We start from the raw sequence: 71,105 nt of genomic DNA, 5'->3' as shown, positions 1-71,105 counted from the left end.
ACGTTAATAGCGATAAAGTACTTTTACTAGATATGAAGTGAAAGGGAAAGCAAGATCTGAGCCAGAAAGGTGGGAACAAACACATATCAAAAGTTTACCCAGCACCTCCCCCCAATTCCCCAGCCCAGTGTCCAATCTGCAGCTCCCTAAGGTGTCATGTGGGATGCATCTTCAAACAGCCTCATCAAGTTGGTATGTGAGACGGTTGGCCTTGACCAACTCCAAACATCAGCAGTGGTGGGTTTCAAAAATTATTTGAACCTACTCTGTGGGTGTGGCCTCCTTTGTGGGAGTGGCTTGCCACCCATGTGACCGGATGGGAGTGGCTTGCCGCCCATGTGACCGGATATGAAGATGCCGACGACACTTGTCAGAACCACCTTAAATGACCCCCACACAGCACTGGCATGCATAAGAATGATGTAACTTGTTTTTTAAAAGGCATCTTTGGTTTGCGTTAAAACAACTTCAACACACGCAATCTTCTGATTGCACCACAAACGCAGTAGTCATCCTTCCCTTTCACAGAGGCCCTGAGTTTTATAAATATGAGCATGATAGTGTAGAATAATCATATCCAAGGACCAGGGGTGGGTTTCAAAAATTTGGAGCCTCTTCTGTAGGTGTGGCCTGCTTTCCGGGTCCACTGGTGGAACCTCTTCTAACCGGTTCGGTAGATTTGACAAACCGGTTCTACCGAATAGGTGCGAACTGGTAGGAACCCACCTCTGAACATCAGCCACCAGCATGCGCAGAAGATGTTGAGAACAAAACTCCTCCAATACAATATTATTCCCTTCCCCAATATCATGCCACCCCCACCCCACCCCGCTTTCCTACGGTAGCAAAGCAGCCGTAAGTAAGTAACCAAAACAGAGGCTGCCATAGCCTCTAAATAAAGGGCCAATTGTCTCTCTATATTTGCAGTTGGTGGAGAGGCAGCTTGAGATCTTGCTATCGTCTAGTTGTTTATATTTATGTACAGTACTTGGAAATTAGTAATTACATTCAAAGTATGAGCATAAGTAAACATATCCGAACCATAAATCTATTCCAGGTTTCTTTGAATAGCTGTATATTGTTAGCAATGATTTTCAGAACAGTTAATCTGGAGCTGTCATCTCTCTGGCCCTACTGCACGGCTCCTGTATCTTGACAGCCGTGTCCTCCTGGTTTGAGGCTGGCAATGAAGCAGGTTACTATCAAAAGTCCCTACTTTCCCATCCCAGCATTCGTGTCTTGATTAGTGGACAGCTTTTCTCTGTTCAGAAGATTACAAATCCAGAGAGTTCAACATAATTCAATTGCACATCAAAATATGGGCAATAGGTATGAGGACAAGGAGTTTTATGTAACAGTTCACACACATACAATATTGTTGTTAGTTGTGAAGTCATGTCCAACCCATCGCAACCCCATGGACAACGTTCCTCCAGGCCTTCCTGTCCTCTCCCATCCCTGGAGTCCATTTAAGCTCACACCGACTGCTTCAGTGATTCCATCCAGCCACCTCATTCCTTTCTTCTTTAGCCCTCAATCGTTCCCAGCATGAGGCTCTTCTCCAGTGAGTCCTTCCTTCTCATTAGGTGGCCAAAGTCTTTGAGTTTCATCTTCAGGATCTGGCCTTCTAAAGAGCAGTCAGGGTTGATCTCTTCTAGGACTGACTGGTTTGAATGCTTTGCAGTCCAAGGGACTCAATGCAGGAGTCTTATCCAGCACCAGAGTTCAAAGGCCTCCATTCTTTGGTGCTCAGCCTTCCTTATAGTCCAACTTCCACAGCAGTGGTGGGTTTCAAAAATTGTTCGAACCTACTCTGTGGGTGTGGCCTCCTTTGTGGGAGTGGCTTGCCGCCCATGTGACCGGATATGAAGATGCCGACAACACTTGTCAGAACCACCTTAAATTCCCTCACACACAGCACTGGCTGCATAAGAATAGGATGTCAACTTGTTTTTGAAAAGGCATCTTTGGTTTGCGTTGAAACAACTTCAACACACGCAATGTTCTGATTGCACCACAAACGCAATAGCCATCCTTACCTTTCACAGAGGCACTGAGTTTTATAAATATCAGCATGATAGTGTAGAATAGGTGGCGCAGTGGTTAAATGCAGCACTGCAGGCTACTGCTAGATCAGCAGTTCAGCGGTTCAGGGTTGACTCAGCCTTCCATCCTTCCGAGGTGGGTAAAATGAGGACCCAGATTGTTGGGGGCAATATGCTGACTCTCTGTAAACCGCTTAGAGAGGGCTGAAAGCCCTATGAAGCGGTATATAAGTCTACTGCTATTGCTATTGCTATTGCTATAATCACATCCAAGGACCAGTGGTGGGTTTCAAAAAATTTTGGAGCTCTTCTGTAGGTGTGTCCTGCTTTCCGGGTCCACTGGTGGAACCTCTTCTAACCGGTTCGGTAGATTTGACGAAACGGTTCTACCGAATAGGTGTGAACTGGTAGGAACCCACCTCTGTTCCACAGCCATGCATTGCAGCTGGGAAAACCACAGCCTTGACTAGACATACTTTTTTCTGGCAGGCTGATGTCTCTGCTTTTTAGTATTCTGTCTAGATTTGCAATAGGTTTCCTCCCCAGGAGCAAGCATCTTTTAATTTCTTGGCTGCAGTCCCCATCTGTGGTGATCTTGGAGCCCAGGAAAATAAAATTGAATTGAATTGAATTGAATAAGTTATTTATAGGCCGCCCTTTTCCCTGAGGGGACTCAGGGCGGCTAACAACTTATAGGGGGGGGGGATACAGACAGTAACATATAACATAACACATAATTAAAAAGTAAACAACATTCATTCAACATTCGGGTGGGGGCGGATCAAATCTTTACCCCAGGCCTGGCGGGATAGCCAGTTCTTGAGGGCTGCGCGGAAGGTCTGAAGGGTGGTGAGGGTACGAATCTCCATGGGGAGATCGTTCCAGAGGGTCGGAGCTGCCACTGAAAAGGCTCTCCTCCGCGTAGTAGCCAGCCGGCACTGGCTGGCAGATGGCACTCGGAGGAGGCCTAATCTATGAGATCTAATCGGTCTTGAGGAGGTAATCGGCAGGAGGCGGTCTCCCAAGTACCCAGATCCACTACCATGAAGGGCTTTATAGGTGGTAAGAAGCACCTTGAAGCGCACACGGAGATCAACAGGTAGCCAGTGCAGCTCGCGGAGGATAGGTGTTATGTGGGTGAACCGAGGTGCACCCACAATCACTCGCGGGCCGCATTCTGGACTAGCTGAAGTCGCCGGGTGCTCTTCAAGGGCAGCCCCATGTAGAGCACATTGCAGTATTCCAGCCTAGAGGTCACAAGGGCGCGAGTGACTGTTGTGAGTGCCTCCCGATTCAGGTAGGGTCGCAACTGGCGCACCAGGCGAACCTGGGCGAATGCCCCCCTGGTCACAGCCGACAGGTGGTGATCAAAGGTCAGCTGTGGGTCCAGGAGGACTCCCAAGTTGCGAACCCTGTCTGAGGGGTGTAAAATTTGGCCGATAAATCTGTCACTACCTCCATTTCCCCCCCCCCCCATCTATTTGCCATGAATTGAGAGGGCTCTCCAGTTGGGCTATTCAGAATCTTTTAAAAATGATGCAGTAAAAGTGCTACATTCATAGCAAATTTGAAAAACTCAACAGTGGCCATATGATTGGAATAGGTCAGTTTTCATTCCGATTCCAAAGAAGGGCAATGCCAAAGAATGTTCAAACTACCACACCATTGCACTCATTTCACACATACAATACATGCTCGCAAATTCTTAGTTAGAGAAGAATGCAGTGAGAAGCGTCTTTTGAACAACCCCCCGTGATACTATCTGAAATAAAAACTAGTATTGAATTGAATTGAATTGAATGAATTTATAGGCCACCCAATCCCGGAGGACTCCGGGCGGCTTACAGCAAATAAATTTTAAAAAGTAGAAAGTTAAAAAAATGAGGAAACACAGATTAAAAAACCACATCATGCACCCAGTCTAATCGGGGCTGGACCTCAGTTATGAGGTCAACAGCCCCAGGCCTGCCGGAATAGCCAGGTTTTGATAGCTTTTCGGAAGGCCATGAGAGTGGGTAGGGTCCGGATCTCTGGAGGTAGTTCATTCCATAGGGTCGGAGCGGCTACAGAGAAGGCCCTCCCCTTGGGTAGTTGCCAGCCAACATTGTCTGGCTGACGGCACTCGGAGAAGGCCCACCCTGTGCGATCTTATCGGCCGTTGGGAGGTATGTGGCAGAAGACGGTCTTGCAGATATCCGGGTCCTAGGCCATGTAGGGCTTTAGAGGTAATGACCAGCACCTTGAATCGCGCTCGGAGACCAATTGGCAGCCAGTGCAGCTCGCGGAGGATAGGTGTAATGCGGGTGTACCTCGGTACACCCAATATTGCTTGCGTGGCTGCATTCTGGACTAGTTGTAGTCCGAACACATTTCAGGGGCAGCCCCATGCTTCTGTATATACCATGCTTCTGCAGAAAAATCTCTACCACCTGTCAGAACTATTTTCCTGCCCCTTACTCTGATGCCTTTCAACGACACCGTTTCCTTTGCTTTATGGAAACAGGGACTAATATACACACACTCTTGCTACCCAACATCTGTCAAAAGATTGCCCTGCTGAGCAAACTCTCCACTCTCCACTCTGGGTTTTATGAGTTCAGCAGATACAGTGCTGAGACGCTAATTTCATTGTCACAGATTCGGTGTTTAAATTATTGATGTCAAAGCAAAAGGTCTCTGAAGTGTCCAGCTCTCACCCTTGATTAAGCAGGGACAAAGGTCATGAGGTTCTGCTCCCAATATCACTGCCCTCTGCACTGACACATGGCTTATTTCACATATTGGAAAGTCTGGTGAAATCTGGAAAGAAGAACTGAAGGGAAGAGGAGGAGCTGTTATACAAGAATAACTGCAGGCTACATGATTTCTCTTGTCATAGATTCCAGAATACAATACGCACCTATGGGCAGACAGACGGATACATCCCATGATGAAACTTTGGGGGCTTTCATCATAACTCTGTGGAAGGGACATCTCCCAGGAACCCCCAGAGCTTTGACATCAATAATTTAAACACTGAATCTGTGACAATGAAATTAGTGTTGCAGCACCATGTCTACTGAATTCATGAAAGCAGGAGTGGAGACGCCCTCTGTAAAAACTCACATCAAGGCCACTGATAGGCATATTTGGCAGGTAAAGCCCATTACACTGGTTTTTAGTGAAGGTTTAGTGCTCTTCCAGAAGACACTGTCAAAATAAGTCTCCTATTTAACAGATTTAACAGATGGAAGGCACCTTAGAGGTCATCTAGTCCAACCCACCCACTGCCGCTCAATCAGGATAGCCTACACCGTTTCTGACAAATGGCAGTCCAGTCTCTTCTTGAAAGCTTCCAGTGATGAAGCTCCCACAACTTCCAAAGGCAACTTCTGTTCCATTGGTTGATTGCTCTCACTGTCAGAAAAATTCTCCTTATTTCTAGGTTGAATCTTTCCTTGTTCAGTTTCCATCCATTATTCCTTATCTGGCCTTCAAATGCTTTGGAAAATAGCTTGACCCCCTCCTCTCTGTGACAGTCCCTCAAATATTGGAACACTGCTATCATGTCTCTCTATCATGTCTCTCTTCACTAGGCTAGCCATGCCCAGTTCCTGCAACCATTCATCCTATGTTATAGCCTTTAGTCCCCTAAATACTTGATTGCTCTTCTCTGCATTCTTTCTAGAGTCTCGACATCTTTTTTATAGTGTGGTGATCAAAATAGCATGCAGTATGCTAGGTGTGGTCTTACTAAGGCTTTATGGAGGGGTATTAGTACCTCTCTTGATCTTGATTGTATTCAGTGGAATTTAGGATTGCATTTTCTTTTTTGGTGGCCACCACACACTATTGGTTCCTTCGAAAGGTTCCATCCATTCTTCCTTTTCTGGCCTTCAGGAACTTTGGGAAATAGCTGGACTCCTTCCTTTCTATGGCAGCCCCTCAAATATTGGAAGACTGCTATCATCATGTCTCCCCTGGTCCAGATTCACACTCCCCTTCACTAGACTAGCCATGCCCAGTTCCTGAAATGGTTCTTCATATGTTTTAGTCTCCAGTCCCCTCATCATCCTGGTTGCTCTTCTCTGCACTTTTATAGAATCTCAGCATCTTTTTTATAGTGTGGTGACCAAAATTGGATGCAGGATTCTAGGTGTGGCCTTACTAGGACTTTATAGAGTGGTATTAGTACCTCACTTGATCTTGATTGTATCCCTCTGTTAATGCAATTTAGGATTGGATTGGCTTTTTTGGCTGCTGCCACACACTGTTGACTCATATTTAAATGGTTGCCCACTAAGACTCCAAGATCCCTTTCACAGTCACTGTTTTTTTTAATTTATTTATTTTATTATTTTAAACACATAAGCACATCAACAGAAAAAACACATAACTTAAAAACAACATAGGAACAATAAGTTCCATCGTATATCATACCGTAGTTCCGAATCGGTTTCTTTGACGTTAGTGTTTTTCCTACTATACATTTCTATCTTTTCATTCATAATCTCCTTATTCGTTATCCATTTTTATGTACATTTCTTTATTTATTTAAACTTAGCTACTTATGACCAAATATTATTTACCTATATTAGCTTTATATTTTTACTGTCATTTATTCTCTTACATACAGATTATAGATATACATTCACATAATTATTCTTTTTCTTTGCCATTCTTAATATTATTATTCCATTTGGAAGGTTATAAGGCAGTGTTTCTCAACCTTGGCAACTTGAAGATGCCTGGACTTCAACTTGAAGTCCGGACATCTTCAAGTTGCCAAGGTTGAGAAACACAGTTATAAGGTATAGTTTAAAATGCTTTGTTTACCATCCTTTGCACCTGCTAAGACACCACCTCGTTTCTCTTTCTTTTCTTTTCTCCCTCCCTTCCTTCTCTACTTCCTTCCTTCCTCGTCCGTCCCCTTCTTCCTTCCCTTACCATTGCCTTCCACATGGCAAAACATGCTTTTCTTATCTGTTAATGAGATCTGCAGGTTTTCTTATGATGGCTCCTTAAGCTAAATGCTATATGTTGAGTCATGTTTAAGCGTAATAAATGTGAAGGCACAGATATTCTGAGCCAGGAAGAAGACTGCTCAAAGAAGGATGCATTCATTTGCACAGATTCTTCTACCAGCAATTCTGGGTCTTCAAAATCCAGACATAATCATACATAATGGTATTTCCATGCCCGCCACATTGAACTTAGATCATTTGAGCACAATCTCTAAAGGGCCATCATCCAGCTGTGTTCCATGCTCTGAGCATCTTCTTCCCTCCATCCCTTTGACCAAGCCTGTGTAAACACCAGCCTCTTCTGTCTGCCCTCATGTTTACCTTCCCGAGAAGGCAGCGCAGTCACACTCATAGAAGGAGGACCCCCCCCCGGGAAGGCAGGGATTAAATTATGGTTCCCAAGCAATCCATCTCATGTACCTGAACTCCGTTAGTGGGAGGCTAATGGTGGCAATGCCTGCCTGGAGGGGGCTGTGAAATATTTATCAACAGATTGCATTGAGAAACTGAAGCACCTGCTCCTTATCAGAAGAATGAGACAACAAGCAAGATTCAAGATTCAAGATTTAATTTATTTGTATGCCGCCCTTCTCCGGGAGGGACTCAGGGCGGCCAACAACTTCAAAAGGGAAAGGGGATACAAACACAATACACGTAATTAAAATACACAAGAGTCATACAGCCATCATCTCTCTATGAAAATTTCGCATGGGGTGCAAAATTCAGATGAAAGACCACGCAAGGAAAAGACGGAAAAAAAGAGGAAATCTGGGAAGCCAGCATGCCTAGACGGGCAGCTGTTTTCCCATGTGCTGACGAAGCCACGTGGGGGGAAATAAAGCTGGGCCCCAGGGGAGCCTCCCTCTCAGCACAAATAGCAGACGCAGCTTTCCACTGTCCCCATCTGGAGAAGGGGCCTGGCAATTGGTTCAAACCTCATTAATTCTCTCCCAACTCTAATTGTATGCTGGATCCAATGCCCTGCCCATATGCGCCCCCACACGGACGTAATAATACCTGATACAACAACATCACTCACTGACAGAGGAAGACAACGAGAAGATCGGAGATGGGAATGTCATAAAATGTTTTATAAAATCTGCCCAGTTTCAATTCTTTGGGTCAAAAAGGTTTTGTCCTGGGAGCCACCATTCATCCCAATTAAGGGTAACAGACACGAGGGTTTTATTAATATGTATATACATATTATCTACATATAGGGAACCGAGGTGGCGCAGTGGTTAGAGTGCAGCATTGCAGGCTATTTCAGCTGACTGCTAGCTGAAATTTGGCAGTTCGAGTCTCACCGGCTCAAGGTTGACTCAGCCTTCCATCCTTCTGAGGTGGGTAAAATGAGGACTAGAGATTGTTGGGGGTAATAGGCTGACTCTGTAGACTGCTTAGAGAGGTTAGAGATTAATTCACACTAATCCATTATTTGTGCCCCAAGAAAATACATTTGCCAGGTTTAGCAACGCAAAATTTGAACGTACATCATAGGAACTTGCACAGGGAGACAATTTCCGTGTTTTTAAGTTGCTCTCGAACTTCAGCTTCCCTGTGGCAGCTTTGTGGGCTGGGCACCTTGATAATCTGATCTAGGAAGGCCAGTCCGGAGTGGGGACATTCATGTTTTCCCACTTATATGGATTGTTTGCAGCCTTTTCTCTCGGAATTCAGGGCAGGGTATGGAACAGAAGCAGCACGTAATGACCTCTGGTGTGGGCGGGTGGACATGTTCATTCTTGCCTTTCTTGATCTCTTGGCAACTTTCATACCATCGACCGTCTATCCTTTTGGATCAATTCAGAGGACCAGAGATGGGTGTTGTGGTGTTGTGACCCTCTTTGGTAACCGTCTTTGTCCGAGACCGATTCCAGCCAGTGGTAGTTGGATAGGAGAGATACTCTACTCCACAGCCCCTACTACTATGTGGGGTGCTGCAGGAGGTTGGTGTTTTTCTCCTATTAGCATCTACACGAGGTATACTCAGTGGGGTCTATAAAGATCTGTTGTATAGATGTGGACAAATGTAGACATTTTGTTTGTTTGCAGGGAGGAACTACAGAGGTGGTGATGGCTATGCTGCTTTCGCTGGCTTCAAAATAGGATTAGATCAATTAGATCGGTGGCTATTGGCCTGATGGCAGTGATTCCTCTGAAAGCCATCTGCTGGGAGATTAGTAGGCTTCCTGTGCAGTGGTTACCACTGTGAGAACAAGCTATGGACGAGATGAGCCAGCAGTTCCAACTGCTGATGTTCTTACGGACACTTCAATTAGCTATCTCTCAAATACTATGCCAGCCCCTGAAACATAGCAATGGTGTTTTCAGGTCACCACGGAGAACAGAGCCATTGAGAAAGAAACTTGCCTGGACCATCTAGAACTCATACTTATACAAAAGATACGGAACTACTGTAATTCCACAGTTGTGCATAAAAAAAAATAACATTGTCAGCCTCTGCTTTGCTGCTGCTTCGGCTGCCATTGAAACGGGGAGGGGGGGCATGGTATTTGGGAGGGAATCATGATGTGCTGGAGGAAGATTCTAGACGCTGACCTGACCATCTTACTGCGCATGCGGAGGAAGGGAGTTTCCCGCCAAGGTTAAACTGTCCGGCATTCCATCCTGGTGATGTTTTTTGAAGATATCTCCCACCTGACAGTTGGGTGAATTATAATTGGACTATGGACTGGGGTGCCAAGGGGAGGGGATTGAATTATACATGATTTCTTTGCTTTCGCGCCTAATTAACCAGACTCAGCTTTGCTTTGCTACTGTTTTGTTTATAATTAGTAAAAGTACACTTGATTTCAAACAAATGGGTTGAGTTGAGTTTCTTTCCTGGTTATTAAATGAAGCAGCACCTGACAAACATGCTTAGTAGATCTTATTTATTATATCACTTAGCCTGAAAATAACATGGCCTAGTTGGGATTGGATGCTTTTATCTGACTTCACATGAACATTTCTTCATTTTGTTGGTGCCCTTTACTAGAACTCTCCTCAAATGAATGACGCTGTGAAGCAAGACAGATTGTTTAAAACAGAACTTTAATTAAAATAGATTGTGGAAGAGTTGGGAAACTCTTCACTGAGCACAGTGGGGGCAGGGCACTCTGCCAATTTTTTCCCCCAAGCTACTGCCACCCATCCCTGTGCTACACCCAGAAGTGCCAGGCAGCTGACCAGCAACTGTGCAGCAGAGACAATAACAATTATCAGCACCAGGAAGAGTAGCAGGGGAAGTGAGAAAAGACAGCCTTTCCTAATCTGGAACCTTTCAGCTGTGTTGGACTACAATTTCCATATTTAAAATGTAACAATGCTCAATAAAGTTGGATTTCAGTGATGGAGTATGGAAACCTAAGGATCTCCAATTGTTCTTTGGGAGGACATGGGAGGTATTATCCATCCCCTTGGGCAGAAGAGTGTGGAACAATGATCATCTGCCAAGTAGCTGCAACAACTGTTTTGAGCATGGTGGGTGAGTCCAGAAAGTGAAGCTGCAATTGTGAGGAATCCACATTGTGAATTTAAACTAGAAGGAGGTTAGCAATAAGTCATGGCTTCTACATGGCATTGTTTGGAAATGTATGATAGCTTTTGAAAATCTCTACTCATGGAAGTAACTACAGTGGAATAAGATTGACATCTATTTCTCTTGCAATGAAAACATATCCCTAAGACAACAATGGAATAGGAAACTCAGCTCTGCTGAACGCTTACCCCCCTCCCCAGCATGCAAATGGTACCAGATTCAACTAGGGTGTGTCTACGTGGAACAAATGATGAAGGCTCAGAGCTGATGAAACTGTATGTTTAAAATGTATTCACATTGAGCTCCAGAAACACTCTAGATTCACAGTATTTCTCATCCTTGGCCACTTGAAGATGTCTGGACTTCAACTCCCAGAATTCCCCAGCCAGCAAATGCTGGGGAATGCTTCAACTTCTGGGAGTTGAAGTCCGGACATCTTCAAGTAGCCAAGGTTGAGAACACTGCTCTAGAATAACACCCTGGAAAGCAGCAATAATTGACTCTAGGGAGAATCTATTGGATCTGGAGCGTTATTGCTTGTTCTTGATGACTAAGCTCAGAAGGAAAATGCTGTGGATCACGTTGTAGTTTACTTTTCTTCAGCCCAACAGTTGCTATGAAGTCATCGTATGAAGCTGAGCATGGATCTGGACTATAATCTAGTCTTTCTAACAACATGTATCTTCTTAAAGCCTTGACCAAGATCAGTCCAGTCATGTTAGCTGAAAGTTCTTCTTCATCAAAGACCATATCTTGAAACAGATTCTTACTGACTTTTATAACAAGGTTTATTGATTATAGCTCAATCAAGAAAGTGTCAAACTGCCTGTAGAGCAGTGGTTCCCAAACTTGGCAACTTAAGACTTGTGGACTTCAACTCTGCTGGCTGGAGAATTCTGGGAGTTGAAGTCCACAAGTCTTAAAGTTGCCAAGTTTGGGAACCACTGCTGTAGAGGATAATCTTAAGATTTTGGGTAATGTCTTGTTTGCTTGATTTCTGGTCTTCAAATATAGCTACCATAATGATTAATGAATATTGTTGTTCTTATTCAAGTCCTTAATTTGCAAATTTAATTTTAAACTTCTCTTATTAAAACTCCCATCAAAACAACCTCTCTTGGTCAAATGTGCCTTTTTCATGCTCACAGGGTTATTTCCCAAGATGGAGCTATTTTATTTTTTACTTTTTTGGAAATGGCACCTAACTTTTTCTTAAAGAATCAGCAGTAAAAAATGCCTTATCAGATTCCAAAGATTCCAAATTCCCAAAGACCTTAACAAAGCAAGCTGTGCTCAAAATCCCAAGAGCTCATCATTCTTAGAGATGATGTTCAGTTAGTAACAGAATTGGTGAATGGCATCAGATCAACTGAAAAAGCGATGTGGTTTCATTTTTACCCTTATTCCCCCCCACCCTTCAATCTATGCTGCACACTCACATCATAGAACCAGAACTATGTTATGACAACTAACAAACCTGATTCTGGGAAAATCCAAGGAATAGGATGGGAAATTGAGAGTATGAGGTTAGAGCTCGCTCCCCCCCCCCCCCCAAGATCTAGCTCCAGTATCAGGAATGCTCTCTTAGGTCAGACTTCACTTGTGACCGACCGGGAGGGAATGAGGACATCTGGGGTGGAGGGGAAGAGACCAAAGTTGAGAATCAGGTGGCCTCTGTGAACACAGCTCCCGTGATTCTGGAATAGAGGAAGGGAGGGGAGAAGGGAGTGAGTAAGTCAGAATGGACTTGAAATACAGGAACAAGCTCTGCAGATCAAAATTAAATTCACAGAGTATCGGAACCCAGGCTTTAGAATTCTTCAGCAAAGCCTTCAACTGAGTCCCAGCACACAGGGGGAAGCGTCAACTTTTCCCATTTTAACTTCTTAGGCAAAATCAAAATATCAACCGACTTTAAAATAGCCTCTTTTTATGTTTATGGTTCCATGTGTGTGTTTTAAAAGAGCAGATCTCTAGTAAGCCATCTCTAGTAAGTCAAAGGTATTTAACTTTTCATTACACAGCAAGGCTTTTTGCTGATGAGTCTGAATTATCGGATTCAGGAGAGGATTTCCTTGTCTCTTTTTATACCATTTAACCATACATCTCACTTAAAAAGACTTCAACAATGGAAAAGTCCATCCTGGTGTACACAAACCAGTGAGCAGAACAGCACAGCAACACAGAAAGCAAAAACTTACATCGCAATCCTATGCGTGTTTATTCAGAAGCAAGTTCCATTTTGTTCAGTGGGACTTATGCCCCTGAAAATGTGCACAGGACTGCAACCTAAATGTGGAAATTAAGCGGTCAGTGCAAATTTTCCCAGCAGGCGCAAGTCATTATCATCTCAGAATCTCCATACCTAGTAGCAATAGCTAGGACATTTTGCACAGACCTACTCACACAAATACATTAAAACCAGTGGATTCCTCCAAAATGTGTGCCTCTTTATAAGGGTCCAACCTGTCATTGGTGATCCATAAAATGTTTCAGGTTGGTGGTGAGCACAGAGAGGGACCTTCTGGTAGTGGAGTGGGTGGGCAGGTGGGTGGGTGGAGAGGAAGGGATGCTGATCTCCCACTCTGCTTTTTCTTCCGTGTAGGTTTCCAGCGCTTAAACCAATGCCGAAGAATGGCAGGCACTCCTGCTTATATGGTGTCCTCTCTGCCTTAAAGGGTTAAGGGGAGAGGATAATGTGGCCAGAGCAAGAGGGCATCTTTAATCTGGGGAATGAGAGGAAAGTGGTGCCAAATGGATTGCATAGAATCACCGAATGTGTGAAATGTTGCCAGAGTTCTTGTTGTATGTGGTTTATCACACCCAGTGTTTTTCCAAGGAAGAGGGCCTCCGTCATCAACATTTTAACATTTTATTTATAGCTACAAACTGCACAATTGGGAAAGCTCTCTGACAGTTCATACCAGAGGTAAACAGTAAAACAAAACGATAAACTTTCAATGAATTAAATAACCATAGAAGAGAGCAGAGGGCAATGCATTGCTATTCAAACAAGCAGGTCTCTGATGGGTTTGCATTTCTGGAACCAATCCTCTTAATGCTGTAAGATGCATTAAATGAAATACTGTAAGTAGTAGGCATAAACTGGAAACTATCTAAAAACTTTTGGGATATGTGAAGTCGCAATCTGGCTCAACTACAGTATCAGGAAGACCAGGAATCATTGCTTCTAACAAGGCACAATGTTTTTTTTTTAATTGTATCAAAGAGGCTGGGACAATTTAAAAATGGGAAATAGAATTGCACAGAAAACTTTTATATTATGCTACTTCGGAGGAAGAATTTTAATTAATCCCATTTTCATTTTGCATTGTAATTAGCTGTTTCTATGCATAAACTCAGGTCAAAAGTATTTAAAATGCACCTCAAGAAAAGGAAAGTATTGCAAAAAAATATTTGATGGTCTGTGATCATGCCCCGAATATTTAGCAATTTCAAGAGTGCTGCATACCTCTGAGAGACCTTTTACAATTTTTGACTTTTCAGTGTCAGTTAAATCTCTCTTTTTTTTGGTTCCTTTTTGCCTGTCTAATAATTATAATAATTATTATAGGGTGTTGATCTCTTTAGGCTACCCCTCCCTCAATTCACAAAAATGCATCACCTGATATGCTATATCCAATAAGCATTCAAGTTTCTACAGCTTGGAGTGGAAAATATGCATTAAAATGATGATATGGTCAAATAATTCACTAGCCTAATAATTGTGCACACAGTGTAGGCATGTCCCATCAGTAGCTCTCTGATATTTCACTAAAAAGGTTGTTTGGTCTACGTAATATGGACCTTCCATATGTAAGCAAAAACCTTCCAAAGAATTTCCTCTTTTTCTCAAAGGCTCTAAGCACACAGCAGTAATAGTTGCCCTAAATATCTGAAGGACACCAACAATATATAACATCATCCAGTTGCACTGTGGTAAAAAAATGTCTCAGAGCACATCGCTACATTAATACTGGGTAATGCTATTTATATGTAGTGCAACTAGTATAAATTAAAAAAGGTCACGCTTTTCCCAGGTGAAACATTTCTGTTTGATTTTGAATATTCTATACCAGTAGTCTCCAACCTTGGCAACTTTAAGACTTGTGGACTTCAACTCCCAGAGTTCCTCAGCCAGGAACTCTGGGAGTGAAGTCCACAAGTCTTAAAGTTGCCAAGGTTGGAGACCACTCTTCTATACCACCCTCCATTTCCCTTCTATGTCTAAATGTAGTTGTTATCTGCAACTATCAACGTGTCTGCTTGAACATCGGGATATCTGATCAATTCTTCTGTACCATGACTTTTTACTTGCTTCTGATGTCCAACCATATGCCACTCTGAAGTATCCGTTTCTTCTCCTGCCCCTCCCTGATAGTTATTGCCTATGCCAACTCTCTGTGCCAACTTAAGTCTCCCGGAAAGTAACTAAGGATACCTTGCAAGGGGTATCAAGGGCACAAGATAGATAGTTCTGGGAAGAGGCACTTACTCATAGGGACGGGTCATTGTTGCACTACCAGGTGCTGCCAAGTGTAGAGATCGTGCTAGCTGCCTTTCCAGACCTCTCGAGAGTAGTGTAGAAAACTCTTCTGGGGTGTCCCTCACTTGCTGCAGCCCCATTCCATCCAAGGGGGCAGGATCAGGGCGGGGCAGTGGAGGAGGAAGACATGGTTAAATGGGAGAGAATGAGACAGAAGTTAACATCATCGAATACTTGCTATTCACATCTAAGGAGAAAGGGGAAAAGAAAGTAAGCTGAAAACTTGTTTTATTTAGGCAGAAATGTTGGAGCATTGGAATATTTGGAGTGTGGGGAGAACAAGCCTTTCAGAGATAGAAGAGCAAGAACTTCTCTGTTAAAAAGCTTTATAAAGCCTTCATGTATATCAGTTGAGAGAGTTAGATAGATAGAGTTAGATAGAGATAGATAGAGATAGATAGAGATAGATAGATAGAGATAGAGAGATAGATAGATAGATAGAGAGAGAGATAGAGATAGAGATAGATAGATAGATAGAGAGAGAGAGGGGGGGGGGGAGAGAGAGAGAGTTAGATAGAGATAGATAGAGATAGATAGATAGATAGATAGAGAGAGAGAGAGAGAGAGAGAGAGAGAGAGAGAGAGAGAGAGAGAGAGAGAATGAATTCATTATAGGAAAAGGCTCTATCAGTCTACACTGAATCTAAAAGTTGCAGATGATTTTCAAAAAGTTACCACTGATTGAACCCAAAAGTGCTAATGGAAATTTGTTGCCTGATCAGAGGCTTAAACATCTATGACAGGGAAAAGCAACCTGTAGTGGAAATGGTTTTGGAGATTATTAAAAAAACAAGCTAGTGTGAAGGGTTAGTGTGAACATCACTCCACAGTATTTTGTGCTAATAAGTTCTTGGTCATCCCAGCCTTCTCTTTCTCTTTCTGTTGTCAGAAATTGACTCTCCTGCTGCTGGGAGAAGCTCTTTTGACCTCCATGTTCCTTCATTCTGCTGTTTTCAGTAGAATAAATACAAAATACCTGGGCCCAAAGGCTCTTTTCTTCCTGCACTTATTCCCTTAATTGTCTGATAACAATTCTCTCTGTGCACCAATTTCAGCACTATAAGAAATTCTGTTGCCTTGAGATTGGGAGCAGGATGACCACAAAGGTCTTCTAACAGAGGTCATGGTCAGAGATGCCCTATTGAATCTTATACTGAGCAGAGTATTTCTAAAGCCTATTAGATCTATGATTTTATCATTTATACAAGAAAGGGGTATTTTTTTTAAAAGAAAAGAAAAACTAACAGGCTAGAATGTTTTCGAAAGAGGAAAGTAAGGGGACTTGCTAGTCACCAGGAGAAAGAACATTTTAAAAACAGAGCTCAAGAGAGGCAGTCTGGTGTAGTGGTTAAGGCATCAGGCTACAAACCTGACAGTTCTAGTCCCACCTGAGGCAGGAAGCCATCTGGGTGATCTTGAGCTAGTCACTCTTTCTCGGTTCAAGGAAGAACCACTTCTGAAAAACCTTTTCATCAAGACTGCAATTATGCGCCAAGGCAATCCTTAGGAATCAAAAGTCTCTCTCTCCCTCCCTCCCTCCCTCCCTCCCTCCCTCCCTCCCTCTCTCTCTCTCTCTCTCTCACACACACACACACAAAGGGGAGGGGGCAGAACTTAGGAACAGCTGAATGGAGAAAAAGCAAAAAGCTTTTAAGATGTCCCGTAAGGGCAGATGATCAGAATTCACTAAAGAAGAGATTGCAAGAGCTCTTCTGGATAGTATGGTAGAAATAAAAAAGTTTCTCTGAAAGATTAAGGGGGAGCCTTGTACAAGAAAATACCAAAACATATGCCATCATATTTTTGTTACCTAAAAGCTTACAATCCTTACTGTGATTGTCCACTTTAAAACTCAAAACGGAGGAGTAGCCTACTGTGTTGGCATTTATCTGTGAATAGTGACATTCATCAAGTTTTAGATATGTCCCTGTGACAACCAGTGATCCCATTGCAAAGGAACAATGGCTGCTCAGCCTTTCCCCAGAGATCCGTGCAACGTTGTGATAGCAGCACCTGGTTTTCATTAGCAACTTATGATGGGCATCCAAGCATGATCCGCCTGACTTCTAGCCTTTCCCCCTTCGAGTTTCCCTAATCCTCCCTCATTTTCCCTTCTAATCTGGAAGAGTTTCACATGTGTTTGTTTGTTTAACTCAATCCGTATGGCTGCTCAACTCAAACAAGGGATTCTAGATGGCAACGCTCCCTTAAAACCTAGGTCAGTGTTTCTCAACCCTTGGTGACTTTAAGTCCTGTGGACTTCAACTCCCAGAATTCCCCCAGCCAGCAGAGCTGGCTGGGGGAATTCTGGGAGTTGAAGTCCACAGGACTTAAAGTCGCCAAGGTTGAGAAACACTGACCTAGTGCTTTCCAGCAACACTTTCCTTGAACAGGTTTTGCTTCACTGATTTCTTCTTACTATTGTATCTTCACCTAAGATTAAGTTCTCTATAAGAGATGGCAGAAGCTACTAAAAGTCCCCTTCATTCTGGTTCCTCATTTAATTATTTAGTATAATAACTCTATGGTACTAAATACTCCTGAGCCACAGTATGTGGTGTTTACTAGAAATCTGCTACCTAGGGAAGCTCCTGAAGAGCTGGGTTTTAAATAATCCTCTCTCTGGTGACTGGAAGAACAGCGTTAAGGCAGCTTTGCCCTTCATCCCATCCAGTGGAGTGATAATTTAGTGTGTCTCCTATTCATATATGAGCATTAACTAGGATCTCCCTATTCACTCTCCAGATCCTGTTTGCTTCCCACACCCATCCAACTTGACACCTTTACTTTGTTACCCAGGAGAGCTTGTGAGTAATGCTAGGATTTTGGAAATATTGAAAGTTACAAACTTAGCCGAGATGGCTAAAATATCAGCATATCTTAAAGATCATTCAAATGAGAGATATAAACGAGACTGGAAAAAATGGATTGACTATATACAAAACAAATACGGGACTAAGAAATTCCAGATAGCCTATGCTTAAGATCAGGAATAATTCAAACTGCTCAAAGTTAGTGTAACAGGAAGAAGCTGAGTTAAATGTAGAGATGTTATTAACTTCTTTTTAATATATTTCTTTTGTCTCAATATATTTTAGACTGTGTTTGTTAAAAATCTATACCGTGTACGGGCTCTGGGAAGTCGGGGGGGGGAGGGAGGTGGGGTGTTAGGGGAGAGGGTGGGGGGAGGGGGGTATATACTATGTGTTAGATAAGGAAATATTCCTCCCTTGAAAAGGGAGTCTTTTCAAACTGATAATCCATCTGAGTCTTCCGGGAATAGGGCGGCATACAAGTCAAATAAAAACCTTAAACCTTAAAACCTTAAACCTTCAGCCCTCATTCCCACCCTGTTCTGAAAAATTGTCAAATCTTATTTATTTTATTTTATTATTTATTATCAAAATTTATATGCCGCCCAATCCCGAAGGACTCGGGCGGCTTACAAAAAAAAGAGAGAAAAAAGAGAGAAAAAAAGACAGTTTTAAATCATAAAACCACATTACATTCATTCTAACTGGGGCTGGACCTCAACAGTGAGGTCAACAGCCCCAGGCCTGCCGAACAGCCAGGTTTTAACAGCTTTTCTGAAGGCCATGAGGGTGGGTGAGGTCCGGACCTCCGGGGGTAGCTGATTCCAGAGAGTCGGAGCAGCCACAGAGAAGGCTCTCCTCTGGGGGGCCCGCCAGCCGACATTGTCTGGCTGACGGTATCCGAAGGAGGCCCACCCTGTGGGATCTTATCGGCCGTTGGGAGGTATGTGGCAGCAGGCGGTCTCGCAGGTACGCTGGTCCTAAGCCGTGTAGGGCTTTAAAGGTAATGACCAACACCTTGAATTGCTTCCGGAGACCAATTGGTAGCCAGTGCAGCTCGCGGAGGACAGGTGTAATGTGGGTGTACCTCAGTGCACCCAATATCGCTCGCGCAGCCGCATTCTGGACTAGCTGCAGTCTCTGAATGCTTTTCAAGAGTAGCCCCATGTAGAGCGCGTTGCAATCATCAGCCCGGGCCCAGAGAGAAAGCCAATCTGTTGATGCTAATGCTTTGTGTGTAACATCTGTGTAAGTGAGGAAACAAAATTCTGGGGTCTGAAGAGAAGATAGAGGTGTGCTAGGAGAGGATCAGCCTCAACCTCAGATGCCAGCATCTCAGTTAAGCCACCTGTTCATGGTTGCTCTGCCTGGCGCAAGGCCTAACAGCTAGATTAAATCTCCAGCTTAAATTCCCCATATGTTTGAAAATAGGATTTTCAGAAGAACAGTAGGAAATTTAAATGGCAGCTGGACCAACCTGTCCTGTTCTTGTCCCATAAATCGCCATGTAAACGCATTGAAGAGGTAGAAGAAGCCCACTAAAAGGCATTTTGCCTCAAATATAGTGCTAGCAGTGCATGTTTTGTGTGGGTAGGTGTTTTAGATTCAAGAGAAAGCTGAAGAAGAGGAGGAAACCTTCCTGGGTGCGTCAGGAATATCTCTTACCTGAGCCACACTTAATTTGTTAAGCGAACTGTCAACACAGGGCAATCCTAAGACTGGAACACTGGGTGCTTTTTCAGGTGAAGAAACTTTCTTGGCGGAGGATACAGGGCTTTGGAAATTGTTGACCACACATGTCACCTATCCAACAAAGAGAAGAAGAGCAGCATTAAAGAGCTCTTTTCCTGATTTCTGCCAACATCGTACTTTGCATCAGAAGGAACATTCAACAGAGCTTTGCAACAGATAAACCCATTAGCACAATCTCTTGTTTGGCTTTTCCAATTCCTTTGCCAACTGCTTCTTGATCAAGCCCCGGTTTTTCTTCATCATTGTCCCATCTGTCTTGTTATGAGCCATTAGGTCAGGAGTGGACTCGCTTTAGTATTCACTAGTACGGAGTGAATAGCTGGGCATGACAGGGGAACCATGAGCTGCCTTTTTATTAAAATGCAAAAAGGAACAAGGGCAGGATGTTCATTTGAGCAGAGGGAAGTGACTGGTTGAACCTCTCAGCCGTACAAAAGGGGGTAAAATGTTATCTTGTGTTTTAGTAGGAACCAAACTAGTTTACTTTTCCATTACCCCAACCCAGAATAGCCACTTCTCCAGACTGCATTATGCTGTATTCTATAAATAAATGTTCAGTTTGTTTACTATGCACAAATGTATATAAAGAAAATTGCTTACAAATATGAAGAAAATTAGAGAATATGTCTACAGTAAATCTTTAAGGGCTGTGAGACAGACTGCACAGATTCCTCCGTTCCCATCCCATCTCTTGAGGAAAAGATAGACATTTTTCCTTCTACAGAGGAGGAGGAAGAGAGCATGGACAAAGAGATATTGGGAGAGAAAAAGAGCTATGCCACTCGAGATAGCTTCAGTCAAATAAGAAATGGCCCCATTCATGTCTGCATTTGGGAAAACTATAACACAGTCATCAGAAACTAATGCAAAAATGTATATGCATTCAAGATAGATAGTGGTTAATATTTATATGTATTTATATATTAGGATGTAGGTATATACATACATATGTATATATGTACATGAGCCGAGGTGGTACAGTGATTAGAGTGCAGTACTGCAGGCTACTTCAGCTGACTGCTAGCTGCAGTTCGGCAGTTCAAATCTCACCAGTTCAAGGTGGGTAAAATGAGGACCCAGATCATTGGGGGGGCAATATGCTGACTCTGTAAACCGCTTAGAGAGGCTATAAAAGCACTATGAAGTGGTTTATAAGACTAAGTGCTATTGCTATTGCTACGTATATAGCATATCTATATGTGTGTTGTGTATAGTATGTATACACTTTTGAAGCAGGCCACAGAATTTCATTTTTAATGTGTGCCAGAGTCCCCCCAGGAAACAAAATGACAATAAAGGGTTTCTTATAAGGTAAGCTGCCCCCCAAGATTCTCATCTTCCCTTAGAATAGTATCACTGGCCTGGCCTTTAAGTTTTAACCCTTTCATACTGATAAAGGAATAGTTTTTGAAACTGCCTGATGACCCACCATATTTAAAAAGGGGTCTCTCTCTACCCTGAAAAATCTGGTAAAAAAGCTCCCACAACAGCACTGCCACTATATAAAAGTTAAAATAGCAAAAAAAAAAAAATAGTAAGAGAACACCTGTCTGACCTTGATGGACACAAATCACGGGAACCTGATGGACTACACCCCAGAGTCCTAAAGGAGCTGGCAGATGTCATCTCAGAACCACTGTACCACAAACTCCTGGAGCACCGGGGAACTACCGGAGGAGTGGAAAAGAGCTGATGTGGTTCCCATCTTCAAAAAAATGGGGGGGAGGAGGAAACAGACTACAGACCAATCAGCCTAACATTAGTTCCTGGGAAAATACTGGAAAAGATAATAAAAAAGGCAGATCTCATCTAGAAATGAGTGAAGTAATAAGTAGCAGCCAGCATGGGTTTGTTAAAAACATATCATGCCAAACCAACTTTATTTCATTCTTCAACATAGTGACTAAATTAGCAGACCAGTGAAATACTGTGGATATCGTATACTTAGACTCCCGCAAGGCATTTGACAAAGTAGACCACAACCTACTTCTTGGCAAGCTAGAAAAAAGTGGGATGGACAGCATCACCACCAGCTGGATTTGCAACTGGCTGACAAACCGTACCCAATGAGTACTCCTTAATGGGTCTATATCTACATAGAGGGAAGTAAGCAGTGGGGTACCACAAGGTTCTGTCTTAAGCCCAGTACTCTTCAATATCTTCATAATTGACTTAGATGAGGGAGTAGAAGGGGAACTTACCAAATTTGCACATGATACTAAGCTGGTAGGAATAGCTAACACCTTAGAAGACAGGCTCAAGATCTAGATGGATCTTGACAGACTTGAACACTGGGCCCTGTCTAACAAAATGAAATTCAATGTAGAGAAAAGTAAAGTCTTACACTTAGGCAAGAAAAACCAAAAGTACAGATATAGATTGGGTGAAACCTGGCTTAATAGCAGCAACTGTGAGAGGGATCTTGGAGTCTTAGTGGACAACCAGCTAAATATGAGCCAGCAGTGTGCAGAGGCAGCCAAAAAAGCCAATGCAATCCTAAGTAGCATTAACAGAGGGATACAGTCAAGATCAAGGGAGGTACTAATACCATTCTATAAAGCCCTAGTAAGACCACACCTAGAATACTGCATCCAGTTTTGATCACCGCACTATAAAAAAGATATTGAGACTAGAAAAAGTGCAGAGAAGATCAACCAGGATGATTAGGGGACTGAAGACTAAAACATATGAAGAACCATTACAAGAACTGGGCATGGCTGCTCCAGTGAAGAGAAGGACCAGGGGAGACATGATAGCAGTCTTCCAATATTGGAGGGGCTGCCACAGAGAGGAGGGGGGGTCAAGCCATTTTCCAAAGCACCTGAAAGCCAGAAAAGGAATAATGGATGGAAACTGACCAAGGAGAGATTCAACCTAGAAATGAGAAATTTTCTGACAGTGAGACAATGGAACAACTTGTCTTCCGAAGTTGTGGGAGCTTCATCACTGGAGGCTTTCGGGAAGAGACTGGAATGCCATTTGTCGGAAACAGTGTAAGGTCTCCTGCTTGGGAAGGGGGGGGGTTCGACTAGATGACCTACAAGGTCCTTTCCAACTCTGTTAATCTAATCTACTCTAAATGTGCAATGATGACTGGAATGGCTTCTCCTTCCCAGAATAGTCCTGATGGTCAGAGGTGGGTTCCTACCGGTTCGTACTGGTTGCGTGCACACCAAACCAGCAGTAATGTCGGCAGAAGCCCCCCCCTGCTGACGGGGGCTGAATGCTGAGAAGGAAGCCCCACCCTTTTCCCTTCCTTGAAGAGGCTGAGCAGTCAAGTATCCCCCAAATTCTTACCAGAAAGATGGCAATGGCCCCGCCAGTGAGGAACCCGGCCAGCACATCAGACCAATGGTTCCGGTACTCGGCCACACGCACCACACCCACCAAGAATGCTGGGCCGAGGAGTGCCAGGCACAGGGATGGCTTGGCCAAGCGGGAGCCCTTCAGATGAAAAACCAGCGTGATATACATCTGTAGAAAGGGAAGAACAGCATAGGACAGTTAGCGGAAATGCCCTTCGTTTTCCTTGAATGGTGCTCAAGGTATTGCACCGCATAACCATGCATGTATAACCCAGGTGCAACTCTTTTTAAAATAAGGGGGGGGGGGAAAGGCAGGCAGAAGACCACCCAATCTGGAATAGCAGATTAAAGCATCGAGGTAAAAACCGGGAGGACTGTGGGTTCTAGTCCTGCCTGAGGCATGATGCCAGCTGGGTGAACTTGGGCCAATCCCTCTTCCTCAGCCCTAGAAAGGAGTTTTCAACTCCTTTTGAAAACCCGGCTTGAGGTGGCCCAACTGAGAAGTGACCGAGCTGAGAGGCAGCCCAGTGGCCCATCTGAAAGATGAAGTGGCAGAGCTAAGAGATAGAGAGGCAGCGCAGCAACCCAGCCCGGCAGCTGAGCAAAGGTGATGAGTTGCAATCCGGCCACTGAGCAGCAACGGTGAAATGGAACGACGTGGCAGCAGGACAGTGGCTGAGAGCAGGACGCTGGACCCTGAGCAGCAGCGGTGCAGAGCTAAGTAGCAGAGGAGTAGAGGGCCCAGAGCAATGACTGAGAGCAGTGGCAGACCAGCGGCAGCTGAGAACAGCGCAGCAGACCAGCTGAGCAGCAGCGGTGCAGAGCTAAGTATGACGGCAGGCTGCCCACAGCAGTGGCTAACAGCAGCCCGGTAGGCCTGCGGCGGCTGAAAGCAGCACAGCTGAGCAGCTGAGCAGAGGTTAAGCGGAGTACAACACCAGATCAGCACATCCTACCTGAAAACCCCAGTAGTAGCCACGCAACCAGAGGGCAAGAAGGCAGGGAGGAAAAGGATAAACACATCACACTTGTGGTCAGGGATGAAAGGGATAAACTTTCAAGCCAGAGTGTAGATGGAACCATCCTACCATATCTTTCAAAAATCCTAAACAGGTTACCTACCATAGCATTAAATCATTATCTAGTTAGAATGTCTACTTTTTTCAAATAACCTTCAGTGGCATACGCCAAGCATACTTTGTTGTTGTTATTGTTGAGTGTTAAAATGTTTTTATTTTCCATTTTTCATTTTCGTACAGTCACATATATACTGTGCATAACTGGGGCCATGCAACATTAAACAATAATCACAGCAATTCCTCTTGTCAGCAATACCCCCAGAAATATAAATAAAATGAAACTCAAACTCAAATAGAAACCCAATATATCTCTTCCACTCTCCATACACCTCTTTCTTCCGCCCCCCTCCAACTTTCTATCTTCCCTCCATCATCCCCCTCTACCCTACTTCCCCTCCCCCTCTACCACTCCTCTCTCCCGATCCACTCCCTCCCTTCCTTCTCACCCCCCTCCCACCCTCTCTCCCACCCTCTCTATCCCTCTTTCTTCTATCCCATCCTCCTCCCCTTGGTGTATTTCTACTATATGTCAATGTATTCAGCTTGTCCTATTTTTACGGAGAAATTAAATTGTTGTTGTTATTGTTGTAGACAATGTGTGTATTAGTCCAGTGTTTCAGATTCTAAAACTTCTTGCTCTGTCAATGGCATGTGATACTTGCAGCCCCCAGACAGGGTCAGAGAAGGGCCAAAAGGCAAGAATTCAGCCGGCTGAGAAAGAGGGGGAGCTAGGTTTCCCCACTGTATAACATCGAGGGACCTGTTTGGTTTTACTGCCTTCTAATGCGAAATGGACACAGTAATTAGTAATTTAGTAATTTAATAAATTTATATGCCGCCCAATTCTGTAGGACTCTGTAAAATCAAAGCTGATCCTTTTTCCTGAGGTGCTGGGATAAGTTTTGCTCACAGTAGGCAGTGCTTGGTCGCAAAAAATAGTTCTCCCCAATCTCCTGTTCTGGAGAAAAGATCCCGTGAATGTTTCTTTCACGCTGTGCCCACCAGAGGGCATTTCAGATTTCTCAGAGGAATTTACCAAACCTTAACCAGTTCTGCCCCTGTGTATATTGTCAAACCTGGCCTCTACCCACCCCAGCTGATACAAATGGGGGTTCAGGCAGGGCATGGGAAGGGAACTGGGTGGCAAAATACTGGAAAGACCTCAAAACTGCCCCCCTCCACCCTCCGTCTTTCTGCCTGTCCTGTCACCTAGCAGCCACTTCATACCACAGTGTACGCCACCGCATAGGCGCTGAGGGCAGCATCCTTGGAGGGGAAGGCCTTGCAGGCTGCAGTGACCAGGAGAGGATTGCCAGTGCAGGCTGCTTTGTCTGTGACGTAAATGGTGCCCGGGGGTGGTTGGCAGCCCAGCACAGTGTAGTTTGGTTGGCACACGGACAGGAAATGTGGCGTCTGGTTGCCGGTCACCACTTGGCCTGCATTGGCAAAGATGGTGGTAGTGAAGAGCCGAAGGAATAACACCTATGAAAGGAAAAGGACAGGAATGAGGAGGGGGAGGAGAGCCTGGGGGACTCGGCTGGGTCTAGGGGGGAGGGCATCCTCCTCTTACCCAGGAAGCGGATCATGCGGCGCAAAAGGGGATTGAAATAACAGCACTCGCCCGAGATGATGGTTTTCTCCTTATGCCTCGTGGGTTGGAAGAAGAAGGCAGCCAGTTCCCCAACAAGTATCTGAGGTGGGAGAGAGGAAGAAGCAGAAAGAGAAATTGCACTTCCTCTTTAATAGCGGTTGTTCAAAGGAAGCTCTGTGTGGAAAAGGCTGGCCAAGGGATTTGCAAAAGGGCTGGAGGATTCCTTCAAGATTCCTGACATTTCCTCTCATAAGGGAAGTATTGCTAAGACTTAGCATGGGAGGGGGGAATGTTTGAGAGGAAGTGACACTATTTTCTAGCCTCCAAAGATCCAAGAGAACCCAGCCCAAGTAAGGGATAAGCGGACTATGCATTTCCATGAGGATAAATATAGACACTTCCCCCCCCCCCCCCCAATCTGTAGCCTAGATAAGTTCTAGGTTACGGATGAGTTTTGTAACCTAGATTCAGGAAGGGCTGGCAAAACAGATTGAAAAGCATTAACATAGATCAGAATAGAAATACATGTTTTTTACATGACTTTTGAAAAAAAATGCAATTCTACTGTAGATTGTATCTGTAGCCGTTCAGAGCACAATAGGACTACATCAGTGGGAATTTATTTCAAAGCAAATCATGATTTTGTTTCTATTTTCTCTTTGGTCACTAAGGTATTAGCAATAGCAATAGCAGTTAGACTTATATACCGCTTCATAGGGCCTTCAGCCCTCTCTAAGCAGTTTACAGAGTCAGCATATTGCCCCCAACAACAATCCGGGTCCTCATTTCACCCACCTCGGAAGGATGGAAGGCTGAGTCAACCCTGAGCCGGTGAGATTTGAACCGCTGAACTGCAGAGCTAGCAGTCAGCTGAAGTGGCTGCAGTACTGCACCCTAACCACTGCCCCACCTCGGCTCTTGGGTATTCCCAAGTGCTAATGAAATACAAGCAGCACAGCAATGCCCAGTGTGTAGAAAGGGCTGTTAGAGCAAGGAGGGCTCAGGCGAGGGGCAGGGGAAGCAGTTGCAGTAGAGAAGAGTCCATACAATGGACTAAAGTCACCCAGGGAAGCAAAGTGGTGCATTGAGGACCACATTAAAAAAGGGGGGAGATTGCTCCTGTCAGATCCGCCTTCTTCAGCTTAGCGCTTAGCTGGCATTCTGCCATCAATTGTTGGGGTGGTGGAAACAGGCAATTGGCATGTAGAAGGTAGAGGAGATCCAAAGGGATGGTGGTGGTGACAGCTTTAAGAGAAGCCAGAAGTGTGAGAACTAGCCTGTTCCAGTCTTCAAGTCCATGGAGCCTGGGGAAGGAATGTGAATTGCACCAGGTGGCACCAAAGATCGGAGCATTTCTCAAAATACCTCTACAGAACAACATTAGGTGATGATGAACCAGGGACATAGGAAGGGCTGGGGAGAAGGGAAAGCATTGTAATGCTTTTTGCAGGAACTTCAGTTCTAGCCTGCTTTCGCTGCAATCACTAGTCAAAGAACCCATCACTTCAATCAAATGAAGTCGAGGGTCTTCCTTTCCTAGGGACCGAGCTGGGGCAAGATTGACTGGAGTAATAACAGCTGAAGTGCAACAGGGGCTCTTTTGTGAAACTCAGACATCCTTATTGGAGTTTCTGGTCATTTTTTCCCCCTACACATGAAAAGGATGTTGGGGGATAAAAAGCAGTTATGTTGCACATCATCCTGGTGAAGATATTGGATGGGAGAGACCCATGTTCAGTTATATGTTGAATTATCTGAATTAACACTGCTCTTAATATATCTTGCTTTATAAGAATAAATGGGGAGAGAATTGTGTGCTTTTTCCTGAGCAATTCGGAGGAAAAGCCAGGTAAAAGTGTGACAATTAAAACATCACAGAAACAAATTTGGGTTGGTACATGCGGTAGGACATTCTGAAAATACCTATATGAGAGGCAAAGCCAAAATGGAAGCATCTGAGCAGACAGGAGATGTGAATATAATAATTCAGATGATTCTAGTGGACGTGTGTTGTGAACCCTCAAATACATCCTCACTCCATTTCCCAACAGAGCTTCAGATATGACTGGATGCCCTCATACTTCTCCCCTTTAGCAGCTCAAGGAAATTAATTCCACCGCAGTGGAGGCCGTACGTATGCCATCATTGCCAAAGTATCCCAAGATCCATTAACCGGCCTTTCTTCTTCAGGGGTCCTCTCTCCTCCCAAATCCCTTGTGGATCTCTTACCGTGACGGTGGGAACAGCAGTAACGAGAGAGTAGACCAGGACTGGAGGTGCTCGGCTACTGTCCTCTGGCCCAGGATAGGGTTTGGCCAAAGTATTGTCATAGCAGAAGAATCCTTGAAAGTGCACTGGGAAAGTGTCGGAATACTCAAAGTGGTAAGCCAGGACCACTGTGCCAGCCATGATCCCCAGCTGTAAAAAGAACAGGATGGCACGTCAGACACCAGTAATAGAATGGGAGGCAAGATCTTTCAGATCTCTGGAATCACAGGTGGTTGCCATTTAACCATTACAGCATGGAAATTTCTATGCCTCCTTTCTTATTCAGATACCAGGTTGAGGAATAAGAGAGGAACCCAGCTTCCTGGGCTAAAATAAGGCTATTGTGTTCCTCTCCTATGTCCCCCCCCCTCCTGATTACTTGGTTCCACCACAAAACCGCGTTTGACTAAAGCGCGCTCGACGAAACCGCGTAGCTGACATCATCACAGGGCGACAACAGTGCGGAGACAGAAGCACGCTGTAAGCGCTAACCCTAACCCTAACCCTAACCCTAACCTAATCCTAAACCTAACCCTAAACCTAACCCTTAACCTAACCCTTAACCTAACCCTAAACCTAACCCTAACCCTTAACCTAACCCTAACCCTAACCCTAACCCTAACCCTAACCCTAACCCTAACCCTAACCCTAACCCTAACCTAATCCTAAACCTAACCCTAAACCTAACCCTAAACCTAACCCTTAACCTAACCCTAAACCTAACCCTAACCCTAACCCTTAACCTAACCCTAAACCTAACCCTAAACCTAACCCTAAACCTAACCCTTAACCTAACCCTTAACCTAACCCTAAACCTAACCCTAACCCTTAACCTAACCCTAAACCTAACCCTAACCCTAACCCTAACCCTAACCCTAACCCTAACCCTAACCCTAACCCTAACCCTAACCTAATCCTAAACCTAACCCTAAACCTAACCCTAAACCTAACCCTAACCCTAACCCTTAACCTAACCCTAAACCTAACCCTAAACCTAACCCTTACCTTAAGTTGAATTGGCTTGCTTTCAAAGCGCTATTTAAAGCGCCCTTCTTTCTCCGCGCTGGCTGTTGTCGCCCTGTTGATGATGTCAGCGACGCGGTTTAATCGGGCGCGCTTTAGTCGAGCGCGGTTTTGTCGTGCCACGGATTTCTTCCCACTTTCCCCAGACATTCCCCTTTTTGCAATTCATAGCTCATAAATGATCCCAGGCGAATGTTCAGGGACCGAGCCCAGAGGAAGCAAGCTAAATGCAGGCTTCCATTAGACAGGAGAGACGTTTCAGATATATATGTCTGTTTTCTTCTGTCTACCCACTTTACAGGAATCATCTGAATGCTCTTCAAGGGACGGAAAAAAAAATCTATTTTGCATCTATAAACAATTGCCATGTCCCATTTCCTCATTTTTTAAAAATGTCATGAAAATATCTGAAAAATAAGTAGATGTATTTTCCAAATGGCTGGCCATCAACAAACATTTGAAGACCTTTCTAGGTTTGCTGAAAACGTACCCAAGAAATTTCGAAAACCGTTCTATTTCAGGGGAAGGTATTCAGATTTGAACCCTTGTTTGTAAGTAGCTATAGCCCTAGAACAGTAGACTAACTAAATTCTTGGCTATCCTAACACATTAGAGAGCTGAAGTGTTCTAGGCCACTAAAAGGAAGGAGGGAGACTCTAGTAAAACTATGAGATATTGACTGCAAACAGCCAGATGATTAGATGGTGTGAAACAGTTAGGGATCTCAATACGCTCCCTTTTCACAATGACACAGGTTTTTCTAATCCTAGTCTGTTAATGCTGGTCATCCTGCCTACAATGACCTCCATATGTGGAATATGGAGTCCTGAAAACTAGTCATCTACCAAGAAGAGCAGGGTTCCACCACAAATCCGTGAAGCCCTTATCCGCGGAGACATAAGCGTGAAGACTAATTTGCGCCGTTTGAAGCGCTAAGGAAAAACGCGACCCTACCGCGATGACATAATCGCGGAGGGCAAATCCGCGCATTCCCAAGCACTCAGTACCCTAAACCTAACCCTAAAACAAACCCCTAAACCTAATCCTAACCCTTACTTTAATTGAAATCGGCTTTCTGCCGCGGCGCCATTTTAAAGCGCCCTTCTGTTGCCGCGCTGTTGTCGTGGCGGTGATGACGCGCATTGATGACGTCGCGGCTTTAGCGACGCGATTTTATCACCGCTATTTTGACGAGCGCGGTTTTGTCGTGCCACGGAAGAGCAGGGCTGGTCTATATACAGAGGCCACCCAAGCAATGCTGTGAATTACCCAAGCAGCTGTTCTTGTAATATAGCAGATGCATTTGGGCAACTTTGCTTTAAGTTCTACTGAGCAGCTTCCAGGAACACTAGCAAAGTGACTTTTGGTTCCAAGTCTTGAAAGAACAATCCCTGCAAAATGCAAACTCTGTATCTCAGTGCTACTCTTATAACCTTAAACTGAACTGGCTGCAGCATTTGAGTGTGGACAACTCCTTCCTAGTACTGTGAGAATGGCAGTGTGTCTGTGCATGAGAGAGAGAGAGAGGAGAGAAGGAGAGGGGGAGGGAAGGAGAAAAGGAGGAGGGAGGGAAGAAGAAGAGAGAGAGAGAGAAGAGAGAGAGAGAGAGAAAGAGAAAGAGAGAGAGAGAGAGAGAGAGAGATATTAGAGATAGATAGATAGATAGATAGATAGATAGATAGATAGATGATAGATAGATAGATAGATAGATAGATAGATAGATAGATAGATAGATAGATGATAGATAGATAGATAGATAGATAGATGATAGATAGATAGATAGATAGATGATAGATAGATAGATAGATAGATAGATGATAGATAGATAGATAGATAGATAGATAGATAGATAGATAGATAGATAGATAGATAGATAGATAGATGATAGATAGATAGATAGATGATAGATAGATAGATAGATAGATAGATAGATAGATAGATAGATGATAGATAGATAGATAGATAGATAGATGATAGATAGATAGATAGATAGATGATAGATAGATAGATAGATAGATAGATAGATAGATGATAGATAGATAGATAGATAGATAGATAGATAGATAGATAGATGATAGATAGATAGATAGATAGATAGATAGATAGATGATAGATAGATAGATAGATAGATAGATAGATGATAGATAGATAGATAGATAGATGATAGATAGATAGATAGATAGATAGATAGATAGATGATAGATAGATAGATAGATAGATAGATAGATAGATGATAGATAGATAGATAGATAGATAGATAGATAGATAGATAGATAGGATAGATAGATGATAGATACTGTAGATAGATAGATAGATAGATAGATAGATAGATAGATAGATAGATAGATAGATAGATAGATAGATAGATAGATAGATAGATAGATAGATAGGATAGATAGATGATAGATACTGTAGATAGATAGATAGATAGATAGATAGATAGATAGATAGATAGATAGATAGATAGATAGAGATAGATAGATAGATGATAGATAGATAGATAGATAGATAGATAGAGATTAGAGATAGATAGATAGATAGATAGATAGATAGATGATAGATAGATAGATAGATAGATAGATAGATAGATAGATAGATAGATAGATATTAGAGATAGATAGATAGATAGATAGATAGATAGATGATAGATAGATAGATAGATAGATAGATAGATAGATGATAGATAGATAGATAGATAGATAGATAGATAGATAGATAGATAGATAGATAGATGATAGACAGACAGACAGACAGACAGACAGACAGACAGACAACGTGTTGATCAAATTCCCTGGTTTTCTTACCTCCACAAACACAAAACAAGGTATAATGCTTATGCTTCTCTTAAGCTCCTGCTTTCCACCAGCCATAGCAATTAGGCCTGGATACTTCTGCAAGAAAGATGATGATTTATAGGGGCGGGATCAGAAGAAGAAATTGTGCTCTATTTTAGGCAAGCATAACTTTTCCCTACAGGATTCCCCCCCTCCTCCGAATAACATCATATTTTAAGACAGGTGTGTTCAAACTGGATTGTGCCCTGAGCCCCCTAAAACAGTAAGTGAACATATATGCTCTCTCAGGAATTATTTCCCTAGGATTAAGCTGGGGCAACGAATAAATACCATGGCTTATTTTTAATGATTACCTTTTAATCTAAATATCAGAGGAGTTTGTTGTTACAGTACTGCTTTGCTCGCTTTGGCCTTTGACAGGAAAATAAGTAGCAAAAACCACAGAACGTTTTACAGAGCTAACATTGTGCCTCCAAATGCCTGTTCGCATTTAAAAAAAAATTGTGGCTCCAAATTGCTTGTGACATTCTTCTCCTTCCCCCAGAAGTCCTACAGTTTGAGAATAGTTGCTTTAAGGTCAAGCAACAACTTCGACATTCTATATCAGTGTTTCTCAACCTTGGTCACTTGAAGATGTCCGGACTTCAACTCCCAGAATTCCCCAGCCAGCATTCGCTGGCTGGGGAATTCTGGGAGTTAAAGTCGGGACATCTTCAAGTTGCCAAGGTTGAGAAACACTGATTTAAAGCCTCAGATACCTTCATCCTCTTCAGTGGAAAGACAGTGGCTAGGACAGTGTTTCTCAACCTTGACAACTTGAAGATGTCCGGACTTCAACTCCCAGCAAATGCTGGCTGGGGAATTCTGGGAGTTGAAGTCCAGACATCTTCAAGTGGCCAAGGTTGAGAAACACTGTTCTATATGAAAGCCAAAGCATCTCCTCTTTTGGAGTCCAGGTGCTCAGGTTTAACAAAGTCACCCTACTTTGTCAAGTAGTTTGTGTAAAGTATAAAGTCCTTCTAACAATTCAAGGAGGATATGGCATCGACAAAACAACAAAGTAATAATGCCCGTTAGTTGGGCTTTTAAAAAAAATGGTGATATACAATACAGGTAGTTTTCAACTTATGACCACACCTGAGCCCCAAATTTCTGTTGCTAACTGAAACATTTGTTAAGTCAATTTTGCCCCATTTTACAATCTTTCCTATTACATTTGTTTAGTGAATCATTGCAAATGTTAAGTGAATCTGGCTTCCCCATTGACTTTGCTTGTCAGAAGACTACAAATGATGATCACATGATCCTGGGACATTGCAACCCAGTGGTGGGATTCAGCCAGTTCGCACCTATTCGGGAGAACCGGTTGGTAACTTTCTAAGCAGTTCGGAGAACCGATTGTTGGAAGAAATCTCCTTTTGTTTTTTTCCCACTTCACAGGGCTAATCCTGTAAGGAAGGCAGGAAGGAAACATTCTGGTGTTGTTTCTAGCCTCATCTTTATTGCCCTGATTACAGAAACTGCCTCTCCGGTTAACCCTGATTACCATTGTCACAGCTAAGGTGAAGCGCCCATCAACGTGAGTGATGTTGAGTTGGCCACACCCATCCAGTCACATGACCACCAAGCCCCGCCTACCCTGCTGATCATTAGGGCAGAGAACCGGTTGTTAAATTATTTGAATCCCACCACTGGTATGAGTGATGTGAAGTTGGCCATGCCCACCCAGTCACATGGCTGCCAAGCCACTCCCACCTGATCACATGACCACCGAGCCACTCTCACAAAACAGGCCCCACCTACAGAATAGGTTCTAAACAATTTTTGAAACCCATCACTGCTGCAACTGTCATATATACAGTATATGCGTAAGTCAGTTGTCAAGCATCTGAATTTCAATCACAGGACTATAGAGATGCTGCAATGGTTGAAAGTGAAAAATGACCATAAGCCACTTTTTTCCAGTAACTTCAAACAATCATTAAACTGTTGTAAGTTGAAGACTACCTGTAAAATTGGGGAAAATGAATATTTTAAAATACATTTTTTGAAAAAGCAATACATAAGACTTTTTTTTTTCAAAGCTACCTTCCTGCCTTCAAATTTCCACTTCTCCTAAAATTATGTTGTAGAAACCTCGTGCGCATATTACTGTGAGCATGGATCAATGCAGGGATTTCTTCTGAATGAATATGCATTTTAATATCTAATATTCAAAACCAAACCATAAAAGATTCTAGGAACCAGCTAGCCAGCCAGCCAGACAGCCTCTGATTCTGAGGAGTCAGGGAAAAAGACAAATTAAAGTAGGTATTTTAAACTTCTCTCTCTGAGGGAATATATGTGCGGATGTCAGAGTAAGACAATTTTTGTGAATTAATGGAATCAAAGCAGGATTGAGCTCAAGAATTTGGTAAGTATCTTATAGTTCAAAGCAGAGAACAGACATTTTGCAGTCTATAGAAAGAACCGAGCAAACTTTTATCATGGCTGAGAATTTGAACTCCTAAGGAAATCGAAGAGGAACTTGTCCCATCAGTGGTCACTGCAGTAGCTTCCCATTCTTCAGACCAGATTTATTCAGACTGGAATAAATCTCCTAGACTCAGTTGTCTAGCCAAATCTGTAAAGGATTGCGTTGCATGTTCACTTAAGATTGTGGTCTTGTTATAAAACACAAGCATCTCTAGGAATCCAGAAGCTCCAACCATTTTTCCCGCCAGCAGGAGTATGTTTTAATGCAAATTTCATCATAATAAGATGTTACTTAATCACTGATCCAACCATGTTAAGCATATTAATTAAAAAATAAGTACTGTGAATATTTGCTCATATTCAAGGAGCAGAAATAAAAATTGAATTTTACAGTCGATTTGTAGAGAAATTACTTAGCTATGCTTTTTTTTTTTTTTTTACAAATGTTGGCGCAACAGGAATAATACAGCTTTATGTTCATATATAATAAGAAAAAAAGATATGTCTTTACTTAATCACAGTCCCTCACTATTTCTCCTAATCTCTGCTCCTTTCTTAATTCTCCTTGCAGCACATCCCTCTCTGGCCAAAGAACTGGAAAATTTGGATGCCCTACTTAGAAAGAAGCATGCAAACTCAACTCCAAACAACATTATTAGTACATGTTAATACTGTATTTTGTATTCCTCTATTAGAAACCCAGCTCATCCCAAATCTGAGTCCCCATAAATGCAACAAGGATTCAAAACTCTCTTCCCTCAGTACAGGAGAGGGTTGAGAGCTGACTGCTCCCCCCTCCACACCTTCCTCTTTCCATGATTGCCTCTTCTTCCAGCACAGATTGCAAGGCAGAATCATGCTGCTCGTGGGGCTAGTACAACTTCTCTAGCACTGCAACCCGTGTTGTCAGAATCCAGCGGCAACAAGATCTGTGGGCTGCCTGCCCCCTTTGGCAAGCGACCCACATCCATGGCAACTCATCAGCCCCCCCTGAGCCCAACTGAAGAGAAGTGGGACCCTCTGTCTCTGTGGCTTCGCCAATGGCATCAGTGACCATTTTGCTGCAAATAGCAATCAGGACAGCGAGAGTGTGTACATGTGTAGGCATGTGTGTGTGTGTGTGATACATTCAGCATTCTAAGAGTGTAGCTTAGCAACACAGTGTTTTAAAACATGCATGAGAGCGTACACACACACACACACGCACACACACGGACACCACTGCAATTGTCAAAACTGCAATAATGCTAGTGTGAATAGGCAGTGGAGAAGCAGCAATGAAGAGCCCAGGGATATTGCAAGCTATCAGGACAATCCCCCCCCATAGCCCGGCCATTGCATCTCTCACCTTCTGTCTGTAGGAGTGGCTTTTTAGGCAGCAGCCATGGCTTCCTTGGCCCACCTCCTCTTTCTCTTCAGGAAGCAATTTTAACAGTCTGCCAGACGGAGCAAGGAATCCACGCTGATCACGCCAATATCGTAATTAGACCCTGGGCTGCTGGATGAGACGTTATTTTGCATTAGCAGCTGGAATGAGGGGGAGAGAGAGAGAGAGAGAGGGGGGAGTGCAACACATACATATGAATGCACACACGCACGGGCACACACACACACACACAAAGGGAGGAGATAGAGGGAAGGAGAATGCTTCAAGAGGGGATATTCAATGAAATGCTGGCTGTCTCTCTTCTGGTCAGATGGGTAAGAGTCACACAATCAGCTAAAATCAGTAAATCAAAGCTTCACTTCCAATTCTTTTTTTTTTATCAATTTCATATATACATTCACAATTATATGATCTCATAACTGTTATTAATAATATGTATTTATAACAATTTTCCCTACTGTTGACAATATACTTGAAGATTGCTTTTTTATCATCCCATAGATCCATCTTATCTTACAACGGTCCTACTTCTTCTTCCCTCCCTCAAGAAACCAGCTTTGTTGCTGCTTGTTTGAACTGAGCTTCCCTGTAATTCACTGGCCTCATATTTCTACCAATGATTAGTACTAGAGGAAAAAATGAAGCCCTAACAATCCAAATGCATCGCCTAACATGCTTTAACAACAATTATCGAGCGCACACGTTTCAAACTCACAGTCAATTTATACAGGGAAAAACACGAATTACTAGTTACAGAAAATGTAACTCGGTGTTAACACTAACTTACTGAAATAATTGCAAGAAGAAAGAAAATTGGCTTGCATTTTTACTGTCGATTGCATCAGGAAAGATCCTTTATAAAATTGCTTGAAAGATCCTTGCGCAATTTCAAACATCTGCATTTCCCTCTGTTTACTTTTGGCGACAATAAAAGCAAGAGTTTGGATGCTTCGTTGCAGAGGGAAATGGAAATATGGTGATCGTACTGTCAACACCACCAATAGCTTATGGCAGTGTTTCTCAACCTTGGCAACTTGAAGATGTCTGGACTTCAAGTCCCAGAATTCCCCAGCCAGCATTCGCATTCGCTGGCTGGGGAATTCTGGGACTTGAAGTCCAGACATCTTCAAGTTGCCAAGGTTGAGAAACACTGGCTTATGGCATTTAAAAGCCATCCTTTACATCTGGGGAGAGCAAGTGATGGTCCCTGAATCCTCTTATTGTGGCCCTCAAACCTCTTTGAACCTCCCTCAAAGGGGAAATTCATGAATACTGCAGCACAAGCCTTTAAAAAGCAAAAACAATAGCAGACTTATATGACACCCCATAGTATTTACATCACTCTCTGAGCACTTTGCAAAGTCAGTGTATTGCCCCCAACAATCTGGGTCCAACCTTCAAACATAATTCAGTTTGATACTCAGAAAGTTTCCTCCATGTGAGTCATCCTGTTCACTCTGCAGCCTCCCAGTCCCCGCCCACCCACCCATGACAAATGTGGCCAGGGTCACATTTAGAGCATGTGAGACAAGGAGTACAGCTAAGCCATACCTCAGGGCCAATCAGCTTTTCAGCCCTTCCTCTTGTCTGCAGTTTGTCAGCATTGCCATCCTCTGCTGTAGCTTCTTTCTTCTTGGGTGTCCCCTGCTTCATCTGCCAAGGTTCAGTAGTCTCCTCTCCAGAGATGGTCTCATCCCCATCACAGGCCAAGCCAGGCATCTCAAGGAAGCAAGTCAGAGGAGGCGAGAGTGAAGGTGGTATTTTTCTGCACTTCTTAGCAACAAAGGAAACAGACGTATGGTTTGGAAAGCATCTACGACAGAACCTCTTAAATCAGTGTTTCTCAACCTTGAAGACTTGAAGTCCACAGGACTTCAAGTCTCCAAGGTTGAGAAACACTGTCTTAAATAGAAAAGGAAAAGGCATCTACAAAGGATGCCAATTCCCCCTGCTACCCCCCAGTTTGCCTTGGGAATTTTTCAGTAAACAGCTGCTGCAGCTGCAGAATCTCCTGGATTTTACCAACATTGATACTGGACCTAGAAGACACGCAAGGGAAGGAGGACGCAGCTTTTAATAAGATAATTTAATTACAGATAGTAGAAAAGCCTTTAGTACAAAGAACACCAGCGACTGCTAGACATTTTTTTAATTAAAAAGTTTTTTTTAATCAAACATTAATTAAAACATTGGGCACAGTGTAAACCATACTGGCAGAATCTATGCCATACATGCTAAGATATTCTAAGTTATACACTGTAGCCACCCTGTTTTTTTAACATTCGATCCATACCGTATTTACAAAAAGGAAGAGAGTCACCTATTTCCAGCCGTTTCGGTTTGTGTTTATCTTGTACATTCTCGCATTTATCATTTCATACATAATTCTAGTCTGCGTTCTATGAATCTTGGCTCATGCCTATTTTGGGCTTTCCCTTTTATATTCCAACCCTCGATAAAATTTATCCCAGATCTTACAATATTCTGATTCATCTTTATTCTTCAATTTATCACGTCAATTTATCCATTTCAGTGCATATCAAAATTTTCTTAATTATTTCCCCTTCATGTGGGGTTTCCCTGTTTTTCCAATTTTGGGCAAAGACCATTCTTGCTGCCGTGATAATATGTATAGTTAAAAAGATAACCCCCCTGTTGTATTTCTTGTTTATAATTCCTAAGAAAAATAGTTCTGGTGTGAATTCTATTTCCTCTTTGGTTATCTCTATCAACCACTTTTGGATATTCTGCCAGTATATTTTGGCTTTTTGGCACGACCACCACAGTAGTACGTGGTACGTGCCTGGTTCTTGGTCACATTTCCAGCAATTTGGCGATGAATTACTAAACATTTTGGTGATTCTTGTGGGTGGAATGTGCCACCTATAAAACATCTTATATAGGTTTTCCTTATACGGTATTGACAAAGTTATTTTCCTGTCCCTTTCCCATAGTTCTTGCCATCTGTCCTGTAAAATGTAATATTTTCCATTTACTTGGTGTTGGTTATATCCTGCTCATACAATACAGAGGGGGGAATCATTGGTGTTCTATTTTCCATCTCTATTCTGTTGCTGCTATGTTTCAAAAAAGATTAAAGCACCAATATACAAAATCCACTCCTTTGTCAGTGCTAATTTCGTACAGTATTGTTTTTCTCTGGGAAAGTTCTGTGTCATTTCATTATGATAATGTTAATAAATGATGAAAATGCCTTTTTCTGCCTGCTTTATACTGTTTTTGCCAGATAATTGCTATTTGTACTGATATTTAATAAATAAATGGGGGAGGGTTATTAGCTGAATTACATGGCACGTTTCTGTAGATGGGACTATATTGGGTGCCAAAGTAACAGGAATTGATTCCCAGTAATTGTCCGACACTGGCTGTTCTGGCAGGCCTGAGGCTGTTGAACTATCCAGCCCCATCCGATGTTATGACTGTTGCTGAATTTTTAATTGTTGTTTTTATTTTTGTACCCCCTTCCCTTCTTATTGTTAGCCGCCCTGAGTCTTCCGGGAGTAGGGCGGCATACAAGCTAAATAAATCAAATCAATCAATGAAATCAAATTATTCTAGAATAGATCTATGATCTGACTTAATCTAAGGCAGCTTTCTATCACAGTGATGACAAAAACTAGTGTCTTCCAAGCAGTTTGGTTTAATTTTATCTGCATTGTCAAAAATTCAGCTCCAAAGATGATCCAGCTTCTTTCTTCTTGATTCTCCATCCATACCTAAGAAAGACACCATTAGGTTGCCTGATATATAGGTAGGTGTATGAGTGGAAAGGGGTCTGTGTGCTTTTATACTGGAAATGGGCAGTTTACAACCAAATGAACAAGGTCTTGCTCCACTATTGTTGTCTCCAAGAGTAGCTACCCAAAATTCAGGAACAAAATGAAGATACTTGGCAATGTTACCATTTCTTTCGACTGCTAGCATGAATATTACTCTTTACTTTTACCCCACCCTTCCCAAACCCCAAAATGTCTTGCTTCTTCTACTAACAGTGTCGTGTCTTTTCTGTGTCTTTTGACCCAGAAAGGATGAAAAAAGGTGAGAGAAAATTCTGTGTAGTCTTCTATGTAATCTGTGTTGAGAATTTCAGGGTAGCCCTGCTCTCGAATGCGAGGAGCAAGAGAAAAAAAAGGGGGGGGCTCACCTTTCCCTTCTAGGAACTGTGCTTTGAGCTGCTACGGCGGTGCTGATGGAGAGCAGAGTCAGAGAAATTGGAATCAAAGAAATTAGTTTTTGGCTGTTGTCGGCTCCCACGATCTGTAAAGAAGTCCCAGAGAGAGATTTCTGGAGGAGTTGAGCACATCTTACCCTTCATTTATTTATCTTAAGTTCTCCCCTGCTTTCAGAAAGGTCACGTTAGGAGGCAGGCAAATTAGAAAACACAGTTTCCCATTTTGTCCCACCGCGCTCGGCTGAGACCAAGCAAATCTTGCCACGGATATGTGGTTCTGTTATGGGATGTCAGAATAATCTTGGAAGACAAGGGAAAAAGGAAACCGCCTGCATCACAGTCTGATAAATGAACTCTTGAGTCCAAAGCAGTGGTTGGAATAGAGGAAATGTCTCAGAAGAGAACCCCTCTAATTCTCTGGAAAGTAAAGGAAGGGGAAAGGGGAGATCCTTCAGACTTACAGAATTCTGTTGCTGTAACCTTACCAAAAAGTAGTATTAATACTGATAGTTTTGTTTCCTGCCTGGAAGGGCTGACATATTCACCCCAGAGGAATATTTTAGAGAAATTATGTATATTAGTTTTTCTCTGGTGGGTAACTTCACACAGCCCAACCATGCACTCCAAATTAACTCCAGAAGTGATAAAATTGGGCTGCCTATAATTTCCAGTTATTTGGGACTTTGATGCTTGTACTTAATTACCTGGGATGGGAAGTTTGAGAAAACACACTGCATATTATTCTGAATCCCAAAGATTGGGAAGCAGGCCTAGTTTTCCATGCATGCCTATGATCCATTCCTGTATGCTTCTGTTCAGAGGTGGAGTAACTAGGCCTACTCACCTTTCATTCTTGAAGAATTCCTCTTCTCACTCCATGTGCTGTTGTTCATAATAGAGTTGCGTAAAGTGTTGACAGCTGACCTGTATCAGAAGAAAACCTTATGATTCCCTTTGTGGCTCTCCTGCTACCAAAGGAAAGAGACAGAAACAATATTTCCTTGCATCCTTTGATAATATTAAAAGTTAATTGTGCAGGATGAAAGTGCACCTCTGGAACCCTCACCTGGTGGATCTCATTTTACAACTTCATTCTCAGAGATCCAAAACAACGTAGGAGCAATTATATAGATTTATTTATTTTTTCTTTATTTATAATGGATCCAAACATGCTATCCTTTTATTTCCAGAGATAATAGTGCGGAATACAAGCATTTCCTTAGACTCAAATTTGAATCAACTATATCTACTAATACAGTGGTTCCCAAACTTGGCAACTTTAAGACTTGTGGACTTCAACTCACAGAATTCTGGGAGTTGAAGTCCACAAGTCTTAAAGTTGCCAAGTTTGGGAACCACTGTACTAATAGGAAAGATGTGGCACAGCTTTAGAAGGTTGACCATCCTGGTGCAGAAAATTCAAGCCTCAAAGATTCCTATTCCAACATCCCACAAAATGGAAGAAGGTGCCTGATACCACGTCCAATGAAGGGAAAGATGTCAAATTCAAAAAATTCCTTCCGCTAACTGAGACAGGAAGAAAGCCAGCAAGAGCTCCCAAGAAGCTGTTCTTACCAGATTTCATTCAGCTCTTCAGGCCCTGGTTTATGATCTTTCTCTTCTAGAGCATCATCCGGGACTTTGCCCCTCAGCTTGGTCAGGAACTAGAGGAAAATCAAATGTCAAATAAATCCATTGGGGTGCAAAACAGCCTACGGTGGATATCCAGGAGGGAGCTCTCCTAGAAAACTCTGGATGAATTGTTGAAACAGTGCCTAGATCAGCCCAAATCCAAGGCTTGCTCTCTACTTGGGGCTGCCCCTGAAAAGTGTTTGGAGACTACAATTAGTCCAGAATGCAGCCGTGCGAGCGATATTGGGTGTACCAAGGTACACCCATACTACACCTATCCTCCGCGAGCTGCACTGGCTTCCTATTGGTCTCTGAGCACGATTCAAGGTGCTGGTTTAAAGCCCTACATGGCTCAGGACCCGGATATCTACGAGACCGTCTTCTGCCGCACACCTCCCTAAGACCGATAAGATCGCACAGGGTGGGCCTTCTCCAGGTGCCATCAGCTAGACAATGTTGGCTGGCGGTTCCTCGGAGGAGGGCCTTCTCTGTTGCCGCTCCGGCCCTATGGAATGAACTATCCCCAGAGATCCGGACCCTTCCCACTCTCATGGCCTTCCGAAAAGCTATTAAAACCTGGCTATTCCGGCAGGCCTGGGGCTGTTGACCTCTTGACCAAGGTCCAGCCCCACTTAGACTGGGTGCATGGTGTGTTTCTTTTAATCTGTTCTCTTCTGTTTGCCTTTTTAACCTTTTTCTTAAAATTTTATTTCTGTAAGCCGCCCGGAGTCCTTCGGGATTGGGAGGCCTATAAATTTAATAAATAGAATAGAATAGGATAGGATAGAATAGAATAGAATAGAAGGCTTAGGTACACAGACTACACAAGACCATGCAACCTGTTTACACAAGATTGCACAAGACAGGGAGTTGTGTAATCAGACCTCCTGTCATCTTTTTCTTTGAATCTTCAGGACTGCCACCCTTAGTGCTGTGGGAAACTGGGAGGAGGGATTGCATGGAGTTGAAGGGATATCTAGCCAAAACAACATTCCTTTCTCTGAGAGCCAAGGACATTCAGCCTCCACCCGGAATGGCATGACTGAAAGGCACCTCCAGTTGGGACAGTGTGCATTGATTGGGCCATGTGATGGACATGTGGGTGCAGGGGAAGAGTCTTGGATTTTCTGCTGGGTGGAGGAAACCTGGGAACTTTCAGATTCAGCTTTTCCCAGATGTGCCAATATGACATCTCCTTAGATTCCTTAGAGCCGAGGTGGCACAGTGGTTAGAGTGCAGTACTGCAGGCCACTTCAGCTGACTGCTATCTGCAGTTCGGCAGTTCTAATCTCACCGGCTCAAGGTTGACTCAGCCTTCCATCCTTCCGAGGTGGGTGAAATGAGGATCCAGACTGTTGTGGGCGATATGCTGACTCTGTAAACCGCTTAGAGAGGGCTGAAAGCCCTATGAAGCGGTATATAAGTCTAACTCCTATTGCTATCATTACCTCTCTTGTGCCCACTTCTCCCCTGGCTGCTTCCCTCCACAACAACTGATTAGGATTCAGGAGTAGGATTGGCAGAAGGAAAACAACCCTCTGGACTAGCAAACCCTTTTCTCCTTCTGCCTCCTGTTTCTGATGTTTCTGATAAATCCCACCTTATTGTGCGGCAAAAGTCAGGGGAGAAATTTCCTAAAATATATATTCTGTCAGACAACTACCTTATGGGCAAGCGGGTGAGAGAGATTTATTTTAAAGTGCAATGAGCTGAGTTTTTTAATTGATAAAGAATATGTACAGTTAAATAATGGTTCCTAGAAAAATTGCTAATATAGACAGGGATATATTATACTCTTCTCATGAGGACTCCAACTCAAGAGTGAAACTGAGTGGAGGAACTTACCTTGGTGTATTTCATTTGATTCTCTTGCATTTTCTTAATGCTGACAAGGTTTCTAGTGATATCAACCTCCTGGTCCTCTAAGATAAGAGCCAAGAACACCCCCAATCAGGATCCCAATCAGGACTACGCCCATCGTCATCTTTTAAACTCCAACTTCTAACGTCTTCTAGCTTCTGTGAAGCACCAGGCACACATGGCCTCCTCTTAGCCTCTGGCTCTGCTGCAAACGTTTCCTTTAAGACCTTGCCTTCAGCAGACAATACTCGCATCATTATTTATATCTTCCTTAGCAGATAAAGGAGCAAAAGCAATAACAAAGGGCATATTTATCACCAAAAAGGAGAACAGAGGGGACTATATCTGACACTTAACATGTGGAGTTCTTGATGTTTTCTGAGCAAAGTTGTTTGCTTGCAGATGTTTCATTACCCAACTAGATAACATAATCAGTGTACTGATACACTGATCATAGCAATAGCAATAGCAATAGCAGTAGACTTATATACCGCTTCATAGGCCTTTCAGGCCTCTCTAAGCGGTTTACAGAGAGTCAGCATATTGCCCCCAACAATCTGGGTCCTCATTTTACCCACCTCGAAAGGATGGAAGGCTGAGTCAACCCTGAGCCGGTGAGATTTGAACCGCTGACCGCTGACCTGCTGATCTAGCAGTAGCCTGCAGTGCTGCATTTAACCACTGCGCCACCTTGGCTCATCAATGCACTGGTGAGGTTAGATATTCAGACATAGAATAGAATAGAATTCTTTTTTTCCAGAATTTTTTTTTATTCTCTTACATACCATTTTAAGTATACATTCACATAATTATTTTTCTTCTTTACATTTATCATTCTTATACATTTGTTATTTCATTTTATAGGTTATAATATACAGTTTGGGTTGCTTTGTTTACCATCCCTTCCTCCTGTTGTAACACCACCTTATTTTCCCTTTCTTTTCTCCCTCCCTCCCTTCTCTACTTTCTTCCTTCCTGCTCTCCTTTCCCTTCCTTCTTCCCTTCCCTTCCCTTTCTCCTACTCCTACTCTTCCTCTCCCCCTACCCACCCTCTCTCCTTCTCTTCCTCTCCCTTCCATCTTCCTCTCCTTACCTCTTTCTTCTTTCCCCCATCTTCCTTTCATTCTCTCCTCCTCTTTCTCTTTCTTTTCTATCATTATAGGTTCTCTTTCGGGTCTCAGTTTATGTTTCCTTGGGATGGTATTTTGGCAAACCCAAATATAATTGGTATCTCTTCTTGTTCCCTTATCTTTGCTAATCTATCCTAATTATATTTCCCCCCCCTTTGTGTCTCGCTCTTGTAAACATACTTATATATTTAATATTTTCTTTTCTGATTTCCCCTTCCTCCCCCCGTTTTCCATTTAACAGTGCATCATCTGGGTTCTATATCTTCTCCCTATTTTCTTTTCTGGTTTCCTTTCTCTAGCCAATCATAAAATCTTCCCCATGTCTTGAAGTACTCTGATTCTTCTTTATCCTTTATTTTCATTGTCAACCTGTTCATCTCTGCACAATCTAATATCTTTTTCACTATCTCTTCATTTGTTGGTAGCTTATTTAATTTCCAATTTTGGGCAAATATGATTCTTGTTGCTGTAGTTACATGTATAATCAAATAGGTATCCTCTTTCTTAAAGTTCTCTGGGACCTAGTAAAAATATCTCTGGTCTTAGCGTTGTTTTGAGGGTAGGAGTTGAAACAATTTATGTCCAGGATGCGAGGGGTAAACATTTTCACAGCCCTCTTTTTGACTCATGCAGTGTGCAGGTCCTCAATGGAAGGCAGGTTGGCAGTAATTGTTTTTTTCTGCAGTTCTTATTCTCTGTTGAAGTCTCCGTCTGTCTTGTTGGGTTGCAGAACCAAACCAGACAGTGATGGAGGTGCAGATGACAGACTCAATCATTCCTCTGTAGAACTGGATTAGCTGCTCCTTGGGCAGTTTGAGCTTTCTGAGTTGGTGCAGAAAGAACATTCTTTCTTGTGCTTTTTTGATGATATTTTTGATGTTAGGTGTCCATTTTAGGTCTTGAGATATGACAGAACCTAGAAATTTGAAGATCTCTACTGTTCAGTGGTGGGTTTCAAAATTTTTTAGAACCTCTTCTGTGGGTGTGGCCATGTGACTGGATGGGAGTGGCTTGCCAGCCATGTGACCAAGTGGGAGTGGCTTGGTAGTCATGTGACTGGGTGGGCATGGCCAACTTGTAAAATGTGGTGAAGCTCACTTAACAATGCTCTTGGTTAGCAACCAAATGTTGGCTCAGAAACTCTGGCATTTGAAACATGCAAGTCTTAAAGCTATCAAGTTACAAGACTCTTGCACACCTAACCCTTTAGGAAAAAAAAACCCCAGAGGTGTTCAAACTTGACAGCTTTAAGACTTGTGGACTTCATCTCCCAGAATTCCTCCTCCAGCCATGTTGGCTCAGGAACTCTGGCATTTGACACACGCAAGTTTTAAAGCTGTCAAGTTACCAGACCCTTGCACCCCTAACCCTTTAGGAAAAAAAAACCAGGGGTGTTCAAACTTGACAGCTTTAAGACTTTAAGGTTTATATAGGACTCTTAGAGGCGGGCGGGGCGATTAGTGAGCCAGCCAATCAGTGAGTCGTGGGCGGGGCAAGCCTGGTGTGGATGGGCGGGGGGAGGGAGCTGGAACCGGTTCTAAATGGCATGGTAGATTTGCGGAACCTCTTCTATAGAAGAGGTTAGAATTGGCAGGAACCCACCCCCTGCTACTGTTGATACTGTGTTGTCTAATATTGTAGGAGGTGGTAGTATGGTAGAGTTTCTCCTAAAGTCCTCCACCATTTCTACGGTTTTGAGTGTGTTCCGGTCACACCACGAGGCTAGTTGTTCAACCTCCCGTCTGTATGCGGTTTCATCATTGTCTCCAATGAGACCAATCCCTGTTGTATCATCTGCAAACTTCAGTAGTGTTAACAGATGGATCATTTGAGATGCAGTCATTGGTATAGAGAGAGAAGTGGAGAGAGCACACAGCCCCGGGGGTGGGTGGGTTCCTGTGCTAATTATACAGGTATCTGGTGTGATTTTGCCTAGCTTCACCTGCTGCTTCCTGTCTGTTAGGAAGCTTGTGATCCACTTACAAGTTTGTTCAGGTACCGCTAGCTGATTTATTTTAGTTAGAAGAATGTCTAGTATGAAGGTATTGAATGCTGAACTGAAGTCTACAAAGAGGATCCTTGCATAGATCTTTGGAGATTCAAGATATTGTAGGATGTAGTGCCGAGCATCATCTGTCGATCTATTTGCTCGGTATGTAAATTGCAGGGGATCTAACAGAGGATCTGTGATGGTTTTCAAGTGGGACATCACTAGCCTTTCAAAGGTTTTCATAACTACAGATGTTAGAGCAGCTGGTCTGTAGTCATTCAGTTCCTTGATGGTGGGCTTCTTCGGCACTGAGGTTATAGTAGAGTGTTTGAAGCAGGAAGGAGCGTAGCACATCTCTAGGGATTTATTGAAGATTTGGGTGAAGATGGGGGCCAATTGGTCAGCACAGACTTTTAAGCAAGAAGGAGTCATCTTGTCTGGGCCTGATGCTCTTTCTGGCTTCTGTCTGTGAAATAGATCTTGCACTTCCTTTTCTGTGATCGCCAGGGGTTGTGAACCCAATGGGATGGGGTCAGTTGTAGGAGGTTTGTTGGTGTGTCTGGGATAGGGGTTGTGGAGATAGGTGGCTGTAGTTTCCTTTCAAACCTGCAGTAAAATACATTCAGGTCATCTGCCAGATGTTGATGTCCTTCAGTCTGGAAAGGAGGTTTGCCATAACCGGTGATATTTATAAGAGTTTTCCACATGTTTGCTGATTCAATTCTTAAGAACTAATTCTTTAGCTTTTCAGACCAGCTTCTTTTTGATTCCCTTGTTAATACATTTCTGGCTTGATTGTACAGCATTCTACCACATTTTCTGTAAGTTTCCTCTTTGGAATGACGTAACCGCTTCAGTTTAGCTGCAAACCAAGTGTCAGCTTCTGCTTTGCTGTTGCTTCAGCTGCCATTGAAACGGGGAGGGAGGGCATAGTATTGGGGTGGGGTTACTTATTGTGCTGGAGGAAGATTCTGGAGATCTTTGGATGGACGTACTACGCATGCGTGGGGGTTTTCCCGCTTAGACTAACGGCACCGACATTCCATCTTCGTGATGTCTTTTGAAGTTATCTCACACCTGACACTTGAAGGACTTATGATTGGACTAGGCCTATGATGCCAGGGGGTGTGGAATGGGCTATTCTATATATCAACTGCTTTCGCGCCTAATTAACCAGACTTCGCTACGCAACCGCTCTTTAACCATTTTTAATTAGTAAAAGTACATTTGATTTCCTACAAATGGAGTCTCATGGTCTTCTTTCCTAATTACTAAATGGAGAGGTGCTGACACCAAGGTTAATTGTTACTGTATATTCACAAGTTCCTGGTCGGTACACAAAGGTCTTCACAGAAGCTGACATATGAACAGTTCATCCAAGTCTGCAAAGGTTTCTTCAAAAATATTCCAGCGAGTGTAGTCAACTTTTCAACTTTCAACTTTAATAACTTTCAACTGTAGCTTTAACTCCGAGTGCCATCTGCCAGTCAGTGCCGGCTGGCCACTACGCGGAGGAGAGCCTTTTCAGTGGCAGCTCCGACCCTGTGGAACGATCTCCCCGTGGAGATTCGTACCCTCACCACCCTTCAGACCTTCCGCGCAGCCCTCAAGAACTGGCTATCCCGCCAGGCCTGGGGGTAAAGATTTGATCCACCCCCACCCAAATGTTGAATGAATGTTGTTTACTTTTAATTATGTGTTATGTTATATGTTACTGTTTGTATCCCCCTCCCTATAAGTTGTTAGCCGCCCTGAGTCCCCTCAGGGAAAAGGGCGGCCTATAAATAAACTTATTCCTATTCCTATTCCTAACTTTGCCTCCTCGGTCCAAGTCCTCACTGATTTAATTATTGGTTTTGTGGCTTTAAGTCTTTGTCTGTAAGTAGGTACAAAGTGAATCCTACAAATTTCCAGGGTATGTGAACAACCTTTTCAGCAGGAGGAAGAAAAATTGAGCTAAATGCTGACAATAGCATGGATGCATATAGAACGTGTCCAGCCCTAGCTGACTGGGGACACACACCCACACCCACATTTCTCTGTGCTTCAATGAGAGTTAAATGATCAAGATAGAAACTCAGGAGGCTAATATTGACCTGACTCAAAAATTGATCAAATTTCAACTTGCTTAGTATTCAAGTGGAAGTTTTCCAGGTAAGGTTAGAGTTCTAAGCTAGTTTGGGCATCTGGAATTCTGACATCTTCAGAGTTCTCCAATTTGAAGGAGATATTGTCTTTTTACAAAGGAAGTTGAATTTGCCTTCAAATTGACGGGATGGTGGTTAAGAGTCTATTGCAGAGAAAAATTCAGAAGATTTGGAGAGCCATGACAATACTGAACGTATGATAAATGGGCAAATACAGGTAGAAAAGAACCGCATGTTGGAAGTGAGTATGAACAAAATATTGCAAGGAAATAAAACTAGTAGCTACTTACTCAGTTTTTGATGGATGCGCCGCAGTTCAGCCTGAACTGATTCCAACTCTTCCCAAAGGATTTTTTTGCTGCCAGGGGAAGAAGAAACAGGACAGGAAGCTTTACAATATAGCCCTGGAAATTCAAATCCTAAGATTATTATTATTAAGCAAAAACATAAAAACTCACTATTATTGTCCTCTAGCCTTTGGCTTCTACACCAGTTTATTACCCGAGACTTCTTCAGTCACAAGAGGAGTGGAAAGACAATTATAGTAAAAATTGTAGAGACAAAGTCTATCTTAGCCATTTTTCTACCTATCCAAAATCCACAAGAAAGAGCTTATTTCTTTTTCTGCCCACTCAGCTTTCTCCTACCTCTCAAGGACATCTTGAGATAGATTCTCCACTGAACTTTGTTTCTGGACCATGGAATTCTGGAGCCCTTCCACTTCCTTGGTCATCGTTTTCAAAAGCTCTTGGACTTTTTTCTGTATTAGCTCATCAAACATCTCTCCATGGGGTAAGTGGGCAGCAAATTTTACTTCCTCTGGAACGATGGGAGATATGACATGTTCTTCAGTAATGGAGAGATAGGGATGGTACTCTGCATTCTTGGTTTACCAGTCCTAATTCTACGCAGATGCTCCTGTACAATTCTTAAAATGGCACTCAAAACAGGGATTCTAAGATATAACCTCCTTAAAATTCTTCCAGACTGAGCTGCATTGAAGATGTTAGAAAATGTCTTCCATTTCCTCTAATTCTGAGCCGAGGTGGCTCTGCAGTGGTTAAATGCAGCACTGCAGGCTACTTCAGCTGATTGCTATCTGCAGTTCGGCTGTTCAAATCTCACCGGCTCAGGGTTGACTCAGCCTTCCATCCTTCCGAGGTGGGTGAAATGAGGACCCGGATTGTTGTTGGGGGCAATATGCTGACTCTGTAAACTGCTTAGAGAGGGTTGAAAGCCCTATGAAGCGGTATATAAGTCTAACTGCTATTGCTATTGCTTCTGCAAGCTGCTAAGGGGTGGGGATTATGTAACCTATCAATCTTGCATCTGCTATGTTTTCATAACCAGAAGAGTCAAAAATTCATAAGAAACCAAGGTCTCTATGGAATTTTGCATACAGACATTTCTATACGATTAATGCTCCAGAGATCCTCTTTCCCCGCAGAAATTTAAATGCAGGGGGAGGGAATGCCTTAAATGCCTTTAAAGCAGATATGATGGGACTTGAAAATCCACAAAAACAGAGCGGTATTCTTATTTCTCACCTTCCAGTGCATTGATCCTACCCTGCTGATAGTTGCTCTCTTGCTCTAACAAAGTAATTGAATGGCTCAGTGCTTGAAAAGCCTGCAAAGAAAATTTGGCACAAATGGGGTTAACGTCAATTATGATACCAAGATAACAAGATCTCCAGGTTTATGCCAGCTACATACCTCTGTTTGAGCAAGGAGCTGTGCTCTGATAAGCTCCACATCATTTTTCAGTACCAATTGGAACTCTGGAATTGAAGCTACAAGAGAGACAATGATTCACATACTTTTGCCACACACAAATGTGTAGCTTTGGATCTTTTTCCTCACTAGATAAATGAACAAGTTCAATGTTTCTGACTCATTTAATTGGGTTCTTTAGTTTTAAGACTTATGTGGAGAATAGGTCACATTTTAGTTCATATTTATGCAAAAATACTGAAAATTGAAAAGGCTTCACAAAAGTACCACTCTAGTTCTTTTTTAAGTAAGCCTGTTATTAATAGCAAGCCTTAATTCTAAAAAATGAAAACGCTGAGCTTCATCTTCACGTCTACTTGGAGAATTAATCCCAGACACTACTTGGAAATCTTTTGCTTTAGCAGTTATTATTGCTCAAGCATTTTGAGGAAGAATCCTGCCCGGCAAAAGAAGGAACTGGGATCTATTTCATCTCTAAGGGGCAATAAACATCCCTTTCTAGTGAGTGTGGATTGGTAACTCCCAACAGAAGACAAGACATTAAGAATTCAAGTGAGAGTAAATTCAAGGAGGGCAGTGAAGAAGTCGGGTATCTGAATTAATGGCTGGGCCGAGTTCTTTTGTTTAAGGATCTAATTTGGCTTTAAAGAAGCATTTCTTTGGGCAGTCTTTAGCAAAATATAAAAAATACCTCACCAGATGGACTCACTTCTCTTTTCACTTCCTTCCTTCCGGAGCGTCCCGGTTTCATCAGCCTAGGGGCTGCCTGTTTACCGTGGGCTTGAAGCACTTCCCTTGGGTCTATCAGGGATTTTGCGATATCCCTGAGACCAGCAAGGCTTTGTCTTCCTGATCACCATCTCTATAGGACGGTTTAGGTCTCAATGGACCCCCCAGCAGCAAACGTATCAACGGCGGTCTCAGAGTATCGAGACCGCATGTTGTAACATCACGACGTAGCTCCTCCCTACCTCTTTTTCAGTTATAATATAAATATTTTAAATAAATAAATTGGTAGATTTAGCAAAAGCTCAAAAAGGACCATGTCACCTACCTTGTGGCTCCAACCCAGCAAACTCCACCTGGAAAAGAAAATTCCCATCACTCAGTTCCAAATAAAGCAACGAGGTCTCCAAAGGTGAGGACTCTTATGGCATAAGCTGCTTACTTTCAACAAAACCCCTTCTCATAAACTGTATTTCTTTACCCATACTTCTTTCATTCATGCCTGTTTGGGAATATTACCTTTTTTTAAAAAAAAAAAAAACCTAAGATCAGTGTTCTCTTTATTGCTCTGCCTGCAAAAGAAAGACTTCTGGAATTCTGACAGTGGATGATCCAATTCTCTTCAAAAGAACTGGATCATCCTCTGTCAGAATTTCAGAAGTCAGAGGGTAAACAATCAGGAGTCTATTTTGACTAACATATTCCATTAAAAGGTATAAAGTATAAATTTTCATGAGCTGCAGCTCAATTCTCAGCTGCACAGAGCACTACCAGTATTTCTCAACCTTGGCAACTTGAAGATATATAGATTTCTATTCCCAGAATTCCCCAGCCATCGCAGTCTCCAACAAGGGCACCCATAAGATCAGAGTTGCCTTCATAGGCCCTTCTTCTAATAGGCTACATGCCATCATGTCCATTTGGATTCTACACAGACGAACATTTGCATGTTGACTCCACCATTAGCATACTTCTTAAGCTCATGCATCCTATAAAACAATACACTTATTTTGGGTTGCAATTAATTAATTAATTAATTAAATCGATTTATAGGCCGCCCAATCCCAAAGGACTCCGGGCGGCTTACATCGAAAGAAAAAAAAAGAATAATAAAAAAATGACAATAAAAACATGTTAAAATCAACACGCATACAGTCGTTACGATCGGGGCTGGATCTCAACAGTGAGGTCAACAGCCCCAGGCCTGCCAGAACAGCCAGGTTTTAACGGCTTTCCTGAAGGCCATCAGAGTGGGTATGGTCCGGATCTTTGGGGGTAGCTGATTCCAAAGGGTCGGAGCAGCCACAGAGAAGGCCCTCCTCTGGGGAGCCGCCAACTGACGTTGTCTGGTTGACGGCATCCGAAGGAGGCCCACCATGTGGGATCTCACCGGCCGTTGGGAGGAATGTGGCAGTAGGTGGTCTCGCAGGTACGCTGGCCCTAAGCCATGTAGGGCTTTAAAGGTAATAACCAACACCTTGAATTGCGTCCAGAGACCAATAGGTAGCCAGTGCAGCTCGCGGAGGATCGGTGTGACGTGGGTGTACCTAGGTACACCCAATATCGCTCATGCGGCTGCATTCTGGACTAGTTGCAGTCTGTGAACACTTTTACTTGCTTACTTTTACTTTTACTTTGTAATAAGAGTAATCTGAGTATAAAATGGTATAAAATCAGATCCAGGATATTAAAGCCTCCACCTCCCCTCACAAGATAAACAATTCAAATCGTTCTGATTTCAAGAGCTTAAGTGAGACTGGATGCTCAGAGGTCTGGCCATAGCGATGCATGGGTTACTTGTCCATTTGGCAGGCTTTATGTTGAAGGAGTAAATATTTACCCCTCATGTCTCTTGAGCAAAACACAAACACTATTTCCTTGCTACACCCTTGTAGTCCAACAAGATACCTACTGCCGATGCTGGGCTCCTGGCCCGAGCTAAGCACCAGTTAGGAGAGTTGATGGGATTCTGTTCATCCTTGGCACGTGTCATTGTAACTGACCTCTAAGACAGAGAAACAGAGAGCTTAATTTAGAAGCAGAAGCAAATATATGAGAGCAACCTGGTGCAGAAAACTGGGGCTTGAAAATGGAGCCCAGCCTTCTTCCAAATCCTTTATTTTGGAAGACCAGCACAAGGTGCTTGTTCCTTTAAAAGGACAACATGAATCACTTCCTGACTATGGTAGAAACAATCAGGCTATACTTGCAAATGCCCATCCCTTCCCATTAGCCCCTGTAGAGTTGGTCTGAATGAACTAGGATCTTCAATTATTGACAAAATATATTTAACCCATAGCTTCTGTTTATTAGCTGGCTATATCTCACATACATTCCACTGTTAAGAATTTCACTGAGAACATTAGAGGAATAATTACGTAGGGCACAATACTTTAATTTCACTTTTAAAAATTATTTTAACCCTTGTTGAACCTAAACATGTATTATTTAGTTACATATTGTATTTTCCTTTTAACTTTCTCTGTGATTAACTACTCTTGGGAAGGTATACACAATTGGATGGACCCTCTGAAACCATTCATATATATATAATATAAATAAATAAAGGGAGACTAATATAGATCTATTTCAAGCTATTTAGCTCTCATCAGCTAGCCATACCCTTACTGGGATTTGAACCTGTGCTGTATTACAAATCCCAGTAAGGGTATGGCTAGCTGATGAGAGCTAAATAGCTTGAAATAGATCTATACTAGTCTCCCTTTATTTATCAGCACAAATGCAACACAAATGTAACAAAGGCAACAATAAAAATAATGGCTTTCTGTCGTGATGGTCTCTTGTGACGAGCCGATAGACAAAGAATGGAAGCAGTCTGCTTCCTCCCATATTTGGGCATACCAGGGGTTGTGACACTAAATAAATAAATAAATAAATAAATACATACATACATACATACATACATACATAATTTTTGTTAGAGAAAATGTATGAGAATAAAAACAATACAAATTTTGAAATAAAAAGTTAAAAAATGTGAAAAAATGGAAAATAAGGGGAGAAGAGAAAAGGTGATAAAGAAATAGCTTCTGATCTTGCATTTATATTTACCCCCCCCCACCTAAGATTCCAAAATAATTTCCTTCTTTCCATAGTCTACCCTTTCTAGTCATCAAACCCATAAATCACTAGTTCATGTTTTCTTTTCAGCAAAAAGTCCCGTAAGATGCTTCCAGTCACTAATAAATGTGGTTGTTGCCCTTTCTCTAATCAGACAAGTAAATGTTGCCATTGTTCATTCTGTCGTCTTCATCAATCATTCCTCCATTGTGGGTGTATTTCGGTCTTTCTGAAATACTGTTCAGGGTGCGTATACCATAATAATCTCACAGCAGTTAACATGGTGTTTATAAAAACAGTGTTCCATAATTCTTTTCAAGCTGTTTATCTAACTCTTTGTCCCAACGAAGTTATTAATATTAATATTTAAAATTCTTCATATCATTGTATGTATATGAACTCAGAATTTTCTAGCTATTTTACAAGTCCACCAGGCATGATAAAATGACCCTTTATGTTTGACCCTTATCATATACTCTTTACCTGTTCTTCAAATTTCAACAAGTTTAACATTTCAGCAATTACATGTTCATTATTTGTACATAATTCAATTTCAAATTTGCTCTTGTGCTATTCAATTCCAAATGTCCTCTTATCTGCCTTAAATATTTCTCTTAACTGTGCATATGAAAACCACTGAAAGTTAGATCCAGTCAACTGATTTATTGATTTCATCTTATATTCTCCATGTTCTTTTTCTAATAGCTCCCTAAATGCTAACTATCCTTCTTTGCTGGCTAATCCTTTTACATAAAATGCTTCTTATGCTGAGACCCTTAAAGGCATTTTTGGCACAATCTGGGTTTATTCCATGTTCTCAATATGGCACTTCTAATGCTGTGAATTTTGGATCTACATTAACATTAACTTTATTCTACCATAGAATATTGTGCCATCCAGAGGTGTTCTGACCAGTTCTGCAGAACCTGTAGCAGAAATTTTAAGTAGTTGGGACAGCCGGTAAATACCATTTCTGGTTGGCCCCAACCCCATCTATTCTCTGCCTCCCAAGTCCCAGCTGATTGGGAGGGAATGGGGATTTTGCAGTAACCTTCCCCTGCCATGCCCACCAAGCCACACCCACCAAGCCACGCCCACAGAACCCGTAGTAAAAAGAATTGAATCCCACCACTGGTGCAATCCAAACCTCAGGTCCTCTAAAATTATCTTATTTCTGAAGGAAGGAGAGAAGAAAGAGAAGGGGGTAGGAAGGAGGGAGGGAAGGAGGGAGGGAAGCAAGGAGGGAAGGAAGAAGGAAGGAGAGAAGGAGAGAAGAAAGGAGGGAAGGAAGGAGGGAATGTAGGAGAGAAGGAAGGGGGAAGGAAGGAGGAAAGGAAGGGGGAAAGGAAGGAGAGAAGAAAAGAAAGGAGGGAAGGAAGGAAGGAGGGAAGGAAGGAGGGAAGGAGAGAAGGAGGGAAGGGGAAGGAGGGAGGGAAGGAAGGAGGGAAGGAAGGGGAGTAGGAGAGAAGAAACGAGGGAAGGAAAGAGGGAGGGAGGGAAGAAGAAGTAGGACCGTTGTAAGATAAGATGGATCTATGGGATGTTAAAAAAGCAATCTTCAAGTATATTGTCAACTGTAGGGAAAAATTGTTATAAATACATATTATTAATAACAGTTATGAGATTGATAAAATAAAAAAATAAATTTAATTTTAAAAAAAGGATCTGGTGAAGATCAACCAAAAATAAATAAATAAATAAATAAATAAATAAATAAATAAATAAATAAATAAATAAATAAATAAATAAATAAAATTATCTTATTTCTCAGCAGCAGCACCCATTCTGTCATTCAAACTGAGTAGCAGACTGCAAAATATACTTTCTAACCAGGCAGTGATGATTCTCATTGTTTCTTTGTAGCACATTTTATATTTAACTTTGTCTTGTTCCCTTGCCATACAAACCTAGATGATGTGTAACTTTTGGTTTTGCTTAAAGGGTCAAGCCAAGTGTCATTCATTTTTATCACAGAAACTCCTTCCAACAATGACAATTGTAATTTTTTCCATCTTAGCATGTCCTACTTAATTTGATTATAGGCCTAAAATAATATGCAATTCATGTTAATCATACTAATATCAAGTATTTTACTTTTTTTCTAAATGTTAAAACAGCATTTTGCTCCTCCACCCTCACGTTAATTAATATCTTCGTTTTCTCATTAATTTTAAATCCAATTAATCAATGCACCAAATCCTTTATTTTTTTCTGTATTTCCATTTCTTCCAAATAATTTTTCAAAATTATCATCAAATATCAGCAAGCACCCTTAATTTATATATTCCACTTTTAATCCTCACTCCAGCATTTTTTTTCCATCATCTTATGTGTTTATTCAATACCATACTTGCAGAGCTAAGATGAATAATGAGGGGCATCCTTGCCTTGTCCCTTTCTATATCTCACAAGGTTAACTTCTCAATTTACAATTATCTCAATTTACAATTGTCTTTTGTGAAGTAGAAATCAATTTTATCAATTTAAAATCCACTCTCTTGAGATTATACTTCCTAGAATGCTAGCATCCATCCAAGGGTGTGAGGTAGGTATTACCTAGTTCCTCACTCATTATTCCAAAACTGAAAGCTAACAACAGCATCATGGGAGTATAGGAATAGTATTGGGAGAGGACCAATTGAGGGCATTCAAAATCTTGGAACTGTTTTGTATGAGGATAGCCTGTGCTTTAGCTTCTGAGCCATCCTACAGGAGCGAGCCCAGTGAATTTGAAATGCCAGTGTCTCTTCTTGGCTCCCCAAGCTAAGAAGGGGACACCCAAAGGTGTTTTTTTTCAAGAGGCAACTGAACTTTCTGGTTTTACCTTGAAGATGTTTCCCTTCTCATCCAAGAAGCTTCTTCAGTTCTGGCTGGATGGTGGGGAATGGAAGGATTTATACTCCTTGCAGACAGCTGGATATTTGCATTCTTTTAGCAAGTGGTTAAGGTCACCTGGAGGTTTATCTGTGTCACCTGAGCAGTACAAATGGATGGGGAGCCTTCTTGGAACTGTTGAAAGGACTGTGTGGTAGAGATACAAGATGTCGTATCCCTCCCCCTCTGTTGAGAGAGGGCTGTCCAGTTTTGACATAGATGGGCTCTTTGACCCCTCTTTCAAACCAGTAATTATCTCTGTCCAAAATATGGACTTTGCTGTCTTCCAAGGTGTGCCCTGTGTCTTTTAAATGCAGATGGACTGCTGAATCTAGTCCTGATGGGTTTGTTCTCCTGTGTTGTGCCACGTGTTTATGAAGTGGTTGTTTCGTTTCCCCAATGTAGACCTGCCTACCAGCAAAGATGGGAAAGAAAAAGAACGCAAACACATCAAGGAAGCACTCAGAACGTGTGGCTATCCCAAGTGGGACTTCATCAAAGCTCAAAAAAGACTCTACGGAGGAGCTCCTCCATAACAGAGGATGAGAGCAAAAAATGAAGCAATGTTGTCATTCCATCTCTTGCGGCATACCTGAAAAGCTCAGGAGGATCTTCAGTCAACATAACATACGTGCACTAAATACACTAAGACAGAACCTTGTCCACCCCAAGACACAGATTGAGCAATGTGGTACATGCAGTAGAATGCAGTGAGCCATGTGCAGACCTGTACATCTTGGGAAACGAAACAACCACTTCATAAACATGTGGCACAACGTAGGAGAACAAACCCATCAGGACTAGATTCAGCAGTCCATCTGCATTTAACAGACAAAGACAACAAAGTCCATATTTTGGACAGAGATAATTACTGGTTTGAAAGAGGGGTCAAAGAGCCCATCTATGTCAAAACTGGACAGCCCTCTCTCAACAGGGGGGGAGGGATACGACATCATCTATCTCCAGTCTACCACACAGTCCTTTCAACAGTTCCAAGAAGGCTCCCCATCCATTTGTACTGCTCAGGTGACACAGATAAACCTCCAGGTGACCTTAACCACTTGCTAAGAGAGTGCAAAGATCCAGCTGCCTGCAAGGAGTATAAATCCTTCCATTCCCCACCATCCAGCCAGAACTGAAGAAGCTTCTTGGATGGGAAGGGAAACACCTTCAAAGAAAAACCAGGAAGTCCAGTTGCCCCTTGAAAAAAGCCCCTTTGGGACAGCCTGGAGGACGGAGACTCTCCAGAGACGTTAAGAAGGGGACAGGCAGCAATAGGGTAACCAGAGATCCACTAGACGTCTGTTTGCAGACCGAGTCCGCAGAGTTTCTTGCTGGGGACGGCGTGTCATTCAGCACTCCGGGTTTTGCGCCCTGATTCAGGATCGGCACTTGGGGCTTTCCATGCGGGAAAAGACGGAGCGGAAAGGCTGCGGTGCTTAAAGGAGGCGTGGGGAAAGATGTGCCCCGATCGAAGAGGGGGAGCGAAGGGCTCCGGGGCAGCCCTTCCAGCCCGTCCTGCCTCCCTGTCCTTGGGGGTCTCCCTCTCCACACACACCCCCGCGGCTCCTTTACCGTGGGGACCCTCTTCTTCCCGTCCATCACCCGGCTCTGCTGAGGGTCTCCTGACTCAACCCAGACAGCGGGGCAGGGGCGGGGCTTAGCCGCCAGGCTATGTGCAAACAAAGGGGCGTGGCCGGCCGCGGCCACGCCTCCCTTCATGACGCCTCCCCTTCTGAAGGCAGAGGGCGGGGCTTACCTGCTAAGGACCGGGGGGGGCAAAGCTGCTCCCCGAGGCGCCGCAGCGAAGAGGCGGCGGAGGTGGGTGATCGCGGGAGGAGCCGCGGCTGGGGCGGCGGGGCTTGGGGGGGCTCCCTTTCCGAGGCAGCGCAGGGAAGAGAGCCGCGTCTGCGCTGCTTGTGCTGGAGGTGGGGGAGCGCACGGGAGTCCCGCCGTCTCCGGCCTTTCGGGGTTCCGGGCGAGGCTCGTGCGCGGAGTTGCCCCTTTGGGCTCAGCGCGGAAGGTCTCCCTTCCCGAGTTGGCCTTGAACCTTGTCCCTTCCTCCCTTCCTCCCCGTCGGCTGGTCTGGGCCAAAATCTGCCTGCGGGAGGGTGACGGCAACGGGGAGGAGGAGGAGGAGGAGAGATGGCTAGGAAAGCGGGGCTGCTGGATTCGATCCTCTTGCTTTGCCTTCAATCTCCGTGTCCTGATTTCTCTGCCCCGGGAAAGAAGCTCCGGAGGAGCCAGGCGCAAGCCAGCGGGCATTCGCGTGGTGCCCAATCTGTGGGATCTTACTGGCCGCTGGGAGGTGTGTGGCAGCAGGCGGGCTCTTGGCAATTCAGGCTGCTGCCAGAGGAGCAGGCAGGATTTAGCAAGCGACTTCTGCCTGGCGCCTGCTTGCTTAACTTCCCAACTCTTATCTCTGCCTGCCTGCCGCCCTTTTCAACTATCTGGCAGTGGAGGTTCTTTGAGAGGGAGATTAATGTTTAGACCAGTGTTTCTCAACCTTGGCAACTTGAAGATGTCTGGACTTCAACTCCCAGAATTCCCCAGCCAGCGAATGCTGGCTGGGGAATTCTGGGAGTTGAAGTCCGGACATCTTCAAGTTGACAAGGTTGAGAAACACTGCTCTAGGATGAGCCTTGAGATTCTACTCTGACCTCGAGTTCACTAGGGATATTCCAAGTTGACAAGGTTGAGAAACACTGGTTTAGCAATATATTAGCAATAGCAGTAGACTTATATACCGCTTCATAGGCCTTCAGGCCTCTCTAAGCGGTTTACAGAGAGTCAGCATATTGCCCCCAACAATCTGGGTCCTCAGGTTTAGACATTCGGTATAGCAAAAATATGACTGGTTCCCATGATTTATACGTCCATTAGCAAAATGAGATGCATCTTGATAACACTGTCAGAAGTAACATTGGTACATGTTTGAGGATTTGACATGAAGAAACAAATTGCAGTAATTAATCAAAATGGATAGCAAAACAATTACTGTACTTTTTTTTAAAGTCATTTATCTATACATATACAATTCAGGGCCTATACAAAGGTAAACATACTTTTGGTATGTTTTCCATCACAGGATTGTTGGTACCATATCAGGCATTTCGAGCAATTATCAGGGACTTAGCAATATGGCTAAGACCAAGTCTTAGATCACCCACCCTCCTTGTTCTTCCCTCTTCTCACCCCTTTTCTTCCCTAGGAATCTTGCTTCAGAGATGCTGATGGACGCTGAGCCAAGTGGCCTCATCAGGATCACCCAGCTTTTTCTCCTCTCTACAGCCTGGGGAATGCAGATATGGGTGACATTCATCGCAGGTATGTCTGTGGAGCAGGAGGGGAGCTTGTTTAGAATGTTTTTCTGTATTTCAAAAGCTGGGTTAAAGGAAGGACGTGTTGGAAGGAGAGAAACGTCCATGTTTTCCAAATTTGCCGGTGCCTTCCTCTAACGTGGTTTTTCTGAACCCAGTACCCTTCAACACTCTTAGACTTCCAGCTCCGTCCACTGCTACCAACATCGTTCTATTGTTTTCTTAGTTAGCTGTTGTGGCCCAGCAGGTGCCGTTGGAGCTGCCACCAGACTCCGACAGCGAGGGGCCCTCTGAGTCAGCTCTAGAGGATGTAGAGGACCCTGGACAGGGTTCCGACTCCGAGCAGGGCGCAGAGAGGCTGGTTGGCCACCAGGAGGCGCCTGAGCCTTGGACCAGTGGGGAGGAGACAAGGGAGAGTGAGCCGGAAGCCAGTAGTGAGTTGTTCCTGGATGCACGCCATCGAAGAGCTACTAGGCGTCAGGAACAATTATGCAATTACAGGAGGTAATTGCACTCAGCTGGTGGTAATAAGGCTCCTCTCCAGACTATAAAAGGACTGCTTGTGCACACGCCCCTTTTGCAGAAGTCAACACAGGAACTAATGTCGGAGAACATTATTGTGAGCTTGGCAGGCTGGATTGCTGCCACGGCTTATCTGTGCCGGTTTGCTGCCAAGGACCTGTCTGTCTGTTAATTAAATGCCATAACTTATCTTTGGCTCGGAGTGTGTTGGTGTGGGTCGAGGGGGGTCAGAACAGTTAGCTGTATGAAAGTCCAATGCCCAATTTTTATGTAGAAATCTGAACTCGCCTTCCACTACTTAAGGGAAAAGGTGTGTTTTCCCACGTAACGCTTCCCTTGTCTCTAGGTTTTGTTCTTTTCCGAAGTGTGAGCCGGCACACCTTTGGCCTGGTACAGAGCAAATTGTTTCCCTTCTATTTCTACACCTTACTTGGCTGCACAATGCTTAATCTTGCCATATTTGCTGCGTACCATCCGTGGGAACTTCTGAGCACCAGAGAAACCGTTCAGGTAAGTAGCAATTAATGATCTAAAACCCTGAAGTTTTACATTCAGGGCAGATGTGCAGGCAGAAAGTATATGGGCATATTCTGAAAATGCCTTGAGCTTGTCATATTATCAGCATTCAAACTCCCTAACATATCTGAGGTTGAAAGAGGTTGTCTTATTCTTTAAAAAAATATATTCTTGGCTGTATTGACCTGGCAGTTTCACTGTTCAAATTAGATCTCTTAGAAGACTTCCATTATCTCCTATTTAATAGCGCCTACTAAATCCCTTTTTTTCTATATAATTTTAATGCTCTGATCCTTTTTCATGTATATTCTTCCATGTTCTTCCCAACTGCTTCAGATTAAATATAGTCATAATGGCATATACTGGTAAATATATTTACATTACAGGTCATACAGACAAGCCATAATTACTTCTTAGCATTCAATTCTGTAGCTACACAAGTTATAGCTACTGATGGGGAAAGGCATTGATGCTTGCTTCTCTGGGTAGCAATTTTAGTTTCAGAATGCTTTACATCTGTATACAAATGTCCATATGAGACGAACTGTTAGCAGCCTTCTTAGTTAAAGGATTTGGTAAGCAGAATGATAGTGACATAGAGACATTAAGGATGAACAGAGATAATACAATATCTCAAACTGAATAGGTCCCTATTTGTCTGTATTTAGTTGGCTTCTGAATAAACTGGTTTAGGATTGCAATTCTGCTTTCTCACTCTCTCTCTGTATTACATTTCTAAATCTTCTAGAATATTCCAACTCAGAGAGGATGTATTTAGAACACTATCATATTTGTTCATTCCCTGCATCTTTACTCCCACTTTCAAAGCTATATTTCAGAAGAAAAGCAAAGATTTGTGTAAAATGCTTTGTAATACATTAATGAATAATTAAAGGGATAGTTATGTATAACCTTTGCAGCAGAATATTTTGGGGCACTTTAAATATGCCTTTAATGAGCATATGCTATAATAAATTTGTTTGTCTTTAAGATGCCATAAAGCCCTTTATTATAATTTATCAACTAACTGAAAATTCTACCGAATTAACATATATTTTGTAGTATTTTACTACAGAAAGACATTACAATATTTAGCATGTAATGCTTTTTCATTTCGTCACCATTCCCACCTCTGGGGAAATTGAGTGGGTACTTGAGCCTTACTGTAATTTCTTGTTTAGTGTAATTTTGGTGTGCAGAGTAGATCCCAGGATAATATATGCTACATTACAAGATCTTCCTAAGTCATTCTGGGCATATGTTTCAAATATAGAATGCAATAAATAAATAAATGTTTTTATTTCTTGTAAAGCAGCCTTCCCTGTCATGCTAAGAACACAACAAGAGTAAGAACACTGAAAGGACTGTGATGTTATTATTTGAGCAAAGTTTACTGAATTAATCACAATTAACTGGATTCACATAATACATACTAAGTCGTAACCCTAAATTTACAGCTTCAGTGGCTGTGTTCATGCAACATGCTAATCTAAAGCCAACCAAACCAGATTCTTGTCTAGCACATCTGAATTCTGGAGAGAAATTCTTAAGGGCAGGTAAGGTGGGGGCTTTCAAAGTACAACTGTAGAGCTGCCTCAAAAGATCCAGGTTTTATTTATATCTTTTCCTCTAAGAAGAACTTTTGACTAAGAAAATACATGAGGCTGGGACATGAAGCAGAATAATTGCCTGGGGCTTTAAAAGTATTTAGTGAGTGGTGGGAGGTTAAATTAATTTATTTCACAATCCAATCTGGATTGGTCACTGAGACCAGAGATTAATTCTTCTGAGCTTTTAGACTCATGCTGGAAGCCATCCCCGGGGACTTTCTCTCTCTTTTTACACCATTCACAGTAAAAAAAGGGTCAGTATAAATCTACTTCCCTGTTCGTTACACATGAGTATATCAGGGAAGCATCTGAATGTTGTTCAGCACTGGAAAAACCTGTTTCGAGTGGTCATGTAATCACCTTATTGGCAGCTAATTGTACTCAAGATCAACAAAACAATGATAGGATCATAGTGGTTGAAAAAGATACTAAGCTATGCTATCATTTTCTTCTGCTTTTTTGCAGACTTTATCTAGAAAATCATTGCGTTTAGCTCCCCAAAAGTTTCTTGTTTTGAAGAAATGAAATAGAAATCTTGGAGTAAGCATACAGATATTATGTGAGAGTATGTGAACCACATATTTATCTGATAATGTCCTTAAAGAATTAGTTGAAACATTGCTGAAAACCTACGATTCCTCCCCTTAATTTTTTACCACAATCTGAGAAATAATCTGTGTTACTGAGCACAAATGTCAACACAAATGACTGACAACTGTACAACTCTGCTGGCCAGCAGATTTTGCAATATTTCTGAAGCCCTGGTGTTTTGTTGGAGCTAATCCTAGGCATAGAAAAGCTAGCATTCATATTGCACTAGTTCCCTTAATACAGGGGTTTCCAACCTTGGCAACTTTAAGATTTGTGGACTTCAACTTCCAGAGTTAGCAATAGCAATAGCAGTTAGACTTATATACCGCTTCATAGGGCTTTCAGCCCTCTCTAAGCAGTTTACAGAGTCAGCATATTGCCCCCAACAACAATCCGGGTCCTCATTTTACCCACCTCGGAAGGATGGAAGGCTGAGTCAACCTTTGAGCCAGTGAGATTTGAACCGCTGAACTGCAGATAGCAGTCAGCTGAAGTGGCCTGCAGTACTGCACCCTAACCACTGCGCCACCTTGGCACCTTTGCTGGCTGAAGAACTCTGGGACTTGAAGTCCACAAATCTTAAAGTTGCCAAGGATAGAGACCCCTGCCTTAATGTATATAGAATAAATAGGGTGTAATGCTGACTGGAGTGGTGGCCTAGAGGTGGAGCTCTCACCTCACAATCAGGAGGATGTGAGTTCAATCCTAGGTAGAAGCAGATATTTCTCTCTCTGGGCACAATGAGAATGTATCTGCTGAAAAAAAACTCCGCACTGGCAACAGGAAGGGCATCCAGCTAATAAATTCTCTGCTAGCTCCATTTAGTTGTTCAGAATCCACCCCGCAAGGGATTATGGACCCCATAAGTTAAAAGATGATGATGATGATGATGATGATGATGATGATGAAGAAGAAGAATTGGAAAGCTGACTCTATCTTTAAGCCAATCACATTCTGTCAGCAACTTACTTCACAGAATTGTGGAGGAAAATTGGTGGGAAGTTAATTTAAAATATATACATCATTTTCATTCATTCTTTTTGGACTATGTAGCTAATTGACTCTTAAAAAATTAGGAAAACCAGGCTCATCAACTCCCCTTTCGTTTTTCCTAGAAATAAGAATGTGACTCTAAAACCTAAATAAAAAGACTCCCAAAAATATCAATTGGAATTGGAATACAAAAGTGAAAACTGGAATACAAAAGTGTTCATAATACTTTGTTTCTTCCTTATAGATCGCGCTCTTTTCTATTTGCCTCATTTTGTTTGCCACAAATGCCTTCTGGTTGTCGCAAGTCACCACCGAGACCATGTTTAAGATGCAAGAGATTGAAAGAGAGCATGGGCTCGGACAGGAAGTGGGACATTCGGGTCAGCGAGAGGCTTACCAACTTCTGAAGGAGAAGGACGGCAAATATCAGCACCTACGCCAGAAGTTCTTCAAGTTTCATGGCTTGTCTTCTCTCTGCAATCTGGCTTGTGTTATCTGCACTGGTGTGAACTTGGCATTCATTGCCTTGCAACTGAAAAGCCTGTAGACCAGTGTTTCTCAACCTTGGCAACTTGAAGATGTCCGGACTTCAACTCCCAGAATTCCCCAGCCAGCATTCGCTGGCTGGGGAATTCTGGGAGTTGACGTCCAGACATCTTCAAGTTGCCAAGGTTGAGAAACACTGCTGTAGACTCTCCATTGCTCCAGCTGGTGCCCATGCTTTCTCCTAAAATGCTGATTTTGCTCTGAGGAGACGCTTGGAAATGACCAGAAACCAATCCTTTGGAGTGTGTACCATTCCTCTAGAACAGTGGTTCCCAAACTTGGCAACTTTAAGACTTGTGGACTTCAACTCCCAGAGTTCTCCAGCCAGAAGAGCTAGCTGGAGAATTCTGGGAGTTGAAGTCCACAAGTCTTAAAAGTTGCCAAGTTTGGGAACCACTGTTCTAGAAACAACCAGCAACAGAATGCCTTCTCGCAGTATAAATTAGATTGTCTGGTAACTGTGAAGGGATATTTAAATTAGAGCAGATTCTCTGCATAAATTAATAACATTTCTGTTTTTAAATCTTGATGCAATATTACTTGGGTTGTGTTAAGTTAGGAGATCTTTATAACAATGTTATATGATTTGTCATTGTTAGCAGGCTGCCGTATTGTTAACGAGAGTCTAATACCAATTGTATACAAGACCTTAATAGGAGTCACTATTAGCGGTAAGGTACGGGATTTTGCTACCTTGAAAGAAAATTTAAATATAGAATGCCTTCTTATATACAAATTCTTATTTACCTGTTAGAATTCTGCTTTTGGAATAAAAAATGTTTATTATTATAAATGTACCTACTTTGGTGGATTAATAGCCCTCTCCTTCGGTTGCTTATTTAGAAACTTTGTGTCTTGCCAGTTTCCAGTGGGAATTTTCAGGTTGGCGAGTAAATTAATGCAGAACTCCTATTTTTGGATTCATAAACTGTTTAAATCTATTGAGCTGCATTCATTTCAATAACTACCCTATTTCTTCTCTTACCTGTTGACTCTAGTTCATGCTACACCATTGTTTATTCCTAAAACGGTTGGTTGGTTTCATATAATACCATGGTTAGAAGGAAGTATTGCAGGCTGACTCTGTCCACTGCCAGAAGTTTGATCCTAACCGGTTCAGTATTAACTCAGTCTTCCATTCTTCAGAGGTCGGTAAAATGAGGACCCAGATTGTTGGGGGGCAATATGCTGCTCAGAGAGTGCTGTGAAGCACTGTGGAGCAGTATATAGGTTTCAATCCTATTGCTGTAACATGCTAAAACATAAGCCATGATTCATGAATCACCGCTGTTGAGTTCACACAGGTTAAACTAAAATAGTTTGTATGATATTGGTGTAGTATGCTGCAATAGCAATAGCAATAGCAGTTAGACTTATATACCGCTTCATAGGGCTTTCAGCCCTCTCTAAGCAGTTTACAGAGTCAGCATATCGCCCCCAACAACAATCTGGGTCCTCATTTTACCCACCTGGGAAGGATGGAAGGCTGAGTCAACCTTGAGCCGGTGAGATTTGAACAGCCGAACTGCAGAACTGCAGTCAGCTGAAGTAGCCTGCAGTGCTGCACTCTAACCACTGAGCCACCTCGGCTGCAAGAACCAGAGATTGTTTTCTTTCATGATTTTATATGTAAGCTGTTTTATCATATTATTAAGAAGACTAGGTTGATGGGTGGCAGTCGTGTATAACTTGACCCATCTCTTTGCGCTGTGCTTCCCAGGCCACCAGCCATAAATTAGGACCTAAAGCTTTTGTAAGCTATTGCTTTGAATGCAACAAAACATTTGCAGTTTTTGTTTTAAAAGGGCCTAGTATTGGATAAATCAGGACAAATGGGTAAGGAGCCTGCTGAATAGCCCATTTAAACGTTAGGTGAACCTAGGGAATATTTAAAATTCTGCTCAGAATATCAAATCCTGAGCACCTCTGAACCTGAGAATACAATCCTGTTCCATCTCGCTGTGCTACTCCACCATCTAGACAACATACTAAAAAGAAAGCTTCATGAGAAAGTGAGTGCATTTTTTGCTGTTAGAGAGGGCCTTCACTGCTATCCTCAGATAAATACAAAATTTGACCACTTCTGCCAGGAAGAGATGCAACATTAACAAATATTGGATATATGAGCAAGAAGATATATTTACATAATTCCTGGATGCTCTGGTAGGGATGATAATCCATCCCTAAAAGCACCTTATTGGCCATTTCAACCACAAGCTCCGATCTTAAGCATCATAATAAGATCACAATTTAAGCCACAGCCTAAATCATCACATGTATCACTCTAAAGTAACCATGGTTTGCTAAAAACAGTAATTTAGTGAAGTTGACACAACATGCTAAAACATGACCCAAAGAAGCCACATTACCTTTTAATATGTGTGCATTCAACCAATGATCAAATATCAAACTCACTAATTCAAAACTATGACTTGGTAATATTTACTTCGCAGGTTTTACCCAGCTACTTCCTTCTAACACTACTAAAAGTTGTCCTTAGTCTCATCAAATGGGACTGCTGTGTACTAAAGAGTGATACCCTTTGATCGTTGTACAAATGAATACATTTCTCTGTTCTATTTAATAAGCCTTCTGTGGCTTTTAAAAATGCCTGTAAATCTCCTTTAGTATAGAGCAGTGGTTCCCAAACTTGGCAACTTTAAGACTTGTGGACTTCAACTCCCAGCTCTGCTGGCTGGAGAATTCTGGGAGTTGAAATCCACAAGTCTTAAAGTTGCCAAGTTTGGGAACCACTGGTATAGAGTGGGGCGGGGAACCCTTTTTATCTTTCTGGAAAACTGTCTATGTCCATATATACACTTATATCTTGAGTTAGCCCAGGCTGGTCTGCACAGTGTGCTAAGCCACTGCTTAATTAAGCCCAGTGTGACTTGTAGATCTAGGTCATGGATTACACTGGGGTTGAGAAACATACCTTAATCGCAATTGATACTCATGTTTAGAAGATTTACTTCCTCAACTATGGCTTTGTGTGTTATACAAACCTGTCAGGGATGTTTAAGCCACTGTTAAATCCTCCTCCCGGCCTCCAGAATTAGAGATGGGAGACAAGAGAGGCTGCATAAAAAATCCTACTACAGCATTTATTTCAGCTGCTTCTCTGTTATTTGTACATGTTGTTCTTGTACACATTCAACACATTTGATTAGACTAATATTTCTTATACTTGTGGACGTCCCCATGCAGGCCGGAGAATTCTCAGAGTTGAAATCCATTTATCTTAAAGCAGCCAAGGTTGAGAAAAAAATGGACTAGACTAGTAAATACAGTTCAACTTGTTCTTCCACAGCAACACTTAAAAGTCTTCCCCACTCCCTCCCTCCCTCCCTCCCTCCCTCCCTCCTTCCTTCCTTCCTTCCTTCCTTCCTTCCTTCCTTCCTTCCTTCCTTTCCTCTGGACAAACTGCCACATGTCCCAGATTTTCACTGTGAGCAGAAGCAATCACCTCTGAAAACTTACTGTCGTTAGTTGCCTGCTCTAAAATCTGCTCACCAACAATACAAAAAAATATCTCCCTTTCCCGCAGCAGAATTGGCCTTATAGGGAGATTTTCCCCTGTCTTTGGTTATATGGATATACCTATGATAAACTCATTAGATTACAGATTAACAGAGTTCCCTGAAGCCTCCAGAGCAGTGGTGGGTTTCCAAAAACATTTGGGACCTCTTCTGTAGGTGTGGCCTGCTTTCCGGGTCCACTGGTGGAGCCTCTTCTAACCGGTTCGGTAGATTTGACAAACCGGTTCTACCGAACAGGTGCGAACTGGTAGGAACCCACCTCTGCTCCAGAGTGTGAAAAATGTCCCAAACTGGAAGTCAATTCCTGAATTTCCGGTTTGTGCGTTGGGTTGTTTTTTGCCCGCCAGAGGATTTAGGGAAGCCTCCGGAGGGCAAAAAATGCCTGAAAAAAAAGGCCAAAGTCAGCTGGCAGGCGTGCCCATGCGTGCTGGAGCTGACAGGGCAACCCCTCACCATCCCTAACAAATGGCTCCATGTGCCACCTGTGGCACGTGTGCCATAGGTTTGCCATCATGGTTCTAGGGCGTTAGCTATTCCTGCCAGCTTAGTATCCCCTTCTGTTCCCTCATCTAAGTCATTTATGCAGATGCCTTGTTAAGAAAGCCACAGTTTGATAGTTGGAGGGAGGAAGTGGTTCACACCATAATTCCCCCAAACAAATGGCAGCATAAGTCACCACAAGATGCCAGGCCAGACAGCCGACTGATCCCAGCCAGGATAAACTGACCGCCACACTGAAAGCAGCGCTGCCAACTCACCCCGGGATTACTGACAACAAAGACGTCTTAACAATGGCAGATTCAAAATGTACCTTCCTGCCAGTTTGAGGTTAATCGTGTTAACAGCGGAGCCGGGATGCAAAACTAGGAGGCCCCGTTGGGTTCCTAAAAATTCTCCCCATCACCAGATGTCGATTTTGGTGGCCTAGGATGAAAGCAGAAGTGGAGGACTACGTAAAAAGTTGTGCCACCTGCGCAGCCATGAAAATAAGACTAGACAAGCCCCCTGGGATGCTTCAACAGGTAGCCAGTCCCAGCCAAACCTGGGAAGAGATCGCAATGGACTTTATTGTAGAACTACATGGCTTAGGACCAGCATACCTGCGAGATCGCCTACTGCCACACTCCTCCCAGCGGCCAGTGAGATCACACAGGATTGGCCTCCTTCAGATGCCGTCAGCCAGACAATGTCGTCTGGTGGCTCCCCGGAGGAGGGCCTTCTCTGTGGCTGCCCCGACCCTTTGAAACGAGCTACCCCCAGAAATCCGGACCTTGCCCACTCTCATGGCCTTCAGAAAAGCTGTCAAGACCTGGCTATTCCGGCAGGCCTGGGGCTGTTGACCGCATTGTTGAGGTCCAGCCCCGATTGAAATGAATGTATTTGTGTTGTTTTTAACTTGTCTTATTTTATTTTTACTTTCTTTTATTTTCTTTCTTTCCCTTCTGTAAGCCGCCCGGAGTCCTTCGGGATTGGGCGGCCTATAAATAAAATTAAACTAAACTAAACTAACTCTGCAACAGTGGCAGGAATTAAGTAATTTGGACACGCATTGACTCAATTTCCAATCAAGCCCACTTTATCGCTTGCTCGGGGTTAACATTAGCAAAGAAGCTAGCAAAGATGTTTGTCAAACACATCTACCACCTACACGGATGTACCCCCAACTGTGGGACTGCACAGTTCTTCTCCTTAGCTATCTACATGAAGGTTCTAGGTTCAAAAGGATCCTGAAAAACATGAACACTGGGTCTTTTTCCAGAAAAATTGAGTTTGATTGGAAGAAATGCAGAGTTATACACCAAGACATGAAAGACCAGATGTGGAAATGCAAGACAGGTGGCACCTGATTCAACAGTCACTGTATCTGTTTACAGACAGAACCAGGTTCAAAATTAGGAGTAAATAAGGAGTCATTTTTTGATTGTGGCTGCTATTAAGCAATGGAATAGGCATCATTCAAATAAAGGTTGGACAGCTACCGTATTTTTTGGAGTATAAGACTCACCTTTTTCCCCCGCAAAAAAAGAGGGTGAAAATCTGGTGCGTCTTATACACTGAATACAGCATTTTTGGCCTACTGAAACCCCGCCCTCTTTCAAAAAATGGATGTGCAGAGGGCTTGGAAGGCTTGCAAAGTGCTTCTGGGGGTTGGGGAGGGCAAAAATAAGCAAAAAATGGGCCGTTTTGTTTCATTTCCCCCCCCCCCCCGCAGCTCCCAGGAGCACTCTACAAGCCTCCCAAAGCTCTGCATGCCCCTCCCCTCTTTTCTTGCAAAAAAAAAGTATGCAGAGGATTTGGGAGGCCTGCAGAGTGCAAAATACTTTTTTTTTTTTAAAAATTACCTCTTCAAAATCATGGTGCGCCTTATACTCCAGTGCGTCTTATAGTCCAAAAAATATGGTATTTGTGATGGTCAATGATCCCTGGTCAAGAGCACTGGGGGGGTGCAGTTAGAATGTAGTAATGCAGGCAAACTC

The 71,105-nt window shown here is 42.9% G+C and overlaps 3 protein-coding genes across 5 annotated transcripts; 1 reads left to right on the top strand and 2 right to left on the bottom strand.

Annotated features, from left to right (window-relative positions):
- Positions 1 to 11,637: 11,637 nt before the first annotated feature.
- Positions 11,638 to 38,132, bottom strand: PLPPR2 (phospholipid phosphatase related 2). Its single transcript, XM_032208551.1, has 10 exons — positions 37,178 to 38,132; positions 35,588 to 35,737; positions 31,774 to 31,860; positions 27,908 to 28,096; positions 25,657 to 25,778; positions 25,315 to 25,570; positions 23,001 to 23,177; positions 19,617 to 19,754; positions 15,088 to 15,206; positions 11,638 to 12,881 (listed from the first exon to the last, which is right to left on the bottom strand). Exons 3-10 carry the CDS (start codon positions 31,837 to 31,839, stop codon positions 12,839 to 12,841), a joined length of 1,110 nt encoding a protein of 369 aa, XP_032064442.1. The 5' UTR covers positions 31,840 to 31,860; positions 35,588 to 35,737; positions 37,178 to 38,132; the 3' UTR covers positions 11,638 to 12,838.
- Positions 38,133 to 39,123: 991 nt separating this feature from the next.
- On the bottom strand, positions 39,124 to 58,837 carry CCDC159 (coiled-coil domain containing 159). Of its 2 annotated transcripts, none has more exons than XM_032208547.1 (12): positions 58,751 to 58,837; positions 52,949 to 53,041; positions 51,365 to 51,392; positions 50,293 to 50,369; positions 50,125 to 50,206; positions 49,225 to 49,396; positions 48,868 to 48,935; positions 43,296 to 43,372; positions 41,394 to 41,482; positions 40,663 to 40,742; positions 39,792 to 39,904; positions 39,124 to 39,363 (listed from the first exon to the last, which is right to left on the bottom strand). In XM_032208547.1, exons 2-11 carry the CDS (start codon positions 53,027 to 53,029, stop codon positions 39,801 to 39,803), a joined length of 858 nt encoding a protein of 285 aa, XP_032064438.1. In that variant the 5' UTR covers positions 53,030 to 53,041; positions 58,751 to 58,837; the 3' UTR covers positions 39,124 to 39,363; positions 39,792 to 39,800. The 2 variants fall into 2 exon arrangements, with proteins under 2 accessions (XP_032064438.1, XP_032064437.1); XM_032208546.1 differs by lacking the exon at positions 58,751 to 58,837 and adding an exon at positions 58,567 to 58,656.
- TMEM205 (transmembrane protein 205) lies at positions 58,733 to 65,147 on the top strand. 2 transcript variants are annotated; one of them, XM_032208548.1, is made up of 4 exons: positions 58,733 to 58,812; positions 60,203 to 60,318; positions 61,180 to 61,343; positions 64,788 to 65,147. In XM_032208548.1, exons 2-4 carry the CDS (start codon positions 60,219 to 60,221, stop codon positions 65,088 to 65,090), a joined length of 567 nt encoding a protein of 188 aa, XP_032064439.1. In that variant the 5' UTR covers positions 58,733 to 58,812; positions 60,203 to 60,218; the 3' UTR covers positions 65,091 to 65,147. The 2 variants fall into 2 exon arrangements, with proteins under 2 accessions (XP_032064439.1, XP_032064440.1); XM_032208549.1 differs by lacking the exon at positions 58,733 to 58,812 and adding an exon at positions 58,820 to 58,919.
- Positions 65,148 to 71,105: the final 5,958 nt, after the last annotated feature.

This window comes from Thamnophis elegans, chromosome 2, assembly GCF_009769535.1.
Source record: "Thamnophis elegans isolate rThaEle1 chromosome 2, rThaEle1.pri, whole genome shotgun sequence".
In the NCBI taxonomy this organism is placed as follows: Eukaryota; Metazoa; Chordata; class Lepidosauria; order Squamata; family Colubridae; genus Thamnophis; species Thamnophis elegans.
The sequence above is the reverse complement of the archived record's forward strand: the minus strand, read 5'-3'. Positions and strand labels throughout refer to the sequence as shown.

Bases quoted from the DNA above. Each gene is read 5' to 3' on its own strand.
- PLPPR2 (XM_032208551.1), bottom strand. From the start codon at position 31,839: ATGGCTGGTGGAAAGCAGGAGCTTAAGAGAAGCATAAGCATTATACCT. The intron at 25,779-27,907 runs GTAAGAGATCCA...CTCCCACCTCAG, and splicing joins CTGCTGTTCCCACCGTCACG to ATACTTGTTGGGGAACTGGC. The intron at 12,882-15,087 runs GTAAGTGCCTCT...TTCCACATTTAG, and splicing joins ACAATGACCCGTCCCTATGA to GTTGCAGTCCTGTGCACATT.
- CCDC159 (XM_032208546.1), bottom strand. From the start codon at position 58,593: ATGGACGGGAAGAAGAGGGTCCCCACG. The intron at 53,042-58,566 runs GTAAAGGAGCCG...TCTCTGTCTTAG, and splicing joins GGAAGAAGAGGGTCCCCACG to AGGTCAGTTACAATGACACG. The intron at 50,207-50,292 runs GTATGTAGCTGG...TTTTCTTTGCAG, and splicing joins AGCTCCTTGCTCAAACAGAG to GCTTTTCAAGCACTGAGCCA.
- TMEM205 (XM_032208548.1), top strand. From the start codon at position 60,219: ATGCTGATGGACGCTGAGCCAAGTGGCCTCATCAGGATCACCCAGCTT. The intron at 60,319-61,179 runs GTATGTCTGTGG...CCTTGTCTCTAG, and splicing joins ATGGGTGACATTCATCGCAG to GTTTTGTTCTTTTCCGAAGT. The intron at 61,344-64,787 runs GTAAGTAGCAAT...TCTTCCTTATAG, and splicing joins GCACCAGAGAAACCGTTCAG to ATCGCGCTCTTTTCTATTTG.